General features: G+C 37.0%; 1 pseudogene; it reads right to left on the bottom strand.

Moving 5' to 3' along the window:
- Window positions 1-61,323: 61,323 nt before the first annotated feature.
- Window positions 61,324-66,243, bottom strand: LOC125360588 (annotated as a pseudogene).
- Window positions 66,244-72,089: the final 5,846 nt, after the last annotated feature.

The following is a 72,089-nucleotide window of genomic DNA, read 5'->3' as shown; positions in this document are numbered from 1 at the left end:
CAAAACCTAACAGCAACATGTATACCACACATATACCCCTCCCCCACAAACTCTTTTTCCTAGTTTACTTCTTATAGTACAGATCATTGCTGTGTTATTTTTATAATACTTATTTTTATACTTATTTATTGTCCATCTTCTCCTTTGATCAACATTCAACAATGACAAGTACCACCTCTTTCTTATTTCCTATTTCAGTCTTAAACAAGACAGACATGGTACAGGAAGTGCTGAAGACAACACTTAGCCATTGAATATTGTTAATAAATGGAAATTGACCTTTCTGAGGTCTGGGTAAACTTCTGTATATCTGAAAACATTTTTGAAGTCATTTTGCCTTGTCTAATCAACTCCCTCTACTTTTACAGCAGACAGTTAAAACCCCTTCCGATAAATTTGACTTAAATAACCCCTGAGTGAAGGCCTGTGATGATGTCTGATAAAGGAAAACCTGAATTCTATGTACAAGCTTAATGACATCAGTATTGACCTCAAAATAGTTTTGGTCATTTTCTAGAAGCTGTATGTGACGTTGACAAATTGCTATGCAATGAACTGAACAGTTAACTTTTAATCTTAAAACACACATGATATGGCGAGTATTTTTTGGAAAATATAATATTATGTAACTTCCAAAGCCAAATCTATACCCTTAAAATTTTAGGAGCTTTTATTTAAACTTCTATATCAATGTTTTTTTTTTCTTTACAGAGTAACAGGGGGTGAAAGCAAGATTATATTAATATTGACAAATGCCACTAACTTCATTTTATTCAAACTTCATCTGATCATGAGCAATATGCACATATTCACAGGAACCCCAAGATAACAGATTTTTCTAGAGGCCACATCACTCCTACTAAAATAATTTTCACAGGCTAAACTGTCACTCAATTTACAGCAGTACAAAATGCGTTTTCCTTTTGGCAGTAAGCAATTTTGTTCATTAATAACCAAGATTGCTCATTGTAAAGTTCCTTTATCTTTTTATATAGTACTGAGAAGCTCAAGGTAGTATCACAAGGTCAGAATGAATATAAAACCCATCTTTATTCAAAATGCATTAACAAAGACAGTAGGAACATTGTGTGCATAGCCCAACAATGAAACACACCAAAATGTCAGAACTGCTTTAATTATGTGAAAGTACTGATTGTTCTTAACACAAATCAAATGTGTAACAAAAGGAATAAAGTTACTTTTAGCTTCTTCACACACCTACATATCTCACAAAATTTATATTTCAGGGTATTTGAGCCTCCTGTTCCTTTCCTTCTTATCCTGGATACTCTAGGCTTAATGATGGATTTCTTGGGTATTTACTTATTTACTTAATTTTGGAAGGACCTTCATTTGGCCATTCCCATATATATGACTCTTTTCTTATGAAAATTGGTCACATGAATATCAAACATCATTTAGCTGAATTTCTTCTGGTTGTGTTGTCACTTTCTGTTTATAATGATACACACACACACACACACACACACACACACACACACACATGCACACACACACCCCACAGTCAAATATCCTTAGACAGCATCCTCACATTCACTTTGACCACGAGCAGACCCAGGACAGCAGAGTGCTTATTGGTTAATTAATTCCAGGAGTCATCTTTATACCCTCAAATTCAACCTTAGGTTTGAGGAAGGTAAAAGCTATTTATAAGCACATCAATATTATAAGTTCCAGCCCATGCACTGAAGGAAAGTAGAAAATGATATAAAGTGCTCATGCAGAAACACATATCAACATAGAAATGCCCATAACGAAAACTAATAATATCTATAGCAGAATAACACTAAAATCATTTTTATTTAAAATTTATTATGCATACCAATTTACATATTTTAGGCTACCATGTTATGAGAGCAACTGTCCAGCCAGGGACTAAAATTTACAGCCTCTTGTGCCTCCTACCCACTCACTGAGCTCACATCTTGAGGTCATCACTGCACTAGTTTTCACCAGTGGAATTATGAGAAGACATAATCTGAGTCTGTTCGAAGGCATGGACTTTAAGATCTAGATGATCCTCCTAGTTGTCAAATATGTATAATAGATGATAACGCCTAAGAGATGAAGGAAGTACAATAAGAATGACCTTGGAAGATCCTAAACAGCCATGAGTAAACTCAGTTGTTGCCTGTTGAAAATTGCCTTTCTTTTTCTCCTTTCCTTTCTGTTCTTTGTTTCTCTTTCCTTCCTCCCCCGCCCTTTTCCTCCCTACTTTATAGTCTTTCCTACTTTGCTTCATTCCTTATTTTGCTTTCTCTTCTTTTTCTTTCTCCCTATATTTATTACTTTTTTGTAATGATACTAGGGTTTGAACTTAGTGCTCTACCATTTAAGCACTATTTTTCTGAGTCTGGTACTTATGCCAAACCCAGCCTGGGCCATGATCATCTTCCCATTTATGCTACCCATGTAGATGAGATGACAGGCACAAGCTTCACACCCAGATTTTATTGGTTGAGACAGGGATGTAGGAAGCTTTTATGCCCATGCTGGCCTCAAGGATGATCTGCCTGATGTACATCTGCTTAGCAGCTAGGATTGCAGGCATGAGCTTCTATAGTTGGCCAATAAAAATTCATTTATTGCATCAAATCATTGTGATTTGGGTTTTTGTTTTTTTTACAGTTACTGTTGCTAATCTGTGGCACCCTCCTTCAGGTACAATTTATGTTTCACCCATAGTTCACGTCTCCTTTTAAAGCATGTCAACTCTCAGTTCTTCAGTGCAGAATGATCTAACAATTGTAATTTCCATCCGTTCTTCCTTTTCCTCATTTCTCATGTACTATGCAACCTCTATACTGATGATTCCCAAAACTAGAAAGATACTGCGATCATTCTGAGGGATTTCTTTTTTTTTTTTTTTTTTTTTTTGGCCAGTCCTAGGCCTTGGACTCAGGGCCTGAGCACCATCCCTGGCTTCTTCCCGCTCAAGGCTAGCACTCTGCCACCTGAACCACAGCGCCCCTTCTGGCCGTTTTCCATATATGTGGTGCTGGGGAAATTGAACCAAGAGCTTCATGTGGAGGAGGCAAGCACTCTTGCCGCTAGGCCATATTCCCAGCCCATCCTGAGGGATTTCTACAAGTAATGTCTAAGTCTCACTGATCACAATGTCTTAGGTTTACTGATGATGCCAACGTGGGAATCCACGTGCTGTAAGTTCCCCAGCAATCCCACTAAGCAGGCAGATGAGAAGACTTCAATTCAGGAGAAAATCAAAGGCTTTTTACTTTTTCTATCCTCCACAATGTTGGTGTGGGAGATTCCCAAATTATAAATGATAAAAATAATGTCTCTTTATTTAAGTTATTTACATCATGAGCTCTTTTAATTTCCCCAAACATAAAAGGCCTATCTTTCTGTTGGATAAATAAGGAGAGGAGCTTTAGTTTTATGAATTATTTTGCTGTGCTATTGGCTATAATAGAAAACTATAATTCATGCGCATAGGCACAAGCAGTTACCCACTGGTGAAGTGGCTCCATCTGAAATCCATTCTTGCTAAAACCCTTGAAGATAACCATCTCCCCTGCAATGTATCTCCAGGCACAGCTTCCAAAAATGAATTCCATATGTATCCTATTTTGACTCAAACTAACTTACACTTTTCTGCAACTCTGGTGACAGATGACAAATATTCAAAACATACTTTTATTAATTGGAAGAGGGATTGGACTTACTCTCATGCTTTCATGTTTCTAACCTTCTTAGGAAGTGACTATCGTTTGAAAGATTGGATCCTATCTCAAGTTTTAAAATTCATTGTATATCTTCCAGAGCTTCTAATTTTGTGGGGAACAAAAAGGTCCTTTAATTTACTCCTCTCCTCACTTGTCAAGGTAAAGCTTCCAGCTGCACCCAGAATTTCACCAAGTAATTTCTAGAAGGTCCTAGAAGGGTCTTCCATGTTGATGCATTATGTGATAGAACTTGAAGTAGCAAGGCAATTAATAGGGAGAGAGTCTCCTCTTGAGCATTATAGTGAGGTACTTGTCATTATAGTATTTTATGGGAACTTTCATGGAAACAGTTCTTACTCATTCCATAAATAAAGCAAAAATTAATTTAAAAAAAAGTATACAAGAAAACCAGTATTTGAAGATACCTTAACACTCCACCTACTTTTCTCCTCAGAAATAGCTGTTTTCATTGTGGGTCCTTTTGCATCTATGGTCAAAAGTGGACATATACTTGCTTGAGAATATCATTTGTAAACTCCAGAATGAGATGTGTTTTCACAACAGACGCTTGATAAGCAAAGAAAAGTGTACTTATACTATAATGCCAATTATTTTTTTGTTTTCATTTATTTAAGCTATTTAAATTATCATTTACATAATGTGTAAGTTATTACAGACAGATGTGGCCTACCTGTCAGCTGTACCAGAAATAAAAGTGTATGGCTTGAGTTTTACAGCTTTTATAGTCCACACAAAATGCAAATATAATCATAAACTATCTTTTTTTTTTTTTTTTTGCAGTTGTGGAGCTTGAACTCAGGGCCTGGGTGCTTCCCTGAGCTTCTTTGTATTCAAGGCTTGTGCTCTACCACTTGAGTCACAGCATTACTTCTGGTTTTTAAGTGGTGTAACAAGTTGGATAAGTAATGTACTCACTGTTTCACATATGAAACTGTAACCCCTCTGTACTTTACTTTGACAATAAAGAAAAAGAAGAGTCCAACAGGGAATTTTCTGCTTGGGATGGCTTCAAACCATTATCCTCAGATCTCTGCCTCCTAAGTAACTAGGATTACAGGCATGAGCCACAGAACCCAGGCATAAGTAATCTTTTAATAATCTTTTTTTTTTCATAAATATAATCCTTCAATTTCTTTACTGGCCAGAACCCATATGAAATAGATGTGTTATATTAGGAAGGTTGACTTTAATTTTCATTACTTGATAATATACTATAAATTAAAAATTATCCTAAAATACTACATTTTTTAAATTACTTAAATATAGTATTATTTTGAAACTTTGAGCCTCAATGATTTTTTGCTGCATGCTCTAGTAAGTTTCAACCTTAACCAAATTTCTTTGGGGTGTTTCATATGTCCACTATCTTTATTTCACTTTGTCAGTTTTATGAGGCTTGATATCTTCAAAGCTACAATGCCTGGACATTATTTTAAAATCATTAGTTTATCATTATCAGTCCTAGGATCTCTCAAAGTCAAGTAATGATAAATCTGCCTTCTTTTTCTAAGTTATTCTCCCTACCACAGATTTAATTTCTTTTCTGAATAAAGATTCCCATTTTATCAGGAGATGAAATTCTGAAACAGAAATCATAGTTTTTGCCTAGAATCTAGTTTCTATAGTTCTACATAATAATCCCCTGTAATCGTGTTTTATAGAGTCTGTTTATAGAGTTGTTCACTCAATGCACAATTATTTTGATTTTTTCAATTCAGAAATGATTGGATGATGGAGTCCCCACTAGCCAGAAACACTATATTACTGAATATCATTTTGCTTATATCAGCTCCTTTTAATATTATGTCCATCTAATCACTAAAAGGCAATTAGCACAAATCTAACCAATGTAGTACTCCCATGTCTTTATTACTCTGAGTGTTTGAATTAGGAAATTGTAATAAAATTTATAAAGCATCTATCACAATACTAAATTATAAGAGTCTCAATAGGTAGTATTTTCCTATCTCTATGTCATAAGAAGATAATTACTCAAGTTTGCAAATAAAGTGTAGAGATTTTGTAACAAAAGTTCAATTTTATTAGATATTAGTTACACAACTGCACTTGCAAAGCTTAAGGCATTTCATCACATTTTCTACATGCTTATTTAATTTTTGCTCAGCAATATACTGCTTTCTCAATCCTTCCCCCTACAGTAAAAGATACACCATCCATGTATTGTTAAACCTGAGGAACATTTCCAAAACAGACACATCATCCATGTCTTTGCTAACTAGGAATATAATTTTCCTTTCTGGCTTAAGAATAGTCCAAGATTAAAGTGGTTTTTTTTTTTAATAAGTGCTCATGTTTTTCACTATCTGACATCAGCTTTGAGGAGAAAACAACAGAGCACATATGATCCAAGTAAAATATATGGTTGTTACATTTGGGTGGTTTTTTTTGTTTTGTTTTTTGTTTTTTTTGCCAGTCCTGGGCTTGGACTCAGGGCCTGAGCACTGTCCCTGGCTTCTTTTTGCTCAAGGCTAGCACTCTGCCACTTGAGCCACAGCGCCACTTCTGGCCGTTTTCTATATATGTGGTGCTGGGGAATCGAACCCAGGGCTTCATGTATACGGGGCAAGCACTCTACCACTAGGCCATATTCCCAGCCCTGGTTGTTACATTTGGATGAAAGTAAAAAATAGAGGCTTCAGTCCTGAACATGCTATAAAAGAATAGTACTTTCCACTCAAAAAGCCTAGGAATATATTCAAAAGGACAGCAAACAATTGAAAATTTGTGAATGGATCCTATCATTGGATCATTACAAAAATAATGTGTTAAGGAAAAGTTTTATCAGCTAGATTTCATCCCTTTGTATGGCTGACCACACAAGGTATTACATAGGGATGTTGTCAGGCTCCCACAAGTATATGAAGGTCAAAGTTCTTTGCGAGCTATAAAGTTCTTCACATATGATTAATTGTTCATAAAATTGGGGAAGTTGAAACGTAAATGAAATGATGACCTTAAACATCTGTATAATTGTTAACAAATATACAATAAACAATTCTCAACTAGTGAGCACTAAACAAAGCAGTCCTAGTTCCACTGAAAATTTTAAATTATCTCCAACTTAAAAGAATAATTTTAAATAACCTGTTTTTCTTTCTACTGTGATTAATATGTCCACATATAGATGGATATACACATTAAATTCATCATAAATTTTTAGTGCTTTATAACCGTGTGAATAACCACCTCCCCCTTTCTTTGCCCCTCTCTTTAAAGTTCTCTAGCAGCCACCTTCTCTTCCCATCAAATCAATGGGATAGCTCAAGTTTTAGCAACAGGACATTTTGTTGCACAATTCAAAGACAAAAATGTCTTTATCTTTTTAACTCTCCAGCTTTATTTCTGCCAAAGAGCAGTAAAAGTGAAAAGAAAAATATTTGTGGGAAAATGAGTGAAAAAGAATGAGAAACGTAACAGATACAGATGGTATTACTCAAGATGGAACTTTCCTAATTTGAAAATTTTATTAAAATAGGTTGGATAGCCTAGATCTTAAAGAGTGGTAGTTCCTTAGGTTAAGGTAACTTTAGCATTGTGGCCCCCCAAATGAGATTTTTTCAGTGGCCCTTTAAAGAAATAAGCTCCTGGGAACTGATTCAGGCTCAGTATAGCGTGGGATCCTGCGTGAAGAGTCACTGAATTCATTATGAAGGCAAGTATGGACATTCAGGACTATTGCTTTTTTCTGGAAGCAAATCTGCAAGAAACTCTAAGTTATAATAGAAGTCTATTTAATTATCTTGAAAAGGGAATCCATAAAGATCAATTCAGTCCAAATCTGGTTCAAACTATATTCCAACTATTGTTGAGCACCAAATATGCAAAGACAACAAGAGAAACCACTACACACAGGAAGATGATTAATTGAGGAACCAGACAATCAGGGTTATAAACCACATATAGATGAAACTATAGTATTTGTTTGTTTATGCAGAATGACTGTTTACTAAGAAAATAGGAGTTGTCTGAGGAATTGTTACAAAGCATTCTTAAGGTCCAATATAAAGGAAAGATACCCCAAATAATCTAGGAAGAGAAATGTGGTGAGAACATTTCTCTTGCCTTTGTTATTGGAAAACACTACCCGTTGTCCTGTGTAGATCCACCTGTGAGTCTCTGTATCATCACTCTTCTGACATTGACCCCATCAGTAGGGATGTTGTGCCACTCATGCTGAGAGTTCTTTTAGATTCCCGCAACTCTTGAGCTGGGACAACTAGTCCAGTGGACCTAGGTAACTTACTTCCTTGCATATTACCTCCAGTAGAGCCTGGATATGGTAATGTGCAGCACTTCCAATTTCCATGTGACAACAGGCACTGGATTCCTTAAAATAGGTAGGCACAGGGCTGGGAATGTTGCTTAATAGTAGAGTGCTTGCCTAGCATGCACAAAGCCCTGGGTTCGATTCCTCAGCACCACATAAACAGAAAAAGTCCGAAGTGGTGCTGTGGCTCAAGTGGCAGAGTGCTAGCCTTGAGCAAAAAGAAGCTAGGGACAGTGCTCAGGCCCTGAGTCCAAGCTCCAGGACTGGCAAAAGAAAAAAATAAGATAAGAAAACATTTCATTACACATAACACAAAAAAACGAAGAAAAAAAGTCTTCTACAGTTTCCACATAGTAAGTGAGATAGATGGCTAGATACATGCCTTAGTTACTTATAAAAGCATCACTGAACTGGCAAGATCATTTTCATAATTATCATCAAATATTGTGATAATCCTATGCATCTATCTCCACTAAACACAAGTTACAGAGGCAATGAGAATTGACTTTAATCTAGTGAACACGTTGTTCAATGTATCTTTACAAGGTGTCATTTATTCGTCCTATCTTATAGATGTTGTAGATGCTACTGGTAAGTAAGCAGAAGAGAGTGATAAAGCAAGATATATCTGATTATACATCATCTTTCAGTATATCCAGAAAACTCTAGAATGTATTTGGTGTTGGCTAGCCCAGCCAGAACTGGCTCTGTCACAAGAACTGTCCCAAAGCTGAACACTTAAGGTTGATTGAGAAATGTGAATGACTTTAGCTGTGGCTTTCAGCATCCAACTTCAGTCTCATCTTCCAGCACTTTCTTCTCATACATACAGGTCAAGTGACAGAGTTAGAAACAAAACCTAGCCGCACACAAAGGTAAAATTTAAATTTCCAAGTGGTAATAAGCACATCGAAAACCTGTGTCTTCTTCAGATGTGATTTAGGAGAAAGCCAAAGAGCTCTTATAATCAGTCTAGAATACAAGATTCAACAATGTACCAGGAAGAAAACTCACTCAAAAACTATTGCACCAATATCAATAATATTCCTTCATAATCCTATAATATTTTTCATTTGATTTAACCCATTTCCCTATTAGCCAGCCTAGAATACTGTTCACAAGAATTTTTATGACATCACAGCTTCAGTTAATTGAAGTCTAGGAACTTATAACATAGTTCTAATGATATAGAAATCTATCATAGGCCACTAGTCAAACTCAAGATTTTTTTCAAAATGAAAGGAAAATGAGAAAAACTGTATAATTTCTCTGTGTGTCTCACTCTTTCTCTCTTTCATTTACTAAAAATTCTGCCCATCCACCAATATGCTGTTTTAAGACATACTTTCAATTTAAACATCATGGTGTAGTGAAATGCACTTCACCTTGACTGAATAAATGGCATTAGAGCATTAAGCTCAGTGAGTGGATGGAATGGGGTAATTACCTTTGAGAGTCCCACTATTTTCACACCACCTATGGCAGACAGGAACATTGCTGTTACAACCACATACTGAGGCTATTGTTAGAAATTCTGACTGTCTGCATTTAACAACTTTGACTATGAAAACAAACATCCTTCCAACCAAAACAATAGTCAAAATAACCTTTTCCATTGAATTGTTGCTTGTAATAATGGAATGGTACTTCATAGAGCTTTGGTGTATTTGCTGTCATTTTCACTTGTGTTTTTCTCAGTGAAACCATTTTGCATGTCTTTAATCGAGATCTTTTTTTTTTTTTAAGAGTCAAACTACTTGGCAGGCTTCACAGTTCCCTGGGCTCATTTATTTATCTTAAAAGCCGTATCTCTGAGGTTATTACTGAGAGGACAAGAAAGTAAAAGGTTCTCATTGGTCCATGCAATTCTGGTATGGTGTTCTCTCCAGAGAAATTTTCTTTGGTCCACTTGCTGCACCTGACTGGAACAAATGGGAAGACTGTCAAAATTCACCTTGATATCCTTATGTTTCCTAGCCAACCTTTCACAAAGACTTGGGTGGCGAACTGAACAGCAAACCTGGTTTAGCTTGGCTGGCACTTGGTATTTTGAGAAAATACTCAAAGGTCCTTCCTGTCATAAAACACTGGGTAAAGGAAAGCTAGGAAAAGCCCATGCTTAATTTCATAAATTTGCACTTGCAAAAACACATATCTTCACCAAAATTAAGAAGACTTGAGAATTTGGCTCTCAGCAAAATTCCTCTCCTAGGATAGCGAGGACTGAATGCAGATCTCTGCTGTGGGCAAAACCTCACTATTATTTCTAGACAATGGAGCTTTCTGTAATGAAAATGGTGGCACTCTGCACACAAAGTGGACACAAGCCAGTTCCCAGTTTTCTTCAGTGGGTCTGCCAGATTGGCTAAAGGAGAGAATATTTTCATTCAGACTGGCAACATGTTTGATGAAATTTGGGAAATAATTCAGTTACCTTTTTAAAAAAAATGGGAATGATAGTCTGAAAGCTCAGAGAAAATACATTAAATTGCTTCAATGGAGCATAGTGTGGAGACCCATCTTTTCTTAAAATCCGTATGGGAACCAACCTGTCCTGTAACTTCTGTCAACTTTTCAATGTGTTTCATGTTCAAGATCTATGCTTCCCTATCTTAACCATTGTATACAATACACAACTCTCTCCCAGAGAGTTTTGTTAATGGTAGATTCTAATTCAGTATTTTAGGATGAAACCTGAGATTGCACATGATAACATAAAGCTTCTATATGAAACTTCTGGTCTGTCCTCCATACTTTGAATAGCAAGATGATCTTATGCTAACTCACTTAAGGAATTGATTCACAAATCTTTGATTCATCTAGTTAAAGAATACAGTTGAGCTGGTGTCAGTGGCTCATGTCTGTAATCCTAACTATTCAGGAGGCTGAAATCAAAACTGAAAGTCTGTGAGATCTCTCTCTCTCTCTCTCTCTCTCTCTCTCTCTCTCTCTCTCTCTCTCTCTCTCTCTCCTTTATTGTCAAAGTGAAGTACAGAGGGGTTACAAGTCCATATATAAGACAAGTACATTTTTTATCCAACTTGTTACCTCCTCCTTCATTTCCCCCCATCCCCCTTCCCAGTTCCCTCCTCTGCCATGAGTCGTATGGTTGGTTTATACCAATTGGTTTTGTAAGTGTCGCTATTGCAATTGTTTGTCTTTTTATCCTTTGTCTCTCAATTTTGGTGTTCCCTTTCTCTTCCCTAGTTTCAATACATATGTATACTTTATCTTGGATACTAAGATCAGTTACAGTAATAGCAGGAGTAAAACCACACAAAGGGAAAACAAGTGGAAAAAAAGGTATGGTTTCACATGATGTGTTGAAATTAATTCCAACAATAATATACCACTTATTTCCATAACATGGAGTTCATTTAGCTTAGCATTATCTTATATATTCATATAGGCATAGCTATTGAGCTATTGTGATCTTCTGCTATGCCTATCCTAGAGATGTACTAATTATTTCCAATGAGGGAAACCATAGAATTCATGTTTCTTGGGTCTGGCTCACTTCACTTAGTATAATTTTTTCCAAGTCCTCCATTTCCTTACAAATGGGGCAGTATCATCTTTCTGATAGAGGCATAGAATTCCATTGTGTATGTGCACCGCATTTTCTTGATCCACTCATCTACTGAGGGGCATCTGGGTTTGTTCCATATTTTAGCAATGACAAATTGTGCTGCGATGAACATAGTTGTGTTGGTGGTTTTAGTGTGGTCTTGCTTGTAATCTTTTGGGTAGATGCCCAAAAGTGGGATTCTTATCTCCAGTTACCCACCAAAAAGCTGCGTGTGGTTCAAGTGGTCGAGTACTTGCTTTGAACAAAAGAAAAGAAGCTTAATGAAAGAGCCCTGAGTTTAATACCCAGAAGCAGCATGTGCACACACGTCCACGCAAGAACGCATGTGTGTGCACACACGCACAAAGATTAAACAATAGTATAACTGAAAGAGGTACACACCAAAGTATTCTACTCAGCAAGAAAAATGGTTACACAAAATAAATTGGATGGATTTCTAGGACCATACACAGAATGAAAAAGTCAGTTCCTAAAGTTATAAACCATTTGATTGTATTTATATAGCATGTTTTGAAATACTACAATTTTAGAAATAAAAGACAGATTGGTACTTGTCAGGGGAAAATGTAGGTAGAGAAGTGGGAGGAAGATGGATACAGGAATTGAGTCAGAAGATAATGGTAAGCAGATGAGCAAGGAAATGAGAGTCCAATGCAATATCCAAGCTTTAAAGATGGCAAAAGCACTATTTAGAGCATCTATTAAACAATTATACTATCTTTAAATTAGTCTTATACTTAGCCTTATTCCTACATCACATCATCTCTTAAGAAATTGTTTTAATAGATTTCTCCTCTGTAATCCATCTACAAACTATCATAAAGATAAATATGTGTTTCTGCACCATGGATGTCTCTCTTTTTACGTCTACCAACACAGTTTTTTCTGGTACCAAAGTATCCACCTCCTGAAGGTTAAGCTAGGCAAGGCAATCTGTCAAACAGCTTCCATTTACCCAGCCAAATCTACTCCACAGCTTCCTCCCAATGTTCTGTACACCATGAACTTGACCTCTATGGTTAATATCAATGCACTCCATTGTCATCTGGCTTTGAGTTAGATTCAGCCAAGGAACTGGTGGTCAGACAAAGGGAGCCAAGTTAGTCTGGGATATTTTCTTTCCTGGTTCCCTCCTTGAGGAATCTCTGTGTTCTCGCTATTTTGTGTAACCAAAAGCTGTGACTTCCATCAGTCATCCTCCACACACAACCCTCTTTGTCTTCAGTTTCAATAGTTGCTTCCTCTACTTATCCCTTCAGGGAAGAGTGAGAGTGGTTCTCCTATCCTGACCACCCTCAGTGAATATTTTGTCCCTTGCAGCCTGCTTTTACCTCAATTGGATCTTTGTAAAAGCTTGCTTTATTAAATTCTCTATAATTTTGTTTATAATTTGAGGATTTCCTTGTATTTGACTGGATTTTTATTTCATTTTTGTTTGTTGTTGCCAGATATTTATTTTCTTAACCTCTTTTTCAGCTAGGAGTGGCTAAATGATACAGTTCTCCTTAAAGAAACATAAAGGGATATCAATAAAAGAGTTGTGAGGTTGGTTTTATTCCCTGGTAAAAGGCATAGTAGCTTGAAGACAGATATTTGTCCTTCCAACTCCCTTCATCATTTAGATGTAACCTGTATCCAAAATGAGAGCATCAGCCTTGGGGTAAAAGCTATCACAGAGAAGGAAGAATAGGGAAGACTGTCAAGATTCTGGTCTTGGATGGCATCATGAATCTACAATATCACCTTTACCCACGGTAGTTAGACATCATGTTAGTAAAGCATTTATTATGTTCCCCCAAGGCTAAAACGTCTGTCAATCAGGTTTTATCCACAAATAAATAAATAATTCATAACTCATGGAGCAATCTATACTGACTGCAAATGTGGCTTTGCTACTTCATGTCATATGAAATGTTCTATGATGTGTGTTATGTGTATTGTGTGCATTATACAGGTATATGTGTGCGGCCATTATCTGCTGAATGAACTTCTCACAACATCCTCTGTCTACCCAGACAACTTCTTTATCTCTATTTCAATATGTTTTATCACACATGCTTCATTGGTTACAACAAATTCCTATAGTTCCTCACTCAAAGCACCCATTTCTTGAGTCTTATGTGGCCTTATATTAAGAACATCTGTTCTTCAGGAACATCTGCCTTATCTTCTTTCTCTAGCTTATCTCTTAGTCATACTAACAAGTATAGTGAAAAAATTATGACAGCATTTCTTAAGCACAGAGAACAGAAATTTGTTCTGGATTATTCACGTAGTATTTATGGGATGGATTTGGAGATGTGTTTTAACGTATTTTGCATTACTACAGCATAGCTATATACAACTATAGCTGATAACATTTAAAGAAATGTAGTTTATTTTGCTCATAATTTTGGTGGCTGTAAAGTTCAGACAGCATGGCACTGGCAAGTAGTGACTGCCACCTCTCCATTATACCACAAAATGACAGAGAATTAAGGAGAGAAATGGCATGGTGCAGAGGGGCCAATCATGTAAGGTGCCTTAGCTATATAACAACTCAATTTTTTTTCCACAAAGTTAAAGTACTTTAAATCTTTTCATTCTATGGAAGTAATAACCCTGAGCATGATACCTTTATCATAATTTAAACATTGCACAATGTCTTTTTGTATCCAAACATCACATAGTACTTCAAAAATATGTCTAATTTTATGGTTTAGCTAAAATGAATATAAAAATTAATAAAACATCCAGAAGACTTCTTTATGGACACAGTTTTTATCTACTTTTTTTATTAATTAAATTTTGTTGACAAGGTGTTGTGCAAAAGGGGTACAGTTACATAATAGGGCAGTGAGTACATTTCTTGTGATATCTTACACCCTCGTTTTTCTTTCCCTTCCCTAGATCAGGTAGGCATATATACAATACCCAGTGTACCAAAATCATATGTAGTAGCCACATGGCATACGCCAAAGGAAATTCACCTAGAACTTTAAATATAATGTCAACAATAGAGTTTGCTTATCCTTGTCTTATATGATCATACATACATAGCTGTTGAGCTATTGTGATCCACTGAGAGGTCTATTTTAGACCTTTTTATGTTTAGTAGTTGTTTGGTTTTAGATACATAATGTAAGGTCCCTGACCCAAACCTGTGGAAATACCATTTGACAAGAAGTTTTTTGTTTCACAGACCTGGTCTCTACTGTACCCCCACCACCACCTTAACAGTCATATATCAAGGAGACCATCCCCCTTTGTTTTCTGTGTTCTAGATTTGTCGTGCTCAACATTATTTGTTCAAGTTCTGACCATTTTCCTGCAAATACCAATATTTTATTATTTCTAATGGCTATGTAGTATTCCATTGTGTATTGGTACCACATTTTTTGGATCCATTCATCTGTAGAGGGGCATCTGAGTTGTTTCCATATTTTGGCTATTGTGAATTGTGCAGCGATAAACATGGATGTGCAGATGTCTTTTTGATATCCTGAGACCTGTTGTTCAGGATAGATGCCTAGGAGTGGTATGACTGAACAACCCAATCTTAACAGAACCAATGGAGTCATTTTAGGGCTACCTTAATCCCTTCAGAATGCCATTCCGTAATTACCTCCATTAAATACTATCTTACCTTCTACTGTCAAATATAAATGAATGACAGGTGATCCATTCCCCTACTGCCCCCTTTAGTGGCTGTGTTTGTCTAGATGTGTTTGCACTATTGAACTTGAGAACAACTGGATGCAAATGGCTATGGATATCTTGAAATATGGATAATAGCCACCCAGAAATGTGTTGTAAGTATAAAATATGCACTGAGTTCCAAAATGAAGGTCTTATTCTTCCTGCTTCTCTACTTCACCGACTTTTAGTTCCAAGTCTAGGGAGATGTATTTGGTTTGCCGAGCTTATATCAAGTGCTGGTTCTCTAACAGAAGCTCAAGAAGTATCTGGTGTTTACATGGGCATTTTTTTTTCTGGCTGAAAATGCTATCTCACATGATTGGCTTAGCACGCTGATTTGAGCTATGAGTGAAATAAAAGACTTTTTATTTTTAAATTAAATGAGCTAAAGAATAAAAATCTTTTTATTTTTAAATTAAATGAGCTAAAGAATAAAATCTTTGATAGATTTATCACCTCAGTAACTGAGTTTCAGTAGCTTGAATATTCTTGTTGTGTTGAACCAATGTGTTTAGAATCCATATGTTAGGTTTTGAAATGTTTGTATTTAGATGGAGGTCATGGGAATGGATGAGATATCCTAAGGAGAGAGCATACAGTCATGCGACTAGGTCAATGATGTGTCCTAAGGACTTACCAGCATTTAAGATCAGACAAGAAGAAGATATAGGTGTACATAATGCTTTAAAAAAAAAAAAAGCCGGGGGAAAAAGTAGTTTTTTCAGAGCCAAATGTCTCAATTGCAAAATGCATATTCTTCATGGAAAGCTAACTGAATGGAAAACTAAAATTAGGTACTCAACAATAACTACAAAATCTTCTATTTGTTCTTTGTCAGTTCTTACTGCCTTGTCATACAAAATCATTTTAGCATTTTCTATCTCTTTCATTTTATCCCTGGTTTCCTGCCCTAGCTGACTTGTCTCCTACTTGAAAGAAAAAAAAAGCAGGCTTATGGCTAGAACCCCTCTCTCTGCCTTAGTAGCTTCTCCTACAGATATTTTGATCCATATCCACCCTTCATTTGTTGGATTTTGGAAGTCTCCAATAAGTAAAATGATTGTTTTGTTTTTTGTTTTATTCACTGAGTGGACCCATCTCAGTTTGGAGCTAAAAGACAGATATGGAAGTCAGAAAGAGTATTAAAAAAAAGAGAGTTGCCTCCATCATTAAACCAGTAGAGAATGTGCCTTAGGACTGTGGCCAATTGGGCTTGAAATTTTTATTCAACAATCAAATTTGCTCTTTCATTTATAGTCAGGTTTCTAGAAACTCCCTTGTTTCTCAACCCCTACAATACTTCTCGATAGAAGACAATGTGTCTGTTGATCCAGTTTTGCTGGTGACACTTCTTACAGATGTTCCCAATTCCCTCTGCAGTTGCTCAAACCCAGGGTGACCTGCCAACCCTTATCTCACTTGACCATTGAATATTGCTCAGTATTGGCTGCTATGACCTTTGTGCAACTCCCTTCTGTGTTTTCTTTTCTTTTCTTCAAACTCTCTTGGCTGATTTTTTTTTATTTTTTAGCTTTTTGGGACTCCTTTCTCTAGCTGTCCTGTAAATATTTGCCTTTCCCAGAGAAAGCATCCATTCTCTTCTCGCTGTGTTATTCACTACTTCCTGCACATAGTCTCCCAGGTCATCACATCCAATCCTGATGTTTCTGTCACTATTTTCCCATTAGTTCATCTCCCAGCTTTCAGTACTCCTTGTTCTGGATACTACATTCTTCAGAGTGATCTTTCTCCAAGCTGGTTGTGATCATGATTCAAATGTTTCTTTCATTCCAGCCATAAACAATTACATCCTTCTCCTCGTGTTTTCTTGGTGTAGAATGTAAACAAGTATAACTGTTCTGGCTAATTTGCACTCCTTCTTGCCACTGTTGCTAAGATGATTGGGCTGATTCATTTATCCTTGCTGAACTTTGACTCCTGAGTCAGCTCCTTTGGAGAACGCTCATCTGATCAGAGAAGATGCATTCCTCTCTGCTCTCCTGCCAGGTACTAAGTCCTTGCCTTTCTGGAAAATCTTGAACCTTTACACAGTTCAGTTCAAGAAAATGTTTGTGGACCACGAATTCAAGTCATGTTCTTTTGGCACACTGTAGTCCATAATGCATACAATGTCAAGGTCATTTTTTTTCTATTTATTGTCAAAGTCATGTACAGAGAGGTTACAGCTTCATATGTTAGGCCTTGGGTACATTTCTGGAACTGTTTGTTACCTCCTCCCTCATTCCCTCTCCCCCCTCCCCCTTTCCCTCTCCCACCATGAGTTGTTCAGTTGGTTTACACCAAATGGTTTTGCAAGTATTGCTTTTGGAGTCATTTGTCTTTTTATCCTGTGTCTCTTGATTTTGATATTCCTTTTCTCTTCCCTATTCTAATACCAGTATATATAGTATCCAGGGTACTCAGATAAGATACAGTGATAGTGCGGGTACAACCACAGGAAGGGGATACAAAAGGATAATCAACAATAGAAGTTACAATTTCACATGGCATGTTGAAAGTAATTCAACAGTGATATAACAGTCGTTTACATAACATGGAGTTCATTTCACTTAGCATCATCTTATGCATTCATAAGGACATAGCTATTAGGCTCTTGTGATCCTCTGCTGTGACTAGCCTAAACCTGTGCTAATTATTCTCTATGAAGGAGACCAGGGTTCTTTGGATCTGGCTCACTTCACTTAGTATAATTTTTTCAAGGTCATTTTTATTGGCTTGTAACTCCTAGTAGAGTGATGACTTAGGAAAGGAAGCCACACATGTGTCAACAGAAAACAAAAAGTTGGAGAATAGTGAAGGAAATTCTAAATCTTCCATTACTCAAGTTTCTAGGTGATAAATATCTGTTACTATTTCTTGCAGCCTTCTCCATACTAATTCTTCCTTCTACACTGAAATAAAATCAAGTCACTTACATATTAGGTGACACATTCTGAATTCATAAGACATCAATTTTATTTCTCTGTCTTTTGGATCCAGTCACCTGTAGAGATTAAGCCTTATGACTCACTGTCCTCACACAAGAGGAGGTTGCAACTTGGAATATTTTATTTAAGCAGAGTAGAGCAGTAGAAAACCTGATTAGTCACTAGCCACACCAATAATATTTTAATAGCATTTCTTTTTTCAAATCTTTTTTTGGCACTTTTATCAGGGGTCAAAATTAGGGCTACAAGCAGCTGGTGCTCTACCACTTGAGTCACACTTTTAGTTAGTCCATCATGTTTTGCTAGTTAATTGGAGATAGAGTTTCTGGAATTTTTCCTTCAGGGCTGTTTGTAAACCATGATGCTGATGTTTCAGCCTCTTGAGTTGATAGGATTATAACTGAGCCACTAGCACGTGGATTTTTTGTTGTTGCTGTTTGTCCTGTTTGGGTGCTGTTCCTGAGCTCTTTTGCTCAATGCTAGTGCTCTACCGCTTTGAGCCATAGCTCCATTTCCAGGCACCTGGATTTTTATAGCATTTCTTAAAAAGAAATTGATTATTGACTACCTCTGATCTTGATGTATTTCTCTTAACTGATGCTAAACTCAGCTGAGAATGAAATCTCTTGGATCAGTTGGATCATTGAAAATACCTGAGATTTCCTATAATTTGCATTCCTTTATATGAAGTATGAGACCACTTGATTAAAATGGCAAAAATGAGATGACAACAGTGTGACAACTTGTGAGTCTTGGTAAAAGATTGTAGATATTCATAATTAACTATAGGTACACAGATTAACAGCCAACAGAACTATAGCAATATTTGTTCACCTTGCAGGCTGATATAATGAGACCATATAGATTATTTTAGCCATAAGTCAATCTTTTTATAGGCCATTGAAATGTGTATGTCTTCAATTGATGCAGAAAAACTGCTTCAAAAAGACTGAAAAACTTATCAAATGCAACTCATACATTCTAGCAATTTAAGTTCAAACTTGATCCTATTACTTAAACTTGGCTGCAAATAAAATAGTACTTGCAAAATCAGAGAACTCTTTGTCCCAAGTTGATCACTTAACAATGGTGAGAAACAATTTACATGACTTGGTTTGTGTCCATAATCCTGACTACTCAGGAGATTGAGATCTCAGAACCAGGGTTCAGGACCAAAACTGGGCAGAAAAATCCGAGAAAAAAAATCTGGTTATTGGGCTCTTAACTCCAAATTACCAGTTAAAAGCAAGAAGCAAATACATTGCTCAAGTCATAGAGCTAAGGCAAGAGAACCTGAGTTCAAGCCCAGCACTGGTCGTTGACATAACATAGCTCAGCCACCTTTGGAGCTTCAAAACCAGACATTTTAAAGAAGATCATAGAACTCTGGAAAGCAAGCACAAGAACTAATACATTAATTTGGGTAGAGTTAAGTATTTTCATTCTCTTTGTACTTCACTTTCAAAAATTCTAATTTCATCATGCTAAGAAAAAGTAATCAAAACAGGTGATATGATTTTTTTATGTTTTAAATTTTAAAAGTCCCATCTGTCACTAATTACACATTTATTTCATTATGCAGCACTATGAAAATAATTACTTGAGGGTTTTTTTTGTTGACAATTTAGAGTTTAAAGTAAATACTAATTATTTTCATTAAAGCTATGTATTAAATTAAATAATTCACTACTAGACATTTTTAGGCTTCAAATAATTTTATTAGAGCCGCATAAGAAAACAATTATGTAATTAGTGACACGTCTGTCAATCTTAGAATTCCATCATAGAAAATTTGAAGACTTTTTTTCCCTTTCATTTCTCTTCTTTTTAGAAGTAGAGATGGCTACTTCCACTGCACATTCCAGAATTTTCTAATGATGTACCAAGCCTGTCTGGACAGTTGGTTGGCTCAGTCAGTCCATCAAAGTAGCTTTGACACTTAGTTATTGTCATGCTTACAATTTTCATGGCTTGGAGTTGAAGGAAGTTATCTAGAAAACTATGGTGATTTTTACTTTAAATTAAATTGCCTTAGAAATTAAAATATATTTTTCCAAACTCCAACCAGAAGTTGCTGTGAGCTCCATTTGGAACTTGTGCTAATAATAATATTTTCTGGAATAATAACAACAGGTTTGGATTTAATTAAATATGTTGCTCACTGAAGCATCTGTTTTAAACATTCATGAATGGCAGTTCCTATGGGATATCCAAATGGGAATGTTTGCACTCTATCACACTATCCTAACGTGTGTTTTGGAATTTTCAAATAATTAGTTGGTCTTTGTTTTTAGGGACTTATCCAGAATAAAAAAGCAATCCTTCCCTCAAATTACATTGATAGATGGAAGCCAATCAGAGAGAAACAATCAATCACATAAGCAGGCTTTGCAAAACAGTTGTGCAATGTGTGCTACTAAGAGTCAAGTTTTCCTCATCTTCACACATAACTCCTATTATCATTCATGAGAATTATCAAGCACAGGACATATCTCTTCTCAATTAGGATAAGATGATTTTGGCAAAAAGCCACTAAAAATAGCAGAGATGAAGCTCCAAAGTGTATGCCTAACTTTTAAGATTTGGAAACCACCTTTGAAATGACTATTGCTACCACAGTTTGTTTAGAAATAAGACAGAGTTAAAACATTTCTTAATTCATGAATTGTCTTCCACTCAAAGAAAGTCATATGGCAAATGAATGTTTATCAGTTTAAATTATCCCTCTAAGGATTTATTAAAATGAATATTGAAAGTTAATATTGATACAAACATTATTAAGTATCATTTAATAACAAACAAAACATTTGCACAAAGACCAGTACCAGGCATGATCAATATATAGTAAATAGTTGTTGATTGAATAAGAGCTGCAATTCAACAACCATTTAAGATCTTACTACTAAGTGATACATACCACTTTTTACTGGGATAATAAAGATGAAATGGCTATGTGTGTACTTGTACTTACATGTAATTTATACACACATATTTATACATATACATATGTAAGTTAAAGAGAGAAAATTGATTAAATTGTGCTTTTGAATGGTGCACAATATCTGAGATGATGCTATATGACATAATTTGATATGATATCAATACACGATAAGCACATGGATAGGAAGCTTTTGTGGAAAGAAATTACAGAAAGATTATGGGAGGGGAGGCATGATACATAATATTTATAACAATTTATTCTATAAAGAAATGATCATATTTTGATGAAAATTAGATCATTCAAGCAAGTTGAGTGAAAGATAATATAAAGTATCTTTAGCCAAGCATGATGCTATAATCCATAATCCTACCTACTCATAAAAATGTCAGGAAGAATTTGGTTCAAGGACAGGTCAAAAAAGGTTAGCAAGACACTTTGTCAACCAATAAAATGGGCACAGTGGCAAACGCCTAGGAGTTTAGATCCACAGGTCACATAGACAGGAAGATTTTCATCCAAGTCTAGCCTGAATACAAAGGCAAGACTTCATCTAAAATATAACAGAATCAAAGAAGCCTGAAGGTATGGATATAGTATAGCTTTTGCAAAAATGAGGGTCTCAGTTCAAACCCACATACTTCCAGAAAACCTCAGTACTTTATATATACATACATATGTATATGTTTATATGTATATACATATATACATTACACGTGTGTGTAGTATGTCTATTTTCTTAAGCATAACCGATAGAAGTGATTTCTCTACACAAATTGTGCATTATTTGAGATCTTGATAGATAGATAACTTGGGAGTTAGAGTGCAGAATGACTGTGCAATAGTACTCATGGGATAGACTGAAAAGAGCCATGATGTGTTACGTGTGGCTTTCTCTAGTTAGACTTAAGTAACGTTTGTCCCTATGCTATAGCATCTGCTAGCAGAAAAGACAATTAGGCATCACCTATAAATTTAAATTTTGGATTCAGGCCTGGTGCTCATAATCCCAGCAATAGCAGGATGACCCATATTGGACATTCTAAGTATTTATTTCACAATATACCATGCAATGGTTGTTTGTTTCTAAACTAATCCAAGAGTCTCATACACTGCCAGATTTGCTCTGGCAAAATGGCCAAGAGGGCTTCTCATGGGAAAGAAGTATATTGGATATAAACTGTCTTTTATGTTTATAAATAAAAGTGTCGGATTTAGTGATCTGTAAGGTCACTACATCATTTGTAGCTTCACCTTCTTCTCTCACTCTCACTATTCAAGAGGTCATCAATATGGGTTAATTGTGCCTACATTCTACCTACTCCCACAGCCCTGACCTTTCTTTTGGTTCCCATCAACCAGAATACCAAAGCACCCCTTGAGGCCTTGACACCTTATTCATTATTTTACTTCTATATCTAGAAAAAAAAATTGTGCACATAACTGATGCTCAATGGGCACTGACCAAAGAATAAATATGTTGGGAAGCATTCATGTAACAATTAAATTAAATTTGCTTAATTTCAAAAAATCAAAAAAGCAATGTAAGATAATAGCTTCCTTCTATAACAGTTGTATACTCTTTTTCACATGGAGTTGTAAAAAATGTATAAGCTCATTTATGCCTCAGGAGAACTATGATAGCCTAACACAGCAATATCATCCAACATCTATATCATACTGATGTTTTAATTGGATTATTTCATCTAATCCTCATAAATAAATGCTAACACTACCTTCATTCTATGAATAAGGAAAGAATAGTTAAGTAACTTGCTTTAATTCTCACAACTAATAGAAAACTTAATGTATGCTGATTCTCTACAAAGAGCTCCTATTTTTGAACCTGTGATAGAGAAAGCATATTTTCCTCTTAATGTCACAATTATGTGCTGAGCCACAATTATGTGCCTGAATTTCCTTATGGGCTTAATGTCAGTGGGCCAAAATCATGGTGCCATTAAGGTTACTTTCAGTCTTTAGACTCTTCCCATTTCTAGAGGGATCTTCCATCCTTTGGCTCATGGTTTCTTCCATCTTCAAAATCAGTATTGAAGCATATACAAATCTCCTGTTGATTTTGACACTGATGTTCTTTTTCTCTCTTTTATTTATAAGGACCCTTGTGTCTACTGTGGCACCTTACACACAATTCTGAGCAATTTCAGTCAGCTGGTTGACAGTCTTAACTTCATTTAATTCCCCTTAATATAAAAGCAGCCTTAACTCTCTTTTGCCATACCCAGATCACATACCCACAGAATTTCCAGTTTAGGAGATTTTAGGACATAGTCTTTATATTGCTTATATTCTTAAAGTAAACTTAAGGTTTATTGAGAAAATCTGGATGAGACTCTACAACTTGCAATCACAGAAGGTAATTATGGGAAAAAAATGGCCTAGTTGACATTTGTTAGTTCAGTGGCGCTTCTGTTCAAAGTAAAGAATGCCTTTGCAATTCTACCTAATTATTCTCATCAGTGTCCTTCCTGGACTACACTTTCCTTGCCATTGGGTAGTTGATCTCACTTCCTTATTCCTCTATTATTAAAAGGCAACTCATTCAGGACAAGAACTAGTATGTAAGGCTATAGAAAATGGGCAGTAAACACAACAGCAAGTACCATGAGGCGTGGAAGAGTTACTCAAATAGGATATGTTTGGAAGAGTTTACAAAGGAAGAGATAGCACTGAAGCAAATCTGGTTCAAGATGCTATTGATCATCCATCTGGAGGAGACTCAAGAGCAGACAGATGGTGATGGAAGAGCCAAGAATTATATGAAGTCTTCTAACTTCAGTCCCATTGTTCTTGATAAGTTGTCCCTGTCTGTAATGGTTTGAGCACTTATTTGTGGAATGGACAAAGTAAATAAATAAATAGAAGAATTTAATATATGAAAGTAAGTGGACAGTGGATAAGGGTAAGTAAATGAGTAAAATAAAATGGAGAGTCCAAAGCAGATGTAAAATCTAAATTAAAGCCCAGTGGCTCTAATAAAATATAAACTAGAGATCTGTCTCTGCTAATAGCATTCTGCCATTAAACTAGCTTCATAAACCTAGATATTTTAATTCATCTCTTTGTGCTTTATCTTCAGGTGTCCAGTTAAACTAACAATAGTTACTTATTTTATGGCAATATTTCAAGTACAGAATAATATACTACTGAAGGTATTTTTAATAATAAGAAAGTATAGATAAATAGGTAAGCAGATAGATAATAGGTAAATAGAAAATTTTTCATTGTAATTATTACCAATTGTTTTATACTTAAAATTCTGATTGATCATGTCCTATTTATTAAAGGAATACAATATTTTTGTAATAATCCACCGCATTTTCTTATCCTCCTCTCTTTTTTGATGATCTAGTGGCCAAAGTGAATGAAAATGTCTAGCTACAGAGTCTATGCTCTTAACCACATTTCTACTGAGATTTAATAATTATTCCCAGTATTATTGTCAGTGGGATCACCTTCACCAGTTAATAACAACTGTTAGTTATAATCTGTTAGAAACTGTTGGTTTTATTTTTGATTACTACATGTACACACTCTTTTTTCAATTCTCACAAGTGTTGCAATAGATAGCTACCATCCCTATTTTACAAGCCATTCAGTAGAGCCTCAAAATGGATAAATTAATTATTCAGATTGTTATAGCAAGTAATTGGTATATGGAGGTGGGTGGCAAATTTAAAACTTTTGTTGCACCAGACAACATTGCTACTCAACACTGAATGTTGCTTTCTTCATTTCAACAAATTTGTTTATTAGCTTTAGCAGAGTTGAATGTCAGATCCGTTGGCCAGAGATTTTGTCAATCTGGTTTCATAATTCTATTCCAGTGAATTCTGAAGTGATCATTTTCTGAAACATTATTCAGATTGCATGCAGCATAATTATTTAAGGAGTAAGTGAAATCCTTTATTAAATATTAAATTACATGCTAATGAATAATTTTAAAGCATGACCCTGAGTATTAATGTTAGTAATAGTAGTCAAGATAATTCTTTGATGCTATATTTTTCACTTATCTATGACACAGAATCTGTAGCTGCTATCAAGTTTTGTTAATCATTGGTGTAATTATTACTGATGCCTCACTATCCTGAATAACATAAAAGATGTTTCACCATGAAATATATTTTTCTTTCATTTTCCATAAATCAGCAACTATCTTTATCTTCATAATCTGTGAGGTAAAATAATATGGGTAAATGGGATATTACCTTTCTTTTAATATGAAAAGCATAATAGCTTAACCATAAAATACCTTTGTCTTTATGACAATCAAATGTGAGTGTGAATCCTGTCCTTCCGTTTACTGGTCTCAGATAAATTATTTTCTCTCTCTCTCAGTCCTATTGTACAGTTTTGTAGAAATCTAATGAAGCTCACTGGAATGTTAATATAACTGAAAGATGAAAATGTGAAATGTATCATCTAGTACATTTGATAACCTGAATACCAAAGCTATTCCTTATTTTTTTCCTTCAATTCTGTTAAGTCATGTTCAATATTTCAGACTACTAAATTATCTCTAGGTTGCTCCAGTGTAATTAAAACTCTGTAGAGCTTCTGCAGGGCAAAGGATATAGCTTGCAAGATAAACAGAAAGCCCACAGATTCAGAAAAGATCTTTACCGGCCATACAATGGACAAAGGCCTCATATCTAAAATATATGCAGAACTAAAAAAATAACCTTCCTCCAAAACAAAACCACAAAGAACCAACAGCCCCCTCAACAAGTGGGCTGAAGACTTGAAAAAGAGACTTCCCTGATGAGGATATGAGAATGGACAAGAGACATATGAAAAAGTGCTCTACATCACTGGCCATAAAAGAAATGCAAATCAAAACAACATTGAGATTCCACCTCACCCCAGTAAGAATGTCCTTTATCAAGAAAACTAATAATAACAAATGTTGACGGGGATGTGGCCAAAAGGGAACCCTACTTCATTGTTGGTGGGAATGTAAACTGGTTCAGCCACTTTGGAAAGCAGTATGGAGATTCCTCAGAAGGCTAAATACAGAGCTCCCCTATGACCCAGCAGCCCCACTTTTGGGTATCTACTCAAAAGACCACAAACAAGAACACATTAAAACCACCAGCACAGGGCTGGGGATATAGCCTAGTGGCAAGAGTGCCTGCCTCGGATACACGAGGCCCTAGGTTCGATTCCCCAGCACCACATATACAGAAAACGGCCAGAAGCGGCGCTGTGGCTCAAGTGGCAGAGTGCTAGCCTTGAGCGGGAAGAAGCCAGGGACAGTGCCCAGGACTGGCCAAAAAAAAAAAAAAACCACCAGCAAAACAATGTTCACCTCAGCACAATTTGTCATAGCTAAAATATGGAACCAACCCAGATGCCCCTCAGTAGGCGAATGGATCAGGAAAATGTGGTACATATACACAATGGAATTTTATGCCTCTATCAGAAAGAATGACATTGCCTCATTCGTAAGGAAATGGAAGAACTTAGAAAAAATTATACTAAGTGAAGTGATCCAGACCCAAAGAAACATGGACTCTATGGTTTCCCTCATAGGGAATAATTAGCACAGGTTTAGGCTAGTCACAGCAGAGGATAACAACAGCCTAATAGCTATGACCTTATGAACACAAAAGATGATGCTAAGTGAAATGAACTCCATGTGATGGAAACGATTGTTATATCACTGTTGTAATTACTTTCAACATGCCATGTGAAACTGTAGCTTCTTTTGTTGATGATCCTTTTGTATCCCTTCCTGTGGTTGTATTCGTGCTATCACTGTATCTCATCTGAATACACTGGATACGGTATATACTGGTATTTGAACTAGGAAAGTGAAAGGGAATATCAAAATTGAGAGACAAAGGATAAAAGGACAAATGACTCCAAAAGCAATACTTGCAAAACCATTTGGTGTAAACCAACTGAACAACTCATGGTGGGAGAGGGAAAAGGGGAGGGGGGAATGAGGGGGGAGGTAATGAACAGTACAAGAAATGTACCCAAGGCCTAATATATGAAACTGTAACCTCTCTATACATCACTTTGACAATAAAATTAAAATAAAACTCTTGTGTGCTCTTCTGCTTAAGCTGGATTTGAACCACAGTCCTCAGCTTCTTGAGGATGGAAGGCATGAGCTCCCTAGCAGTGCTTCTTTAGGGATTACATGAAGCAGCTACAAATATGCAGCCAGTGAAACTTTTTAAATAAGACATTAGAAGTTAACAATTTAAAAATTACAGTGTTCCAACACACATTATGTTATTTTTCTACATCCTCAGAAGACTACATAATCAATTTTAATGTATTGTTCCAAGGTAGAGTTATAAAATGCAAACTTAAAAACAATATATGTATTTCTACGAAATACATAACATACTCCATATAACATATATACATACAGACAAACTTAACTAATTGAAATGTGCTAGTTATCAAACAATTGGCATGTGTAATCTAGGTTATAATTTATGCTTTATTTCATATTTATTAAATGAAGCTGTATAATTAACTAATTTTAAGTACTTGACTTTAAGTAAACATATTAGACTGGACTTTTTTCCAGTCATGTTTTTGTTTCCATACATTTTGAATGTCCATCTGAATTATGCTCAGTTACAATCACCTGGCCCATATCATGTACACTTCACAATATTCAGGTTTAGAATAGAATAATTTACAATTCAATAATCAAATAAACATCATTTATCTCTGGTCCCCGTCTTCAGTTCAACAATAATTTTATTTTCTGTAAAAACAGGTCAGCTAAGTCACTCATTTTATTTGTTTTTCCCAGTTCTTGAAGGTTTATATATTTTTATTTGCCTTGGGCTCATTTGCATGTGCAAAAATTCAAATTTAAGTATATTCAAACAATTAGAGGGTTTGTCAGCATGTATCCAATGACACAGTAGCTTGGTGTCTTTCATATTTTTTTCCAGGAAATTAAGCCTAAAACAGATGAGGAGCAAGGAAATGAGTATTGTTCTGTAACAGGAGCAAAGTGATGATATAACAGATGTGAGGAGAAGCTTTATTAAAGGCAACTCATCCTAGAAATGGAAAAGTTGTGGTCTCCCATCAAATTCCCTCACCAACTTCAAAGAAGTCTTTGTTGATTCAATGACAATACCCTCTGTATGTGGCTAATCTAGCACAGCAAAAGTCTTAAACTAACTCAGTCACTGGTGAGTGCAAGCTTTTCCACGCAGGGGCAAAATGACACCTCATTTGGATCCTAAATGTGGCAGGCTGAAACACTGAGCAGTTTAAGGATTTAGATTGAGTTTGTTTGGCTGTAAGTTCACAAAGAAAAATGATGGGAAATTGTGTCAGGACAGAGCATAGGAGGAGCAGCACTGGAGGAGGTTCTTGCAGGGCTGTGAAAGTTAACCACAGAACTGACTGAAAATATTCTCTTCTCCTGCCCTCTCTCATGCTTTGCCTTCAAGCTCACCCTCTCTCCTGTTCTATTCTCTCTATACCATTTCCTCTCCATTGCAGTCTCCCTTGAATCTTTGTACACATTTCCCCCCAAGATTACTAGTGTTTTAGTACTCTTAATTTGGGATTTCTTTATTCCATGCAGTGTTCCATTCTTTTCTTAAACTGTGTATAATTGGTATTTGTAGAAAATAGGTTATTTAATATTTGCTTTATATAGAAAATTACATTAGATTTTTCATTGTTTTTCTCTTGTCCCTTAAAATGAAAGCCAAATGATTCTTCTTACATATAATCCTTCCTAATTTTGTGCATATTAGTGTTCTTTCAAATGAATATATTACTCAACTGGTCTGAATGCCTTCTTTGCTCATAAATTATTTTTCACATTAAGTAGGTTACTCCAACTCACCCCCTACTTCCCTAAGGAAGAAGCGAATTCATTCAATAAAAATATTTGAGGCATTGACTTTGTGTGATTGCTAACATACCCTTAGGGAAAATCTCATGACCAGATGAGGGTAAAAAAAAATTAACTTTTAAACTCATTTCTAGCTTTTATAGTCTTAGTTTTAGTACTTATAGAAGTACCATTAAAGAACATGTTTATGAGTGATTGAATAAACATAAAAATAAGGGTAAAATTCCAGTATATACATGGAATTATATTCTCATATGAAACCAAAATAAAGAAAAGAGAGCATCAACATTTCTCTCTAAAAAAAGAATAAAAGGTTATTATCATGAATGGCTCATAAATTCTCCCAATATTTTCCATCTTCTTGCACATAATTTCATATTTTTTCCCTATATTTTATACTTTAATATAAAAAGATAATTCTATAAATGCATATAAGCTACTGAACAAGGACTATAAGAGAATTATATCATCACCAGTGGGATTCAATTTGACTAGAGCAATAGAAGGTTTATATAGTTATAAAAACTATCTGTGATAAATATGGTGACACAAACCTATAATCTCAGCACTCAGGATGTAGAGGCTAAGAGAAGCTAAGTTTGAGGCCAATCCAGGCTACTTAGCAAGATTCTGTCTCAAAGGAAAGAAAAATGCAAAAGTTTTCCAGATTTTCCAGCCTCCAAATTTGGGAGCTACCCTCTGAGGTAATATAGCAGAATGCTTTATGAGTAGAAAGGCAGAGTGGCAAAATAAGGTTGTTGCTGTGTTTTTATTAATTCAAGAAATGCTCTAAATGATACTTAGAATTACAGACTAATACTACTAGTAAATATTCTTATAAAGTCATTAAACTAGTCACTTAAATAACTGAGCCAGTTTTGCCAGCACCATTTGTAATTATTTTCAACATGCCATGTGAAACCATAGCTTCTTTTCTTGATGATCCTCTTGTATCGCCTTCCTGCGCTATCACTGTATCTCATCTGAGTACCCTGGATACTGTATGTACTGGTATTAGAACTAGGGAAGTGAAAGAGAATATCAAAATCGAGAGACAAAGGATAAAAAAAAAGATTCCAAAAGCAATACTTGCAAAACAATTTGGTGTAAACCAACTGAACAACTCATGCGGGGAGAGGGAAAAGGAGAGGGGGAAGGGGGAATGAGGGAGGAGTAACAAATAGTACAAGAAATATACCCATGGCTTAATGTATGAAACTGTAACTCCTCTGTACATCACTTTGACAATAAATAAGTAATCAAAAAAATAAAATAAATAACTGAGGACCTCTTAAATACTAGCCCAAATTGAAAGAGATTTGTGAGATTCCAGTGATATCCTAATTCTACCAAAAGCTACCATGGGAAAAAAAGGAGAAGAGAGGAGAGGAAGATGGCACCATAACAATAGGGAGACACCACAACTTGCTCCAACCAAATAGTGAGCTGGAAACTCCAACACCCAATGCCCCATCAAGAGACCAGCAAACCCAACAACCAGAACAAACAGAGAAACACAGGGAATGAAAAAGAACAAAGAAAGAAAAGCCTATAACCTGCACGGAGCCGGGAAAATCTCCGGAGTACCCTCCCCACCCAGGCCCGAACAGGACCAGGCTGGGAAAGCGGCCCTAGCGCTGGTAAACAAGGACCACAGACCATCAGCAACCAGAGAAGCAACAGCCGAAAAGTCCCGCTGCGAGTGCAGAGTCCAGACAGCAGGAGCTCCACGAGCCCCAGACGGAGCGCAGACCGACCAAGACAGAAGGCAGCGCAGGACCGGAGGCGCAGGACCAAACAGCCAGGACCAGACAACAACAGCAGGGGAACTGGGTGGCACAGATGGGGAGAGCTGGATGGGGAGAGCCGGAACTGCCACCGCCAAACTATCGATCGCCACACCCCAGCCCAGAAAAGCCCACAGCAGCACAGGACACACACACACAATCCAGGACCAGTAAGTTCCCCATTGCCGTCCTCCCCCCCACCCATGGGAGATCAGCTCTAGCAGAGACCCAAAACCTCATGTAGAGCTCATCACAAGGGGACAAAGAAGCTAGGGCTCCCTCTCTTCCCCTCCTTACACTGAGGGAACAAAACAGCCCCATATCTGGTGGCTCTAGGTCCCTACAGCTCCTGGCAGGACACAAGAGCTAGCTGTGGGCGGAGCTTCTCCCAACAAAGTGGCAGGGAGACACCTTAGGCCAGAGTCCCCCAAAGCCCCAACTGGGGAGCCCGAACCTGTCCACACCAGTCCCCCCCAGGGACCAGCAGGCATTGGAAGCCCACCCGAGGCGCCCTGGTCCATGTGGACTTTTTGAACAACAGTCACAGTCTTGCTGGTGTGCAATACCAGCCCAGCAGGGACACCTGGGCCCGAACACACGCCCCCCCCCCTTACAGCGGAGGTGCAGAGAGCCTGTGGGCACCAACCCATGCCCAGACACTTGAACCTGCCGGGGTCCATGCATACCACCCCCACAGTAGATTCACAAGAGGGCACAAGCACCCTCCAACAATCTGGGACAGCGCACCACCAAAAGAAGCACAAGAGCGCACACGCACGTGCCCCCGGAGGGCCAGCGTGGATCACCGTGCTAGCCCTCCAGCAGGAGGATCTTGCACCCAAGCCCCCCGCGGGAGCATATAAGTGGGCAACCTGCCCCCTCAGCAGCAACGCCCGCTCAGATAGGCGCACTCCGCACAGGTGGGCAGGGCCCCACAGCAGCAATGCCCACTCTGACAGGCGCATTCTGCACAGGTGGGCAGGCCACCCCTCAACAGCAACACCTGCTCTGACAGGAACACTCTGCACAGGTGGGCGAGCCATCCCTCAGCGGCAATTCTCAATCTGAGAGGTGAGCTCTCTTGACCCCACAACAACTAGAGGGGAAAGAATCAAAGAAGAGAAAAGTCTCCACATCACACTCAATCAGCAACCCGTGAACCCCCAACAGGGGCCCACAATGGTCAGTACAACACAGTGGCAGAGCACAGACCTGTAGAGAAAGACACAACCTACCCACCCCTAACTGCGGTGAGGGTGACCGCCTCGGCAACAACCGAGACGATCACGCTCACCCATAGGGCAGTAAGGTACAACAGCCAAAATCAAACCCAGAGCCAGGACACAAACAAGTCCCCACTGATGGACCAGAGGAAACCAGCACAAAGCCAAGCCAAGGTCGCCACCCACAGGCCCCTGAATGTACAAAATCTCCAGATGCATAAATCACAAAGGAATATTACAAATTTAATGAAAGTTCAAGCCAACTCGCCAGCTCCAAAAAGTAGTACGACCGAGGAGGAGAGGGAGAATAAAAAAACAACTGAGACTAAGATAGAAGAAATGATCGAAAGCCTCAGGAGCGAATTCAGAAAACAGTTCCAGGAGTTTAGAATAGAAGTCTTAAAGGACCTTCAGGAAGTCAAGAAAGAGAGGGAAGCAAAAATAGATACAGTCTATTCCTCCGTTAAAGAAGACCTAAACATCCTGAGAAACGAAATGCATGGAAAAAATAGATTCAAAAATACAACTCAATAAATGAAGAAATTACCACAATGAGAGCTGATCTGGCAATCATACACATCTCACTCGCCTCAATGCAAACCACACTCGAAGCCACATCACAAAGAATTGATCATATTGAATCTCGAATCTCTCTTTTGGAAGATGATGCAGGTGATAAGGACCAGAAACACTCCAAGAAACTGTCAAACTCCAGGGCAGACTAATCCAGGAGATAGTGGACAGGGAGAAGAGATATAATCTGCATATAATTGGAATAGATGAAGGGAGGAATACCAGAGCAGAGCTATATAACACATATTTACTAGAGTTATTGCAGAAAACTTCCCCAAACTCACAAGGGACAACCTCACCCAAATAACGGAAGCATATAGGACACCTGGCTGACCAGACCCTAGAAAATCCTCACCTGGGCACATAATAATCAGGACCTCAGATCTCAAGAATAAAGAGCAAATTTTGAACGCAGCCAAAATGAAGAAAGACCTATATTACAATGGAAAAAAGATCAGAATCATGGCAGACCTCTCCACACAAACTTATAATGCATGAAGAGCCTGGAAGGACACAATCCAAGTCCTCCAGGCCAACAACAACCAACCCAGAATTAGATACCCAGCAAAATTAAAATTCACCTTCAAGGGAAAAACCAGATCTTTCCATAGCAAAGAGGATCTAAAGTTGTATGTGAATAAAAAACCAGCCTTACAGCGAATTCTAAGAGGGGAACCCCACCAAACAGAAAACATACAGGACCCCCAGAGAGAAACAGAAAGAAACTACAATAGCCAGAGCCCAACAGGAAGAGTAGCTCAATAAAGACAAGAAAGAAGGGAGAGGAAACACACCCTAACAAGAAAATGGAAGGGAAAAACCACACCTATCCATGATCTCTTTGAATATAAATGTATAAATTCTCTGATAAAGAGTAGACTGACAGAGTGGATCTGTAAACAAAAAGTTGTTATCTGTTGTCTTCAAGAGACCCATCTTACAGCAAGGGACAAAAACAGGCTCTGAATGAAAGGATGGAGCAAGATCTAACAAGCAAATGCAATCCTGATTTCAGATAAGCTAGACTTCTCATTAAAATCAGTTCAAAAAGATAAAGACAGGCACTACATTTTAATACAAGAAAAAATCAAGATATCACAGTGATAAATTTATACTCACCTAACAAAAGAGGCCCTAAATATGACAGACAAATTCTTTCAGAACTACAGAACAACATAGACCCAAATACAATCATAGTGGGAGATTTTATTATTCCACTCTCTCCAAGAGACAGATCCAACACACAGAGGATTAGCAAGGGAGCCGAAGACCTAAGTAACACCATATCCCACATGGATCTGACCGATCTGTACGGAGTTTTTCACCCTACAAAGACCCAATACACATTCTTCTCAGCAGCCCATGGAACATACTCCAAAATAGATCATGTCATAGTCCACACAAAGAACATCAGCCAATACAAGAGTATTGACATTATCCCATGTATTTTATCTGATCACAGTGGAATCATGGTAACCCTCAATAACAAAGGATACCACAGAGACTACACAAATACTTGGAGGCTAAACCCCTCACTGTTATCTAACACTTGGGTCACAGAGCAAATTAAGGACAAAATTAACGAATTCATAAGCCACAACGACAATGAAAATACATCACAAAGAAACCTATGGGATACAGCTAAGGCAGTGCTGAGGGAAAAGATCATTGCCCTCCATGCACACATTAAAAGAATGGAATCAGAAGAGGTAAATAACCTCATGATGCAGCTAAAACATCTGGAGAAACAAGAAAATTTTGAATCTACAATGATTAGGAGGAGAGAGATCACAAAGATTAAAGAAGAGATAAATCTGATTGAAAATAGAAAGACTATTCAACAAATAAAACTAAAAGCTGGCTCTTTGAGAAAATAAATAAAATTGACAGACCCCTTGCAAGACTTACAAAACAAAGAAGACAAGAGACTCATATCCGTAAGATCAGGGACTCCACCAGAAAAATTATAACAAATACACAGGATATTCAAACAATCATAAGGAACTATTTCCAGAACCTCTACTCACTAAAGAACAAAACTTTTACAGAAATAGATCAATTCTTAGAGAAGTGTAAACTGTCCAAACTGAATCATGAAGAAATAAATTAAGTAAATAAACTAATAACTTACAGCGAGAGACAGGAGGTAATCAAGAGCCTCCCAACAAAGTAAAGCCCAGGCCCGGATGGATTCACCAATGAATTCCATAAAACCTTCAGTGAGGAGCTAATACCAATACTCCTCAAACTCTTCCATGAAATAGAAACAGAGGGAGAAATCCCAAACACATTCTATGAAGCTAATATTATACTCATCCCCAAACCAGGCAAATACCACCCCAAAAAAGAGAATTACAAACAAATATCACTAATGAACACAGATGCAAAGCTCCTCAACAAAATATTAGCTAACAGGATCCAGAAACTGATCAAGAAAATTATACATCATGATCAAGTAAGCTTCATCCCACAGACACAAGGATGGTTCAACATCTGTAAGTTGATAAATGTAATTCACCATATTAACAGAGCTAAGATCAAGAAGTATATTAGCATCTCAGCCAATGCCCAAAAATCATTTGACAAAATACAACACCCATACATGTTAAAAGCCCTGGAGAGAACAGGAATAGCAGGAACATTCTTTCAAACAATAAAAGCCATATACAACGGGCCAACTGCTAATATCATATTAAATGGGGAGAAAATAAAACAATTCCCCCTAAACTCAGGAACAAGACAAGGATGCCCACTTTCCCCACTTCTTTTCAACATAGTGCTGGAATCCCTAGCCATAGCAATAAGGCAAGAGGAGGACATCGAAGGGATCCTCATTGGCAAAGAAGAAATCAAACTATCTCTATTCGCAGATGACATGATCTTATATCTGAAGGACCCAAAAAATTCAGTCCCCAAACTCCTACACCTAATAAACCATTTTGGCAAAGTAGCAGGATACAAAATCAATCCACAAAAGTCAGCAGCTTTTCTGTATACCAGCAATGTACAAGCAGAAAAGGAAATTATGAAAATAATAAAATTTACAATAGCTAAAAAAAGAATAAATTACCTAGGGATCAACCTAACTAATGACGTGAATGACCTATTTAATGAGAACTATAAAAATCTAAAAAGGGAAATCAAAGAAGACACAAGGAGATGGAAAGACCTCCCATGCTCATGGGTAGGCAGAATCAATATAGTGAAAATGGCCATTTTGCCCAAACTTTTATACAAATTCAATGCAATCCCCATCAAGATCCCAGCTACATTCTTCACTGAAATAGAGAAAGGAACCCCTAAATTCATATGGAACAGCAAAAGACCTAGAATAGCCAAAGTAATTCTAGGCAAAAAAAAAAAAAAAAAAAAGCAGTGCAGGAGGTATCACAATACCAGACTTCAAGCTCTACTATAGAGCCATCATAACAAAAACAGCCTGGTATTGGTATAAAAACAGACCTGAAGACCAATGGAATAGAATTGAAGACCCAGAAATAAAGCCGCATTCTTACAGTCAGCTGATATTTGACAAAGGAGCTAAAGACATGCAATGGAAAAAACAGAGCCTCTTCAACTACTGGTGCTGGGAAAACTGGGCAGCCATATGTAGAAAACTCAAAGTAGACCCTAGCCTATCACTATGCACCAAGATCAACTCAAAATGGATCAAGGACCTCAACATCAGACCTGAATCTTTGAAACTACTGAAGGACAGAGTAGGAAAGATGCTAGAACTTATAGGCACAGGAAGAAACTTCCTGAATAGAGTCCCAAGGGCACAACAGATAGGGTAGAAACTAGGCAAATGGGACTACTACAAAATAAAAAGTTTCTGCACAGCTAAAGACATAGACACCAAACTAGAAAGACAGCCAACCATATGGTAAAGTATCTTCACCAGCACAGCAACAGACAAAGGCCTAGTATCTGTCATCTACAGAGAACTCAAAACACTAACACCCTCCAAGCCCAGTAAACCAATTATTACGTGGGCAAAGGAGCTAAAGAGAGACTTCACAGGAGAAGAGATAAAAATGGCAAAGAAACATAGGAGGAAATGTTCAACATCCCTGGCAGTAAAGGAAATGCAAATTAAAAAAAAAAAAGACCTGAGATACCACCTCACTCCAGTTAGAATGGCTTATACGCTGAACTCAGGCAACAACAAATGCTGGAGGGGATGCAGGGAAAGAGGAACCCTTCTCCACTGTTGGTGGGAGTGCAAATTAGTACAACCATTTTGAACAGTATGGAGGTTTCTCAAAACTCAACATAGACCTACCCTATGACCCAGCCATACCACTCCTAGGCATCTATCCTGAACAACAGGTCTCAGGATATCAAAAAGACATCTGCACATCTATGTTTATCGCTGCACAATCCACAATAGCCAAAATATGGAAACAACCCAGATGCCCCTCTACAGATGAATGTATCCAAAAAATGTGGTACCTATACACAGTGGAATACTACATAGCAATTAGAAATGATAAAATATTGGTATTCGCAGGGAAATGGTCAGAACTTGAACAAATAATGTTGAGCGAGACAAGCCTAGAACACAGAGAACAAAAGGGCATGGTCTTCTTGGTATATGACTGTTAAGGTGGGGGAAGAGGGGGACAGTAGAGACCAGGTCTGTGAAACAAAAAACTTCTTGTCAAATATTGTCCACAGGTTTGTGTCAGTGACCTTACATTATGTATCTAAAACCAAACAACTACTAAACATAAAAAGGTCTAAAATAGACCTATCAGTGGATCACAATAGCTCAACAGCTATGTATGTATGATCATATAAGACAAGGATAAGCAGACTCTATTGTTGACATTATATTTAAAGTTCTAGGTGAATTTCCTTTGGCGTATGCCACGTGGCTACTATATATGTTTTTGGTACACTGGGTATTGTATATGCCTACCTGATCTAGGGAAGGGAAGAAAAACAAGAGTGTAAGATATCACAAGAAATGTACTCACTGCCCTATTATGTAACTGTACCCCTTTTGCACAACACCTTGTCAACAAAATTTAATTAATAAATTTAAAAAAGCTACCATGGAGACCAGTTTAATTGAAATATGATGATGACTTTATGTGAAGCTATCTTTACTAAAAACAACTTTAATTTAGGAGTATCATTAGGCTGTGTGCTGGGACAGAATCCCATTCCTTTTAGAAAGACACTAGGATTTTTAATTTTCTAACTTATTTATAAGTTAGAGTCCAGTTATGTAAAATAGACTACTCCTTTTCAGTTATTTATATATCAATATCACAAGTTAATTCCTAGCAATGAAATAATCTCAAATATCGTAGGCATCTGGGAATGGTGGATTATTAATGGGACAGACATTCAAAAGCATATCAGCCCAGTTTCAGGAAACATAAAGCACATGAGACAGGACAATGTCATGGGCAAGGTAGTTCTAAAGGAAATGTGTGTGACAAATATAGTCAAATATTGTGAGGCAAAAAGGAAATAGTATTTGCCAATGTTTCTGACATGACATTTGAAGGAAAAGTGTTTCAAAAGGTCTTCAAAGAAATAAGAAGCGTGAATCAACTTGGCTTGTAATTGGACCTGAGCTCAGTTTTGAACAAGTTTATGTTAAAAGGATTGTTAAACATTAAATTTGGGAGTGTCAGTGAAATAGTGGCTTCACATATCTAGAGAAGCAGAGGAAAGATCCAAGTTGTATGTATTCATTTGGAAGTTGTCAATGTAGAATGCTATTTATTGGAGGCCAGAAAACAATATGGACGGATAGTTCTCCAAGAAGACCACATACCAACTTATGATCCAACTTTTCTTTTGATTACAACTAGAGCTCTAGAATAAATACAAAAACAAAACAAAACAAAATAAAAAGCACTTCTGGAGGACCATAAAAAGAAACCAAGAGCAATAGAAAAAAGTCAAAACTTGATCAAGCAGACATATAGAGGCTTATAAAAATAATCATTCTTAGAAATCCATGTCAAAACATCCATTTGATCATACACATGTTAGGTTATTCCACAGACAGAGGAAGAGATAGTGGAATAAGTAACTTATGAACAACCAATAGCTGACTAACTCCCTAAATTTGGAAAAACTCATAAATTTACAGATTTAAAAACTTTAGCAAACTCTAGCCCACATAAGCTCAAAGAAAATTTTGCTCAGACATATCATAATCAAACTTTAAAAACACAAAAAGATGAGGAAAAAATATTAAAACCATCCAAAGGAACAGACCACATTATGCACAAGAATCTACAACTTCCAATGACTACCATCTATTCTGGGAATGCATGATGGATTTCCTGAATGAAAAAATCAATAAATTTAACTGGATGAAACATAATATAATCATAACAATCCTTTCTAAGGGTTTGACTGGAGGTAGCATGAAGGAAAAAGTAGAGTAAAGATGATGAAAATGTTGAAGGTAATCATTAGTCTAAAAGTGAAGTAATGAGTCTGCAGAGGTGGCAGTGGGATTGGAAAACAAACAATAGATGCAAGATAAACTTAAGAGTAAAATGCAGCTAATTGAATGAGTAATGGGATGGGAAGAGCAAGGAGTCAGGAATGACTCAATTTCATGCTTAGATGACTGGACAAATGGTAGCAAGATGAACAAAAATCATGGTTCAGAGTAGAAAGTACGAGAAGGAACTGAATATAGAATGAAAGGTGATGGATTTTTCCTTGGGTCTAACTGTGCTTTCATCAGCCATGTACTTGGCAATGAAGTGGCCACTATGCACTTATGTATTTGGAAGTAGAGCTCAAAATATGTGATTAAAATATGAATTGATGGTTAACCACCAAAGAAATTCTCTAGCCATGAGAATGAAGTCTCCCTAGAAATGTCCTAGTAAGTAGAAGAGTCAAAAAGGAACTCTGGTGCCTAGTATGAACCCTGCAGTTGTAAATAATGAGGAGGAAGATGGTCTCAAATATTAATTTCATGGCCTGCTGTTGAAATAAGGCACTTTCAGTTCCTGGGGGTAATAGCCACTTAACAAATATTGAAGGATTTCAATAATTTATCAACTTATGTAGCACTACTTGTGCATACAGGTTGAAGTCACTATGCTACCACGTACTTAACAATATCATCATGGGTAAGGTAGTGTCCTTGTCTTCCTTTTTGTGTGTTCACCATTAAGAATGAAGGCAACTATGCTGAAGATAGTAGCTGTGTTTCCCTTAGGAAACTGGACCATAGGTGAGAATTAAGAATCTGAATTTCCAAGGAGATTTTCAAATACTTTTGCAATACAAAGCCTATTTGCAATGACTGGGAAAGTCAATGGGTCACTGCTTTCATGTACCACAGCCTCTACAGGAGAATCCACCATCGAATGCAGACAGAGAAGCTAGTTAATTAGACTCAAGAAGCCTCTATGTCTGTGGCTCCACCATAAACTTCACAGTCATGGTCAATGTCTACCTGGGATTCACGCAATCCATTTTTGTAAGATAAACAATACAGTCACAAAGGAAAACCAGTGAAATAGCAGCAGATCAGATTGCCTCTGCTTTTCTGTTTATCTCTTCTCTAGTTGGGTATTTTCAAATCTCAGAGCTCATTTTTGCTGTTGAGGGTAGTGGATGGAGGAGGGAGAAACCTTCGAGGGAGTCAAACCATGTCTACCCATGCATAATTAAAAGACAAATGAAATATAGGCCCCACAAAAAAAGAAGGAAAAATACTTTTCATATCTAAGACATGCAGATGTACTGCTGCTTCATGTAGTCTGAGTCAATTTCCGTGGAAATAAAAACACTTCAAGTGTCATAGAAATAACATTTGCTAAGGGAAAGTTGAGTTGGCAAAGCTGTTCTAATTCTGATTTAAAAAAATACTGGTCTGAATTTATAGGCTCAGATGGTTATATAAACCACTCTGTGATCTGCCATTTTGGCCTAAGTGGTAGTTATTTAATTTAAAGGAGACTCAGCCCCGATATTAAATAAATAGTCTCAATCATTCCGCAGGACAATATAGAAGGAGCCTTTTCAGTACAATACAGGGGCTGTATCTACATCACACACTCACAAACATGACCTAGGAACAGCACATTCCAGGATTCCTCTGTAAACGTCAAGAAAACCAGATAAAATCACTTGATCCCACCTAAGTGGGAGGCAACACTTAAGGATTTAGGATTTTTAGACTGCTGTTTCCAAGGTGCCAAAAGTTTGTTGGCTTCACTTGAACCAGGAGAAACTGCCAATGTTCCTGTTGACTCTAGCACTGCTTCCAATCTGCTTTGATATGAGTGTGCTATGCAATATTGGAAATACAAACCTCTCCCAGAGCAGACAACTAATGGTCTAATCATTTGTTTTTGTTAGAAGAATTGAAAGTATGGAAAAGCTCTCTCCTCCCTTTCCCCTCCTTCCTGCACCCCCAGCATCTTGCTCCCTTTGACAGCTGACAAAAATCAGTTTTGTTCATTCTGACAAATACAAAGAAAATTCATTGTAAAAAGCAGGTTTCAAAAGACTTGGACAACGACCCTGGAACTTTGGAATTGTGCTGAAATGAGTCTGGAGGCCTGGAACTGTGGTAGTTGAAAGTGAATTATGCTAATATTCTTCTGCAACTGGTAGCATAGAATGAAAATCTTAGGCACCTTCACATTTGCTAATAGAGCAATTTGGTAATGGAATTTCAGTTTCCAGAGAAAGATAGTGATTTTGTTGTTGTTATTGTTGTTTTGATGATATATCAATATGCCAGAAATTATAGGAAGAGGAGTGAAATTGATTCTTATACAAATATTAGGATCTTAGTATCAAGATATATGGATGGCACACATTCGTTTCTATTGCATGAGAAACCTTCTCACAAACAGGAAAATCTGGATAGAATAAACTCAAGTGAGGTGGGATTCTCTCGCAGGCATAAATATTTGTTACATGGGTCATGATTGTCCCCACAGCTGACATTATCAACTGGTGATTACAGACTTTTCACAGTGATTGAAGGAGCTACAAGAATCTTCTCAATACAGTATCCAAGAATGTCACTATTAATCCATCAGAGTTAGTAAACAAAACGAAATTAAATGTTTCATCTCTCCAACCTAACATATTTTGTAAGTGACCTTTGGAGAAGACACTTTCATGAAATCATGTGTAATTCTTTTTTGACTCTTGCTGAAACAAAACAACTTAACAAGTGCTTCATTCATTCATTCAGTGGTACAATCAACCTATGCAGTTTTCCAGGCTCTGTTCTGGTTTGAAAATATGGCAGAACATAGCAGACAAAAGTTCCTTCTCTGTAGAAACTTAGCTTCTAATAGTTTCAACACTGAGAATTTTGAGTCAATTAATAAAGTTAGCTTGCTATTTTCTTTTTCTAGAGTTGAAAATAGTTAACAGAGCTATCCAAATCAAAAAGGAGCAAGTCAGAACATACCCAAATATAACTTACAACAAAGTTAGTCTGACATCAGTATCATACAAAGTAACAATGAAGGATAAGCAACAAGCAGGTGATTACAAATTTTTTTAACTTGGTTATATGTTTGACTCTGATCTCTACTATAAACCTACAGCAAACTCAGGCCTTCATTGTGGGTGGAAAGGAAGGAATGAAGCCTAAATATTTTACATGGAATCATTCAGATAATCTAGAGATGGAAGTTGATGATCATAATGCTTCGCAACTGCATACAACATGAGAGGATGAAAATAGTGGTCCAAATTTATAAAGGCCGCATAGTAGTTAGACAGATGACCCTGAGAGATGGTGCCATTTATGTAAATGTCCACATATCAAGATTGCCCTTGTCCTACTTGTATCTTCCTCAAAGGACACATTGCTGTGTTAAAGTAAGAAGTATTTGACAACTTTATCATAGAAAGCTGACAGTCTTAAATCAAAACTTTTACTTTTAGTGGAGTTCAAATTTTGCTTTTTTGTTTAAAGGAAATTTCCAGTAGAAAGGTATAGTCACAAAGACAAAATAATTCTGATCAGGTCATAAAGTTAAAATTGGCACTTTGAAGCTCTGAAATGTTGAAAAAGAATCCCACATAAGAAAAAGTAGTTGCCTGCATGAAATTAAACATGTTGTGATCTGAATGCTCTGAGAATTTATAATTTGGGAGATTTCTTTTGGTTGAGTAAGTCAAACATGGAGATTTTTCCCATGGAGAAAAAGATCTCCCTCTATATTTTTTTTGATGAGTAAGTTATTGTCTAAGACAAGATATTTGTATATTATAAGGTAACCACATCCTTACCAGTGAAAATATTTTTTTTACATTCTAGAAAAACATGCTGCTTCAAATTTGCTGGAACCTTTATAATATTCAGTTGAAGAAGAATTATGGAAAGATGTGTCTCCTTTTAGAATAATGTACAATTTAGGCAACTTCCAATGCAACAGGTTGGTTCAGAATTGTTTAAAATAAATTAGCATTTTTTGAAAATACATTCTATACTTCTTTGAAAAGAAAATATGAACTTTGAAAACGGTAGCATAAAACAAAGCTGTGTCATCTAAGAAGTAAGACATAACATACGATATCTCACAGACATGTTCAGATTCAGTTTTCAGATTTTTAACGTCTCTTTTGAAAATGAGACCTTAAAACATTTTTGCGCTATTATTATTATATTATATTCACACACACACACACACACACACACACACACACACACACACACACAGTACCCTTTAGACATGTGTGGCTATACCAGAGATCAGGACTGATAAAAGATCAGGAGATGATGCTACAGAACCATGGATGCTGGGTAATGTTCCCTCCCCACTCAAGGATACACAGTGTAGTTCTAAGGGAGGACTCAGCTCTGGGATTTCTCCACTTGGGTTTCTCTTTTGTCCTGTCAACCCCCATTCATTCTCATGAAACCCTCATGTGCACCTCACGGTGTCCCCATTCCGGACACTGAGCACGCATTTGACAAATGACAGCTATTTCATAACCTGATATCCACCTATTCATAGAGCCAAGAAAATGAATGGAAAAGGAAAGTTGCAGGGTAAAAATCATTTGTCTCTGTCACTAGATTTTTTTCTTCCCTATAGTTTGTCTCCCTGCCCAAAACTTTATTAAACACAACACTATGGTCCATGAAGAAGGAGTAGGGTAAAGCAGAATAAATGAGTGGAGTCAGGGTGACTGGCAGATAAGAAACAAAACAGAAATGTGATAGACTTGTTTAGACTTGTTTAGTAAATATATATATATATATATGTATATATATATATATATTTATTTTTTTTTTTCAGTCCTGGGGCTTGGACTCAGGGCCTGAGCACTGTCCCTGGCTTCTTTTTGCTCAAGGCTAGCACTCTGCCACTTGAGCCACAGTGCTACTTCTGGCCATTTTCTATATATGTGGTGCTGGGGAATTGAACCCAGGGCTTCATGTATACGAGGCAAATACTCTTGCCACTAGGCCGTATCCCCAGCCCCTGTTTAGTATACTTTACCATGAGAATCAAGCGGGACTTCAGGACAGTCATGTAGATTTTATAACCTCAAATACCACAAACTGCCATTCATATCGACAATGCCTTATGTTTTGCTGCTTTGTCTTTAATCATAGAGACTCAACACCCCTTTAATCATCAGTCTTGCTTTCGTGTTTGATTATTTTACAAAGATTCGGAAAGTTTGAATGAAATATCATTTCTGGAGTGTTAGTATATATTAATTCCATTTCTCTTTTTGTTTAGTTATTATTTTTGTTGTTTGAAGTCAAGGTTAAGAACCAAATGAACAGGAACAAACAATCATACCAGAGCCCACAGTATGATAAAGCCAAAATTGAATTATGTCATAAAGCAATTCAGGATTGAGTATTTTAAAAAGACCCACTAAATAACATTATGTAATTAAATTGTTAAAGAGACTAATTTTGTGCGTATACACATAATCATTATCTTTATAATTCGTGTATGGTTTCTTCATTCTTAGAAGCTACTGAAAAAGCATACTTTTAGGGAAAAAAATCATAATAGAACATAACCATCTACTTCACACAGCACTGCAAGAATAACCTGTGGTTGATATTATTTAATGACTTCTGTGTCCCTTCTAGAATGTAAAAATCAATTTTTACCTAGTTTTGAATCATGCATCCACACTGTCCCTCCTCTTTTCAAAAGCAATCATATTTTTCAATTGTTTTGTTTTGTTTTATCGTGTTAGTCCTGGGATTGAACTCAGGACCTGGGCACTGTCCCTGAGCTTTTGTGCTCAAGGTTAGTACTCTACCACTTGAGCTGCTCCTCCATTTCCCACTTTTTGGTGCTTAACTGGAGACAGGAGCCTCACAAACATTCTTACTTGGGCTGGCTTCTGAATAGCTAGGATTATTGACATAAAGTAGGGGTACCTGGCTCAGCAATCAGATTTGGATCACTACGAAGGTGTGATATGTTTCCCTTTCTAAATAATATAATGCTTTTGTGGAATTGAAGTACATAGAAACCTCTAATTCCAAGCAAGATCAAATTTATCTACCTATGTATCTATCCATATATTGTCAATCTATTTGTCTATCATCTATCTTTCTATAATTTATCTATTAGCTAAATAGTTATTACCAATTATACATACCATGATGTTATATGTAATAATATGATACCTAAATCTGAAATGGAAAACATATTAGTTTCCATCTCTGCTTTTTTGTTTAATGTTCTTCATTTTATTTATTATTTTGGCATCTGTGTCAAAAGTTTATGAATTTTGTTACTACACACATACATTTATATGTGTGTATACATATATGCAATGTATATATACAAAAAATTGTAGATATAAATTAGATAAATTGTGAAGACAGCAGAATTATTTATTTTTTCATAAACATGCCCACAAGGAATAATAATGATAATCATAAGAAAATAAGGAATGGGAAGAAAAATTTAAGTTTTACTCTACTACCTTCTTGGATCTACAATTGTTCTTTAGTTTTGAGGAACCAAAAGTCAAACATGAATAATTTATGCCAACAACAATAACAACAAAACCATTATTATTCTTCACAAAGAAGGGTAGAGACACAAAAAAGTGTTAATGACAAAGTGAACTTGGATTTAAAAGCTTCCCAAGGGTTGTACCAGGACACAAGCAGCGGTATATTTGAACTGTTTCTTTAGTCATTTTAATTGAAGTTATAATCATTTTAAGAGTAAACATTTGTTTCATATACAGCAAGTTACTCTTTTAATGAATTCCTTTACCTACACTTCAAAGCAAATGTATGAGACAGTGAACATTATTTTATTTCAAGAGAAACTCTCAAATTACAGACATTAAATGAATTTCCCAACCTATATTTGTAGTCAGAAGCACAGAGTACAGTACTGAATTAAGACTGATATGAAATCCAAAGTATTTGAGCAACTGTAACTTATCATGTCTCTCCTTCTGTCCTTCAAACATCTCCCCATTTCTGATGCTTCATCTAAATTCTAAACCACAGAAGACATGAAACCGATGGCTCTAGCCAGATATCCTTGGTCAGACAAGATATGCATCCATGTTCCTTTAAGCTAGCCATGTAACACAAAGGGCCGATCACTATATAGAGAGAAGGCTCTTTGTGATATCTAGGAAAGCCCTGCACAGTACAGACAGTTCCTCTTTTCTTTCTGATATCCTCAGCTGAGTCTTTCATTACTGATCCACAGTAGGTCATTTAATGGCTAGTTGTTGAATGTGATAGGTGAATGTAAAAGGAAAGACTATCCTTCCCTCTGCAATCACAGAGCCTAGAAAGCCACATGTATGGGCAAAAGCTAATTGTAAAGGACAAAATGTGTAAGGAGCAAGCTATGATCAATGAATCCATTACAAAAAGAAAAAGAAAAAAAAACACATGAAAATATTTTTAGCTTCAATTTCATGATTCATCTTTTCCTGTGTAAATAATTTATAAGAGGAGTAATACAAACATCAGGTTTGCAGGAAAGGAAATTAATTTGGAACTAAAATTAGAAGAACCCTTCCGGTGGACAGATGACAAAGGGAACAAACAGGGCCCAGAAGAAATTGATGACACATCTTAAAGAAACCACACAAGCAGAGAACATGGCAGGCTGATGGCCTGTTGGTAAAGCCTTTAGAAGAGTGAAAGCCTAGGGTGACCATCAGCTCACACAGAAAGACAAATGATAGTGAAGAAAAATGAATATAAAATGTATTACTAGGTATTTTTTTCCCTATAGACTTGGCTTGAGGAAAATGACTTGGCCTAAGGAAAATGGTGGAAATGGATAGCATTTATACTGTTAGTACTGATGTTTTCTATTTTGTATTCTGGCATGTTCACAACCTTTAGGTTCCTAGGAAACTTCTGGTACCCAACTCTCTTCTGTGCTCAACAGATCTGTCAGGTGGCACTCATTTACATGCTAATGCAAATCAGTCATTCTGGATGAGTCATGGAATTTACTTCATTGTTAACAGGAGCAACAGATGCACTGTGAAGATTTAGGAAGGCCACATAGATCACATCTATAATCCCAGCCATTGGGATGCAGGAGCTGGAGATTCATGAGTTCCAGGACAGCCTGAACTCTGTCTCAAAAAAAAAAACACAAAAAAAAAAAAAAACACACCAAACAAAACCAACCAACCAATAAGCAAATGAAGCACAAAAGATCCTGATAGTAGACAGTACATAGTATTATCCTGATGGTAGACAGACAGGAAAACTTCATGAAGAGAACTCTGGATTGAAAAAAAATACATATTTTCTGCTAAATTAACATTTTCTGAGGAAGAATATGAAACTACAGGGCATAGGATATTTTATTCTTCCTTTGATACTAAATCCTGTATGTCCTTCGGTAAATCATTCAACCACTCTAAGCCTAATTCATCCCTCTATAAACCTTAGTTTCTGCCTCTATAAAAAATGATTATAAACCCACTACCTAGGAATAGTATAAGGGCTAAAATATGTAATTGCCTGGCTTGATACTTGGCACTCAGCAAGTACTGATTAAAATGGTAGTTACTGTTTTTACAAGTAGTACCCTCAATGTCATTACTGTAAATAATTAGATGGGTGTTGCCCAAGATTAGGCAGGTTGCTTACAATTTAGCAATAGTGTGCATTATTAACTGCTGTAATGTGGGATTAAAATACATGAATTTTTACTAATGCATGTTAATATACATATAAACCCCTAGTAAAGTCTAAAGCATGTGTGGATGTTTATGTTTCTTACTTAAGGTTTGTAGGTGCTGCTCAATTACCTCTTGGAAAGATGTACCTAAAGCTCCTGAGACATTTTCCAGGATTGAGGTCTAGGGAAAGCCCTGGCAAAAGTGTGAGACCCTATCTATATAAAACTGAAGCAAAAGGGGATGGAGGCCTGGCTAAAATAGTAAAAGTACTTGCTTAGCAAGCACCAGGTTCTGAGCTCGAACTCAAATACTGCCCCCAACAAAGGGCATACACTCTCATGCACAATAAACATTAATTACCTTTACTTATTCAGTGTATGTACTATAAATAAGTATTTACCTTTTAGGGAACGGTTTCTTAGAAATTTTCAAGAATACAGCATTTGGTGAAAAATGTCTGGCGACCAACCTACTAAGTTCAGTGAGCCTGCTGCTTTTTCAGGTTCTGTAACCTAATGGTCAAAAGGTGGAAATAATTTTTGTGGGATCTAGAAAAAGAAACAAATATAAATATTTTGTTCTCAGTTGAAAATAAAGAAAACTGCTAATAATTCATTTAATTTTTTTCACTATTTCTACAGACAAGAAATACTCAAGAAGCCTAGGATTCGTTGTTCACCTCCCCTACCATTTTTAGCACTTAGTTCTCTGAGTACAGTCCTCAAAGGTATCTGTGTCATCGCATCTTCCCTCCTAACTCTTGCTAGGTCATTGGGAAGCTTTCCAGGGCTTAGGAGAATTGGGGATCTGGAAGACTGAACTGACTTCTAGCAAGTTACAGAAATACTACTGAAACATAAAATTTGACTTCCCAACACTATTCCACAATATTGGATTGTTGAATCTCTTGATACTTCAAACTCCTTATTTATTCTTTGATTCTCTCTTCATATTTCTCACTCTCTCCTTACCAATCAATGGAACCAGTGTTCCATGTCTAAGCGGAGCATCTGGTCTCACTGTCAAAGATACCTCAAGAGTAATTTAATTATTCATTTTTTCCTTTAAGAAAACTCATAAGGCTTAGCAAAGTATTAATTGTATGCTGTTGGTGTGCCTCCCAGCATTATTATTATATATATATATTTTTTATTATCAAACTGAATTACAGAGAGGTTTCATACATTACAGTTTCATACATTAGGCATTGGATACATTTCTTGTACTGTTACCTCATCCCTCCCAGCATTATTAATCAATAAGAATAAAATATATAGATTTAAAAAATTCCAAGACCTCTTTTTAATCAAGCATCCAAGTAAAGTAATATTCTAAAGAGACTTCTTTATTTCCTTGTTCTTCCTACCTAAGACATTCAGATTTTCTCAAAGCCAATTCCTAGATTCTCAAAAGCCAAAGATGCTCTCTTTGGCTGAACAGGTTTGTGAAGCAAGAGTTTACAGATCCAAATCACCTTAACAGTTGACTGACCCGGAAATGGGGCCTTGAGTGTATTCACCTCTTTGCCAGCTTGAGAATTTCCACCCACTAAATAAGCATCTATAACACCACTGAAATAGCTCTCGTGTGTCTGAAAGGGGTCTAGCGTGATCGAACGTTTGCCTGGTGCTGTAGAATTCTTAGGGTTTTTTTTTTTTTTTTTTTCCAGAGGCAGGGAAGACATACTGTTCATGGTACTGTCCGTGCCAATTTCCAGATGGAACTCTGGAACTATGCAGAGTTCACTCCTTTTTAAAGTCTGTTCGGCAAGTGCTCCCAGGGCTGGTATGGGCTCTGGGGCTCGTTTGTTTTTCCTGGTCACCATGGAGCTGCTAGTTTCAATCCCAGCTACAAGACCATCTCTGGGACTTGGAAAGAGAAGCCAGTGCCAGCGTTCACTGGCCGCCTTCAGAGGAGCTGAAGAATGAGTAGCAGGAAGCAGTAAACCAAAACCCATCGTTGCCAATAAATGACCTAGACACTGTTTTCTTGGCGTTACTGTTTTGAGTTCTTCATGGCTAAGCAAATCAAGACAAATGGGGAGGAAGAAAGGCTTTCTCAGGGCTCTGTTGAGGTGAATCTCTTGAGCTATAAAATGAGTCAAAGTGGATTTTGTAAGAAGTTCACTTCTGGCAGAATAGCACAGTTGGATCACAGTTTTGATGCTGAATCATTGAAGCTGGGCAAACAGCTTCAGCTGGGAAACTTCTTTTCTCCTCTTAAAAAGGGTATGAGAATGAAATTGTTAGTAAGATATGTAAAGCACATAGTGTCTGATTTATAGGAAGGCCCAGTAAGTGACTTTAGCTTTTTTTTGTTAAACTGTCACTCCTACACTAGACTAGGTGGCCACAAGAACATAAAGCCAGATAATAATTTAATACCGAGTTTTAAGATTTTTTCATTATGCATCTAAGGAAAGCTTTCTGTTAGAAGGAAAGCTTTATGTTTTTAAAAATGTATTTGATTATCTAAGTTTTAGATCTCTTGCTTGACTTGGTTAAAAATCAAACGCTCTCCTTGCCAACAATCATTTTCACAAACACACTATATGATACCCATTTTAGGGCCTCATTTGAATAACATGATTGATGTATAATCCCCTTTATCCTGAAGTGGACACCCACTCCTAAGCTGTGTGGTCAGGCTAAGATTCATGATAGAAAACTCTCTTAAACAATATATCAGAATTCAGAATGCTGCAGAAGAGAAAAGGCAGCACTGTAACTGAATGTTTGGAAATTTGGGATATTTTGTAGCTAGTCTTTGGTCTTGTTGGAGGCAAGCACTCTTTTTTTTTTTTTTTTTTTTTTTTTTGCCTGTCCTGAGCACTGTCCCTGGCTTCTTCTTACTCAAGGCTAGCACTCTGCCACTTGAGCCACAGCGCCACTTCTGGCCATTTTCTATATATGTGGTGCTGAGGAATTGAACCCAGGGCTTCATGTATTCAAGGCAAGCACTCTTGCACTAGGCCATATTCCCAGCTGGACACTTCTTCATTGTTCTGCATTTTTCTCCTTCATTATCCTCCCTTCTTCCAGCTACTCCATGTGGCTTGCTATCTGCTGTGATTATAATACCATCCTCTCTTCTGGAAATGTTTTATTGGAGCTGGAAACTTATTTTCTGGCCATTTGAAGTTTCTGCTGTCACTGAGGTATGCTAGCTCAGGGACTTAAAAGCCGATCCTTTATTTATCATGGTTAAATGCTTGATAAGCAAAGAAAGGTTTTTGACATTCAAACTGGCTCATTCTGGAATCTTTTAAAGGAAATGCTCACTCTGGTTTTTTAATAAAATTCAAAAGGAAGCGTTCTGAACTTAATAACATTATAACATGAAATAACAACAAAAAATTATCCCTTTCACCCAGAACATTTTCAGCAGCCTTGGTCAGATACTGGTTCGATGGTAGAGAATGATGCTGTGATTCAGGAATGAGATTGAGGGAAGGAAGGGGGAAAGTTAGGGTTGGTTAGATTTTTAGAAATTTTGGTCTCTCCCTCAGCTCTGGTAGCTCAAACAAATACTGGAGGGGAGCTCTGTCAGGAAAGTCCCCACTACAGGGCACACGGTATAAATGAAAATGCCCTTTCATACAGAAAACTGTTTCCAAGGCCAATGTGAATTCAATGTAAAAGATGACATATCTTTTTAACGGTCTGTGTTCTTTTAAAATCTGTGCATGTGTGTGTGTCTTTGAATCTCTCTATTTATCTGTCTCTCTACTTCTTGCTCTCTCTGTGGCTTTCTCTCTATTTCACATATGCTGCCACCATATTCCAAAAGGTGAGGATGAGAGGAGAGAATACAGAATGGTAGCAGGATGGAGAGTGATCTGGCTGATGCCCAACACATCATTTCAATTCACTTTTTATCACCCAGAAATTCAAAAATTTCCCAGCATGCCAATGAATATTCTCTGCTACTTAAAAATGTATAAAACTATATATATGTAATGTATATATATACACATATATATATTATAGTGACAAACATTTCCTGTATCTCAGTGAATGGGAAATCTACATGAATGGTGAAAGAAAAAAATCTAATATATCTCATGAAAATATCTCATGAAAAGGAAATCCTTATCAAAGGCACTAGGGCCAGGTAACACCGTAGGAGCATAAAAGGGACATTTGCATTGCTTTTCCATTTCCAAGATTTGAGTAGATGTCATAGCAATAATAATAATGTTAATAAACAGTGAGTAATCAAGTCATTGGATGTTTCATAATTTAGATAGTCAGCTGCATGTGGAAGATGGCAGCCACTTCTTGTTGATTCTGGCCGCTGTGATATTTCAGACTCATTTATTTATTTCATTTATCTCCCTCTCTGGCCAAATCACTATCACTTGCAGATCTCTCCCCGGTCTTGTTTTGAGCATTTCAATCTTGTTCAGGATGTCTGATATATAAGCAGATGAAGTGAGCGTTTGAATCAATGTAGCTTAATTATAATCCTGTTTTCTGAGTCTTGCTCATTTTCTTTTTCATTTGTTCTAATAAAATCAGACAGTTGGGCACTGAGTGTTGCCTGTGTATTCTAGTCACTGATTTTTTTTTTTTCTTTAAGTTACGGCTTGATTGTCCATGGTAAGATCTACAGAGAAAGTGCTTTTGATTTCATTTTAAATTGTACGATTGCAATGAGCTTACAAGCATCTTTTTTTCTTACACAACCCTCTTGCTTTTTATTGTGAAGATGACAATAATATAAAAAACACAAATGTAAAGAATTATTGGTTTAGATGTTTCTGGTCTTTCTTTCAAGCTGTCTTTTGATGTTTGCTTCTCCAGCTCCAGTGTTGCAGCCACCACAGCTTGAAGTATTTCCCCCACTGCTGGTACCATTGCAAACATTCTCTTAGTATTAAAACAAATCAGAATCAGGAGTATCTAATTGTGCTGGTTTTGATTTTGTTAATACAAAGTGAAAGATTAAAATGAACCAGTAACAGCAAAAACATTTCTTAAAGCAACAGTCTAAGCACAGCTTTCAAAGGAAAACTGAAAAACCAAAGTCTTGAAAACTTAAAAAAGAATGCAGCAAAGTACAATCATTACATGGGTTGCATCATAACTCTCCCTAAACATGTTAGTTTCGCAAAAGACACTACTGTGAAGGTTTTCAAATAAATCATTACTGTTTCCTCTTGCAATATTTACAAAATCCCATATTATATATGCCACTCTTGGTGGCATTTGGGGTGTTTTGTAGTGGTCTGTTGCTTTCTCAACACACCTCTTCGGCTGTCATGATTTGTTTGCCTTTTTTGTGCTTTTATGATTCTCAGTCACCCCTAGAGCCACCCTTCACAGCTCTGCTTCCAGGTCCATTATTAACCCATCTGTAGGACTACAGGGCAGTGTTCTAGTTGCCTTGCTTCAAAGCAAGTTAACACAGTTTTGTCCTGGTTATCTCAAACAACCTCAAGCATTTTTTCTGACATTGCTCCTGCAAGTTTTACAGTACTTCTCTTTTTTTCTTGTCATGGCTATTACTGTCCTGGACACTTTTCACGTCTCATTGTGCAGAATAGATAAGAGCAGGTATAATTTTCCCTATTCAATGCTACACACACACACACACACACACACACACACACACACACTAGAAATTACAGTAAAATCTACCTCTTCCCCTCCAGATTCAATGCCAAATGACTTGAGGCATTAGGCCACCTTCATTCTCTCCAATGGCCGCACTCCCCTCTCTAAGAAAGCAGCCTTCAGATAGACCTGGGAAGACAACAGATATCTGCCTATGACTTCCAGAGTCCATGCCTTTCTTCTTTTGATAGAAACTGTAAAAGAGTAGACAGGACTCAATGCACTTCTGGGCTTCCTTTTGAAATGCCATTCAGAAAAAATATAATGAGTCCCAGGAAGGCAAAGTCTAATTCACACCTTCGTGTGAACTAATCACCTACCATTCTCTGTGACACATTTTTCAAATCCAATTTGGAAAATGTGGCTTGGCCACAGAAAATTGAGCATTTGGGCAGGTGACTATAATCAACACCTATTCCACATTCAATCATAATTTCATTCATTTAGCCAGGAGGAGGAGTAATGCTTGTCAGCTGAAGTAAGAAGGATTAACAAGAAGTGACTAGTCTAGTAACTGGAAGTTTTCAGAAAAAAAAAGTTTAAAAAAAAATAAGAAAAAGTGAAGACAGAGGTGAGTAAATATGTGATATATTAATTACAGAGGGAAAATGGTTACATAAATAAGAGACACACACTGAAAGGCTTTGAGTTTTGAGCAAATAAATAAAAATTTTATCCAGTCAGAAATTGAATGAAGGATTTGAGCTGGGGATAGTGAGATGTACAGATTTGCTTTTTCCGTGTGTGTCCAATGTTGTGGGAGAAGAGATGGGAGAGGGGCGGGTCTGTAGGCCGAACCCTGTAAGAACCACTGCAGAAATCTAGGTGAGAGGTGATTAATGTCAGAACTCACAGGTCTAGCAGAGGCATGAAGAGAAAGGGCAGAGAGATTGGGAAACAGTGGAGTAAGAAAACAGAAAACAAAAGAACAGAATACAAGGCCTCAAGTTTGAGGCCTTGGAAATATTTTAGTGCTTGCAGTTTTTCTACAACCTCTTACTTGGAGATTGCCTTATCTGTGTTCCTAAGCCCTGAGGGGAAATCTAATAGGTTTTTTTCTTTTGTTTTGTTTTGGGTCCACATAGATCATGAGAAGCTTGCTCTCAGAATTATGCAGGACTGAAACAAATGTGAACTTTCAATACCATGGTTGGTTCTGTTGTTTACTGATTGCAAACAAGCAAAATTAAAAGCAAAACAAAACAGATTTATCACATAGAAGAGACAAGAGAATTTTCCAGCAAGTATGTACTCAATCCCTTATAACTACCAGTGGTGCATCAAAGAACATTGTTATTTCTCACTTATTATAAATGGACAGCTTTGTAGGATCTGGGCACAGGGCAGGCTTAATTCTAATAGCTCCTGAGTGTTTGTGCCTGTAACCCACCTCTCCTTTCCTTTCTGCATATATCTTTATTATATTTCTCTACCTCCTGTGCAGTTTTCTGTGCATATGTGGTTAGAACACCACAGTGAAATGTGAGGGGAAAACAAAGTACATCACTCGGGTTTATTCTATCATATGAATGGCTACATTCTCTTCTTCTCTTCTGGCTGTCGGGCATGGAGACTTTCCTAGTGATAGACATGTGTTTCAGTGGCAGAATATCAAGAAATCATCCTGGGTCTCCAAATCGTTTCTTAAGGGAAGATGGTCTACCAGGAACACACACAGTAGGATTTTTTTTTTGTGAGAAATACATATGATGATGCTAAATCATTGCGATTTGAAGGTTGTTTGATACAGTATCTATCATTTGCCTAACTAAAACAGACTCAAAGCTATGGAATCCAATGACTGTTATAAGGCAATACTGGGAGTAAAATGGTGAGATCATAACATCTTGAAGTGCCACGAACAATCCACTTTGCATAGATGTCAGATTTCCTCTGTCTGACTCCTAGGCCCAAACTAAATTATTGTGCAGGGGAAAAAAAATCAGTCAGAGATTGGCATTTTATGAAAAGTTCAATATACGTACTACTGTATTTATAGTAAAAGGACAAACTTCAAACTTCAAAATGCTCACTAGCCAGATCTTTACACACATACACACACTACACATATACACACATACACAAAGACACCATGTGTGCCTACCAAGGATGCTTGATGCCACTAACTTCTATTTTAGTGTCTGCTTCCCTAAACCCAGTTCCATAAACTCTAGGGCAGTAAAAACTTAGATCAAGTCCTTGCAGTCTGAGATGACTGTTCTATAACCCATACCTTCTTAATCCTTCTACTGCAAACTATCTGCTGGCTTGTTAGAAATTTCTCTCCAACAAGACAGTAAATGAAAGGCTTTATAGGGAATGACTTTGGGGGAACCATAAAATTAAATTTATTTTTAAAAAGCAAGCTCTTCAATTTCCATGGTGATACCCTTAGCAGTGGTCAAAAGTCAATAAATCAATCATTAGCAATAAATCAAAATTGTCCCTTCAACATTGTCTGCCACTGATCACCAGTTGTGCATGAAAGGCCAAGGCTTTCAGTGGTAAGGCAATGGATAGATTAACGTTCAATATCTATAGATGTCAAGATAATAGGCTCTTATAGATGAATGAGTCAACGTTTAAAACTAAATTTAGGAGATATAAAATGTATCTTATCATTGGTATAGGCAAAATTTATTCTCTCTAATGTTTTCATTACGCAGAATATGATTCAAATAATTGTTTATTTGTACATTTACTTATTTTAATTTGACAACACTGTGTAGTTGTAGCATATACAGCATGCAGTTAAGAAGCATGCATACATTTAAAGTGATTATTAACAATGTGTTTTTTCATGTAATTGCTAATTTAGAAAACCTCTATACCTACTCTGACCATCCACCATCCACCACACAGTTTCTAAATCTACAGTCAGACATCTGCATCATAACCCGACACTTAGGAACTATGTGATATGCATATATTTCAAATTCAGAACATGAACTCTAGGTAAGAATGAGTCTCAATAGGAGCACAAACCACTTGGAATCTATATGAATTCGAAGGGCACATTTAGTCTACCAAAGGTCCATGTATGACTTTCAAATGTATTGATTTCAGGAAAACTTTTTTGAAGATCATCATAGTTGATTTAAAACTTTTTCATGAATATGTGGATGATCTAGAATACCTCAGGGCTGGGAATGTGGTTTAGTGGTAGAGTGCTTGCCCATCATGCTTGAAGCCCTGAGTTCAATTCCTCAGTACCACATAAATAGAAAAAGCTGCAAGTGGCACTGTGGCTCAAGTGGTAGAGCACTAGCCTTAAACAAAAGAAGCTCAAGGACAGTGCCTGGTCCTGAAGTTCAAACCCCAGAACTGGCAAAAAAAAAAAAAAAAAAAAAGAATAGCTCAAACTGGGGAAATGAGAATGAGATGGAAGGTATAACTCATTAACTATAATGCTGCAATGAACAAGACAGGCTGTGACAGGAGTAGCCACACCAGACAATGCAACAAAATGCCTATATAGAAATAAGTCTATGAAGTTATAGCAATAAGTGTATGTAAGTAGAACCAACATATTTTTAACAAAAGTACCAAAGTTATTCAATAATAACAATTCAGGAATTGTCAACATGTTTTGTATCTACTAGCTAATTTAATCATCTAAATAACCATACAAGTGAGAAGTAATTATTTTTAACTATGTTGTTGATTTAAAAGTGAGCCTTAGAAGAATTAAGTAAAACCTAGATTTTTCTATCTTAATAATGTGCATAAAGATCTTTGTTTTATTGGCTACATTATAATTTTGTTTTGAATACTGAGGTTTTGAATTGAGGGCACCCCACTTGCTTATCAAATTGAGTGCCCTTTTGCCCTAGTTATTTTTGAGGTTAGGTCTTGCTTTTTCATCCAAGTTGGCCTTTAACTAAAATTCTTTCTATTTTCACCTCCTTAGCAGCTAGGAGTACAGGCACAGGCCACTGGCACTTGGTTATTTCACAGTTCTTAGAGAAAGAATGAAATATAGCCTGCTAATTTTTAGGGTTTTAAAAAAAATTCCCATAGTGAATGCATTAGTTTACATTTCTTCCAACTGTGTACAAGGAATTATTTTTTTCCACACTTTCCCTCTTTGGAAAAAGATCTATCTTAATCTGATAGGCAAAGAAAATTTCCTCTTTCTCTACAACCATCACTATCTATCTGAACATTCCATCTTTTGAACCAAACAGGAACCTAGATTGAATTCACAGTGTGTAGTGAAAAGGAAGGTTATCAATTACACATGTAAGTACTTTGAAACTGACGATTTTGCATTGCAATTTCTGCTTGAGAATCCAAGTAATAAAATAAGCATTTAGTTATTCACATCCTTCTACTTAGGCTCTTTTACATTATTAAGTGCTGCTGCTGCTTTGGGGAGAGTAAGTGTTGTTATTTGTCAACAACTTGATAATGGCTGTTCAACCCAGTGGTTCAAAGTGGACAGACACACTTGAGATATTTATTGACAAAGTCTAAAAGTTTGCTACTGTCTCCATTAATAGCTATCATTTTACCACTGATATTTCATCAAATGTATGCCTCATCTAAAAAAATAAATATCACCTATGTTTCACTTTTTAATTCTACAAGGAATAACTACACCCTTTAATTAAATTTTCTTCTTCCTAATACATTGCTTATTGGCAAGTAATGATAACAACCCTCCCAAAATCTGTCCCAGAACACAAAGGCCAGATTTATTGAAAGCCAAAATAAACAGGTGTGTCTACAATGTTGTATTTGAAAAAATACCATTCTATCTACTTATGGGATTTCTACACCACCATTTAATCCCTCTATCCATGCTGATTTATAATGCTCTGGTTTCCTTTTCCATCAAGAGGGATGGGTGCCCAAGATAAATGGCTTCCCCTTACTTTAAAGTAATTCCCACTCACACATCACCTCTGTGAGCCTTTCACACAGCACTCTGAGCCAGATTCCTGTTCAACAGGTCTACAGAGCCCTTCTTTATGGCTCATTTTGTGGCTTGAATCCTCCAGGCTTTGGCTACTCATCTTCTAAGCCAAATCTCTGTCAGAGTTCAAAGCAAGCAAAAGTGTTTTTACCTCTCAGACAAAGGATACATGTTGTCTCTTCTATGTGGAAACTAGAACTAGTTTATAAATACAAGCAAACACACAGAGTTGTATGAAATTGTACACACAGATATTAACACAAGTATGGTATTTGTAGGGAAGAATGCAATTAGTAAAATTCCTTAGAAAAGAACTCACAGCCCAGCAAAATGAATTATTGGGAAACTGGCACTTGAAAAGTATCTGGGAGATATGAAGAGTAGGGTAGACGAATGAAGACAAGAAGGGAGGCAGGAGGAGAATAAAGTCATAATGCTCATTGTATATTCAATGAAACTAGAAAAATTGAGTGGAAGGATTAGACTGGGAAGGATGGTGGAGAATGATGGAGGGGGGAGAAATTATGAATGATCAAGATGCATTGTACTCCTAAACTGATTGATCAAATAGTAACCTCTCTGTTCAACTACTTAATAAAAATATAGTTTTAAAAAGTGTTTTGCCTCTCATGTTGTGCCATCATGAGTAATGAACATTTGTTTTGGCTCTTCTGAGCACTTACATGCAATAGATGGATTAATTGATACTAACAGTAATTTCTCACTTAAATATGTATTGATAAATAAACATGTATTGGTGCAGTTGGAAGAAGGAGAATTAGGGCTGAAGAAAAAGACTCCCAATCCAGCCATTTCCAGTTGAGTCTTTCTTTTCTACCATACGGCAGGATGAAAACTAAACACTCCTGCCTTCCTGTGGAGAATTTAGGTGTGAGTACTGGCTGGGAGCTCCCCAGGGCTCTGGAGACCATGCCTTGCGGGCCGAAAAGACCAGACTGAAATAGAATGGAGTGACTAGTGGACCCTAAGGGATTTGCAGAGTGAACGTTGTCATTATGAGAAGTGGCCCTACTCCCAGGGGCCGCCACATTGTTAACTTTCAGTCAGAGGAGAAGACAGCAGGGAACTCTGAAAGGACCAAGTCAGATACAAAGGCAAAGTCAGCAGAAAACCTGGAGGCCTGAGCTCCAGGGTGTAGTCAGCCTTTTCAGAACCTGGTACCACCTTGGGGAAAAAAAAAGGAATGGGAAGGAGAGAAAAAATTCTAAAAATCTACTTGCTTCTAAAAGACTGGTTAGATTGGAAGCTCCTAAACAAAACCAGAAGTAATTAAATTACCTTAAATTAGAATTAAAGGGATGGCATTTTATTTTTACCTACTGAGGTTGTAACTATAATTGTAAATCTTTACAAATCTCTTGGTAGAATTTCTGACCACAATAACCAGTAGGTAATTTTTGCCAAAGGGTGGGGTTTTGATTTTAAAGACTTGGTTTCAGGTTTAGAGTATTTTTATCATTCCTCCCTCCCTCTTCAACCATATTCCAGTCAAATGTCCATTCTGAGATTATCTTCTCAACAAGGTCTCGTTGATCATGGTTGTAAAGAGCCCCTTTCCACACGACCTTTTCTCTTCTCTTGCTTTATTCTTTCCCCAGAGCATGGACATTCCCTGACATTTCACTATGTATGTACTTTTCTCTCTTCCCTCCTAGAATGGACTGGATTATTTCATTTATAATAGTTCTAGTGCCACATCATAATTGTTCTAAGGACATGTTGAATAAATTTGTCAGTTCATTGTCAATCTTTCAACTTCTTTCTTGCTTTCTCAGTTATGATTGCATATTCATGTTGACCCATCATAATTAAGACATAACCAATAACTTCTAGGAGTGGTCCAAAACCTAATATGTAGTTAGCATTTTCATGGTTGTAGTGGAAATATTTGACTCAGGGGTCTTCAAAATGATTCCAGTGGCATCTGAGAGGCTTTTCTTCATGATGCCTCTGCCAGTGCAGCTCTGTAGACTGTAAGTGTCTACTACCAGTGTTTGGATCTGCAAGAAAGATAGAAACACATCCTGCTTCCATTCCCCTTTAAAATGTGAACTCTGGCCATGGCCCGAGGTTGAGTGGTGGCTGGAAATTATGCCTGTGTCTTAGGATTCGTTCATCTTCCTCTAGAATTCATTCATTTTATCTCACTTCAGCAGATGTCTGGGATCCGAACCCACCATCCTCCTGTCTTCTGAAGATTCCAAGTTCACTTCCTAGCAGAGGCCTTTGCACCATTGTTTGACCTGACAAAGCTCTAGGAAAAAAATCATAAGGATGATTTGATTCAGCTCAAACACAGATCTTTTTTAAGATGATTATTCCCTACCACCTTGCCTTGCCCTGTCATCTACAATGCGCGTGTGCACACACACACACGCCAACACCAACACCACCATCACCATCATCATCATCAAGATCACACACACAATTCTTCATTATTTCTCCTCCTCCTCCTTCCCTTCCTCCTTCTCCTCTTCCTCCTCCTCCTCCTCCTTCTCCTCCTCCTCCTTCTCCTCCTCCTCCTCTTCCTCCTCCTCCTCCACCTCCTCCTACTCCTCCTCCTTCTTCTTCTTCTTCCTCTTCCTCTTCCTTTTCCTGCTCCTCCTCCTTCTTCCCTCCCCCTCTTCTTCTTCTTCCACTCTCCTCCTCCTCTTCTTCTTTTCCTTCTTCTGCCTGTATTATTTTTGTCATAGAAGTCAAAATTTAAATTTTTTTCACTTTTTTGTTTGCAGGGCATAGGGGGAGTGGAGTGGGCAGAGGGCAGGATTGTCTCCAGCCTGGCCTCAACCTTGGGTCTTCCTGCATCAGCTTTCCCAGCGCTGGGACCACAAGCATACACCTACCTGCCCAGGCATTGTTTTCTTTTCATTGCAACAATTAAAAGCTTTCTTCCTTTTAGTTTCTGTAGGTTCTTTATTCGAGGGAATTCTTTCATACAACAAGGGTTCCTCTGCAAACTTTTATTTTCTTTAGCTGCTTGTCAATAGGTTTATTGTCATTCTGAAAAAAAAATCTTCATAGAAAATTGTTATAACTTTCAGCAGCCTGCTCCTGAGCTCTGAGGAAGGTTGCCTTCTTCTTTTTTTTTTTTTTAGTTATTTTTTTCCTTTGTTGTCAAAGTGAAGTACAGAGCAGTTACAGTTTCATATGTAAGGCAGTAAAATCATTTCTCTTTCAACTTGTTACCTCCTCCCCCCTCCCCTTTGCCCTCTCTCCCAGCCCCCATTATTGTACACTTGGTGTGAACCATATGGTTTTGTAAGTATTGCTTTTGGAATCATTTGTCTTTTTATCCTTTCTCTCTTGATTTTGGTATTCCCTTTCCCTTCCCTAGTTCTAATACACATATATATAGTATCCAGGGTACTAAGATGAGATACAATGATAGTGGGGGTAAAACCATAGGAAGAGAATAGAAGAGGGAAAAAAGGGTACAGTTTCACATAGCTTGCCTTCTTTTGAGCCACCCAATCTTTCTTCTGCACATGGGACATTTTAGGACAATTCCACCTCTTCTTCTTCACCTCTCTCTTGGGCTTCTTGACATAGACTGGATTCTCTCATATAGCAGCGTGCACCTTCTTGTACATCTCCTCCATCATGTCTGCACTTACGTTGTTCTTTATATACTGAAAGAACTGCTTCTTGTAAGAATCTTCATCTTCTTCCCTTAGGTAATGCATATAATCTGTGACATTCTGATCCATGTTGTGCTTCCGATGTACTTTTGCATTGAACTCCTTGCTCTCAGAATCATAAGCAGGGAATTGTTTAGTACTGTGAGGGATAGACAAGCCTCCATCCACAGCTCCTTTCAGGGCACCAAAGACTTTATTGCCAGTGGCAAGGCCTGAATCCAAATAGCAAGTGAAGGCACCAGGTTTACCATCAATGTTTTCCACATTGTATTCATCTCCAGTCACCCCCACTTGGCCTTCAGATCTTGTCCATGCCAAACCTATTGAGAAGCCTGTGGGCCAGCAGCAGGACAGTACAATAGGCAACGGCGTCATTGGTGAGGCTGATTTTCACACCATACTTGGGTAGTTTGTGAGCCTATACCACAGACGATCATGTCTCCTATGCGTGCATCAGCAATCTGACACATAATATGTCTGTTGGCTACACGACCTATCATCCTGTATTTGGGTTTGTTGTCCTTATTTGTGTCTTGAATCACCAAGCGTTTCCTAGCAGAGCAGTCAGTTTAACCCTGTCGTCATTGTCTTCTAAATTTCACTTGGTATCTCTCAAAGTAGGCCTTATTCTTGGCAACTTTAACAAACCCCAACCTGAAGATTAGAGACCCGAGAGCGCAGCTCTACACACAGGCCCAGCAGCCCTAGAGCGGGGAAAGGGGCTCCGCAAATTTTTAGATATAGGGTGAAATTTTGCTTTAAAAATATTGTTATTAAATGTAAGTTCAGGTGCATTGTAACAAAAGTTTTAGTCTTATTTGCCCATGCAGTGATTTCAATTACAAGTTTGTACATCTACAAAATACACAGATTTATTTTGTGCTTTTGGAACTTAGTCTTTTTCATCTCTTCAAAGACATAAAACAAAACAAATATTTAAGTATATGGTATGTGTAAAAATTGTCTGAGTACCATGGCTTATGTCTGTAATCCTTGCTACTCAGAAGGCTGAGATCCTGAGTCTCATGGTTCAAAGCGAGCCAAGACAGAAAAGTCTGTGAGATTTTATCTCCAAACTAATCAGCAAAACTCTGGGCTGGAGGTATGGCTCAAGTAGTATATTAACAATCCATGCCACCAAAATAAGTACAAACCCTAAGGTCAAATATCAGTCTCATTTACATAAAGCAATAACTGTATATAGAGAGGCCTTAAAGCAACCTTCAAAACAAAACCTTCATTCACCCTGATTTTTATCTTCAACTATTTATTGAAGTGTGCTAGGAATTTGGTTTTACTTCCTATGTTTGATACAGGAATGACAGGATCCAGCCTGAAAGACTGCTGAACTAACCATTCACTCAGTAAATATTTCTGAATGTACAACTCTTGTCAGTGAGAGGACTAAGAATAATATGATCAAAAGAGCTATAGCCATTATAGGTTGTAACCCCCCTAAAAAAAGATAGACAAAACCAGTACATATGCAGAATAGGCTTACTTCCTTATTATAAGTGAGCTATATGTAAGAAATATACATAAGAAGTAATGATAGATTTAGATTAGAAGATGATATATCGAGTGAGATATATAAGAAGATTTGAATTATATTCTCAAACAATACAGGTTAAGAGCTAGCAAGTCAAGAAGTGCTAGCTGAGTAAAATCTCTTGGGCAGGAGTACTGGGAAATATTTCCTCTTAAAATGTTGTATTTCTGACACTTTTCTTCACTGGATTGGAGAAAAATCACCTTATCTTCTAAATCCAACTGTTATCTTCTATAAAATTGAGAAAATACTAGAAGCATAAACTTGGCAAGAGAAAATAAACACCATATATTAAATGTTATTGAGAAAAGTCTTAAGACTAGATAAATACCATTGAGAAAACACTTACATAGCGTTTATTTCTTAGCCTAATATTCTCACAGATAACAATTATAAAAGACTTGGAATCTTTTTTTAAAATAAATGTCCACTTGAAGGTATAAGAGAGCTCCTCATAAGAGACAACAGGGTAGCTATTGGAGGGTAGGGAGGACAGAGGGGCTTAGGATTTCAGTTAAGCCAAGTAAGCTCCAGGAACCAGCTGTATATGTCCTACCTTCAGTCAACCACACTGAATTATGCATTCAATGTCAAGGTAAGTGTGTTTACCACAACAACAAAAAATTTAAGTGAACACCCTCAAATTCACAAAGAATGTAAAAATCTTAGAATTGTATAAAATGATTAAATATTGAATGTGTCGCTCTCTTGAACTGGAACCAAGGCTAATACATTCACTCTGTTTACTTATATGCAGTCTCGCCTAGAAAGACTTTGCCAATACACTGGGGCAAGCAAAAGGACAAGATCTTCAAATTTGAAAGCCATTTGTTAAAATTTGTAGAGAATGTGACTATTCATGTAGAAAATCCCAAGGCATCAGCAGATGAATAAATTTAGAAAGTTCACAAATACAAAGTCTGATTTGCAAGTTGTTATAAAAACATCAGTAATCAAGAGAGTAACATAAGGAGACACAAGACATCAAGGAATTGAAACTTATAAGAACATTTGGTATGTGAGACCCCTTCTCAATCAAGAACTGGATGAGGTTCAGTATGCCTATTATCCTAGCTTTGATGGGAAACCTAAAATAGGTGTACTGTGATCTGGATATGTGTGCAGTTAGACAGGAATCAAACTTTATCTAAAAAATAACCAGCAGATATCTGGGCTCTGCTGGTTCATGGCTGTAATCCTAGTTATTTAAGGATGGTAGTTTGAAGTCAGCTTAGGCAGAAAAGTCCACGAGACTCTTTTCTCCAATTAACCAGCAAAAAGTCAGAGGTAATGCTGTGACTCAAATGGTAGATTGTTAGCTTTGAGCAAGAAAGATCAACAACAGGGCCCAGGCCCTATGTTTAAGCACCAGGACTGGCATATGCACACACAATAAACACATCCAGCACACACACACACACACACACACACACACACACACACACACTCTGTAGGTGTGGTTCAGTTGGTAGTGTGCCCGCCTTGCAAGCTTAAGGTCTGGAATCCAATCTTCAATACAAAAGAAAACATTTCTCAGGTATTGAGTGGCAGTAAGATTTCCTTCTAGAATACAAAACAAAAACTAAGTCTACAAAATAAAATCGAAAAATGTGAAAAATTGAATGTACTACGTAAAGTTCAGTTGCTGTTACTCTGTGAACACAGTTTTTATTTTCCTATTTAATTTACAGAAATTTCTGTAACCAAATAATTGATTGGGACTTGTATCATCCAGAAACTGCAGTATATGTCAAAGATAATAAGTGTTTCCTAGTTTAAGGTCTGAGAGATCATCATTATCCCTAGCTTTTGAAGAGGTGTCCTTCCCCTCCCTTTCCTTCCTAAGTCAATATATCATGAATGCCAAAAACTACAGAAGGAGTGAACTTCATGGAGGCAAAGTAAAAGAGTGACTTGAAAAGAATCACTGACTTGCACTCAAACAACAAAGGCTCCAGCAAAGAAGGGTGTTTGCATGCTTTCCCTGGTTCAACACCTTCTGTGGATCCCTGAGAGGAACGTGAGTAAGACAGATGGTTCTTGGCAAGGTGCTCCGAGAGAATAAAAGCAAAGCACATCATTGCTCTTGCACTTTCCAAACCCATAGTAGAGGATACAGGATGCATTGTCACATCCCATGATATTAGGAAGCTCTAGAACATAACTTCTACCTTCTTGCATAAGCCTATTGGAAGGTCCTCTCAATCTGAGTTTGAAAGGACTATAGTATGGTAGGCTAAGAAAAAGATATAAGAAACCAACCCTAATTGAGCCCTTTGGAGCCATTTGAGGTAACTAGAAGTGGCACGATGATTCTATTGCATATACCTTGAAACACACTTGACAAGAGAGGAGCTGGAAAACTACCCACTCTACATGAAGAAAATGCTGTCAGGTGTAGGTACCTGATGTAGTCCCATTGAACTATAAATATGCAGAGGTGCCAATGGAAAGAATAGCTGAAGAAGAATGGTTTGAGCTAAATAAGAAAAGGATAAACACTACCTGTAGGCAAATACTGAATGGATCACTTGAGTGTTGGAGGCTGCCGATAACAGAAGGTATTTCCCACCGATACTAAATAGACATTTGTCCACAGGTCATAACCTCTGCCACCTCTGTCCTCCTCTTACCAATAATACTGGAAAAGAAAGAGAAATGAAAATGACTTGCCATATGAGGTGGTCCCATAGTCAAAATGGCAGTGATGAGATTGACTTGGACCAAACTCTTCAAGATGTCAGTCATCCACACAGATACAAAATGTAATTACATTTATCATCCAATGGGTAGACTCCTCAATAAACTTGTATCATAATTCATTGGTGCTTTATATAAAATATGTATGGGCCTTAAAATCAAATTGCAACTAAGTTGGACATTATTTAAATGAAGAGTTCATTCCTGTGGGCTCAATTAGACCCTTTTGACAAAGGTTAAGTAGGCATCTCCTTAAACCATCACTGTGCTAGCAATGTGAATTATGCCAATGATTATTTTTCTGGGAAATCATTTTTACATAGAATAAAGTGAGGATTGAGCTGACAAAACAGAGCTAGAAAACTTTATTCTTGTGTCTATCTCTGAATAGAATTCTATGAAAGTAACTTTAAAAGGATATTCCATTTTAAATAATTACTCTTGAGTCCTCCATAAGGAATATTTTAGTTCCATGAAGGTTGGCTGTTTTGATCACTTTCAAATGGAATCTTTTATTTAAACTAAAATCAATCAAACTCATCATAAATATTGAGATTGATTTTTGAAGCCACAAACCTGAATGCAGTTTTTTTTTCTGCTGCTGTTCTTGAAGTTTTGATGTATACTTTGCATTTCAGTATATACATTTAGTATGTACAAAGGACTAAAATCATCATGAAAGGCAAAATTTGAAAATTTTTTCTCATATCGCATGCTAAATCATACAACTAAATCTAAAACTTTACAAGAGTTTCCAAATTCAGTTCAGGAAGTGAGAAGGACCAACTAGTGAGAGAAATGAATAAATGATTTTTATTTAAGACTACAAAGTTGCTTTGCTCAGTCTCACTGTCAAGTGTGAAATGATCACCAGCTGTAGGTTAGCAGATGAGTCTACATTCTGTATATGCAGATATAATTAGGAGACATAGGTTGTGTCTGTGTCTATGTTTGGCAAAATATACTTATGAAGTCATATTAACAAAAGTCTTCCAGGTAAGCTTACCACCAAGAATGTATTTCCTTATTGTGCTTATATACAAACACTTCCTCTCCTTGAAGGTGCTCTTGTTAGTATTTGTGGAGAATGTCTGACTAGAATTACCTTTCCTAAATGATTCTATAATTGTTCTTCTGTAGCATGTGTTAGGACAATTTATATCTACAAGATGCCCAAACTGATTGAAAATTATAAAACAAAATCACATCAATCATCTAGATGGTTAGGGTTAGGCAGATATAAACCAAGGCCTGCTAGGCTGAAAGATCTACTCCAGTCTAGCTCTGTAGTAAACAACTGTGTAATTATTATTTATTTTTGAAGAATGTAAATCTTTATAAACAGAGTTAGATTACAAATTGTTTCCCTTTTGCAGTCACTGTGCTGGGTCTGTTGGTTCTCACTCTCTCTCTCTCTCACACATACACACACACACACACAAACACGCATACACAAACACACACACACTTTCTTGCTTTCCTCTTATGAGTGTACATCAAGAACTTCCAAAGATCAGTAATAGGGGGTAGAAAGAGGTTCCATTATCTGGAAGTGCATCCTATTTAAAAGCTGACAGTTTTTACTTGGTTTCTAACATATGAAGAGAGAGTATTCTCATTTAGTGACTTGTATTTAATATATGTATATATATATATAAAATCTCCTTTAGTAGTTGTGCAAAGGGGTTTCAATTCAACATAATAACTAAAAAATAGTTTAGATTTCTCAGATAAGGTTGTCACAGAAGCAGACTGAGGCAAATAAGCCTGAAATGGTAAAAGGAGCAAATGCGCTTCTGTATATCATCTGGGCTGGTCAAATTGAGTGCCAGTCAAAGGGTGGATAGAAATCCTGCGGAAACCCTCACATCCAAATGAAATGTGAAATCTAAACTAGGTCTTTCACACCTGCAAAGCTATGTTACTGACCTATACATTTAAGAGAACTTCAAGAGATCTGGATTGTCACTAGCACTTGGTGAGTTAACATCATGGTTATCATTCATATCCTTCTATAACTGAATGCTTCATCCTCTGATTACTTCTGATATTTTGTGCAGTTTTATAGTTTGTCACACCAATGATGCTGTTATAGATTTTTTTTGGGGGGTGGAAGTGGTTTTTTTCTATACCTCAGCATAAATCTACTTAGTTAATTAGTTATTCAGTCAGACTAGAATTTGAACTTAGGTCCTAACCTAATGCCTGCTAAGCAAATGCTCTACTATTTATAGCATGTGTCTAGCCTTTTTTGTTATTTATGTTTCTGGTAGAGTCTTGTTCAAAGCTGGCCTTAGATGGGTATCCTCCTACCTAGCTAGAACCACAGACTTACACTACTACTGTGGTTTGTTTTTGAGATAAGTTACTAACTTTCTTGTCCATGCTGGCCATGAATAGAGACGCTCATCAATGCCTTCCTGGCACTGTTAGCGTAAACCACTATGCCCAGCTTAACATCTTAAGATTTTATTGCCAAATTTGAAACAAGATAAGTAACTACGTATTGGGTTTTACTATTCCAATAGGTAATCATGAAATTGGATATGGCTGTCTGCCAGAAGTTTGAGGACAAACAAGTAACTGGGAAGAACTATCAATTTATTTCTTTTAATTGTCACAATCTTCTGATAATTAGCACACAAGGCTCATTTTATCATTTTATTAAGTGGTACTAAGGTTTGAATTCAGAGTCTCATTAGCCAGGTAAATAACCAACCACTGAGTCATACTACCAACCATTTTGTTTTGTTTTCTTTTGTTTTCATTGGTTTTCAAGCAGGGTCTTCCTGTTTTTCCTGGGCCAGCCCAAGAAAATGCTAGTTTCTTCCAATATAGCAGAGATGACAGGTACAGGCCATAGCACCCAGCTTGTGATTGAGATGAAGTCTAATAAACTGTTTTTACCTAGAGTAGTCTCAAACTGTGAACCTGCCAATCTCAGATTCCTGAGTATCTAGGAGTATAGGCATGATTCACTACACCCAACTATATGGTTCATTTCTAACTTCTATAGGGGCTGCAACACCCAGGTCACATAGTTTTGGATTTCTGAGCCATAAAAATAGTTGCTATGGGTTGGGGGGAAGGAAGAACAGACATGCTGATGAATACTTATAAAAACTTTGATTTCTGTGAAAAAATTTTGATTTATTTTATCAAGTTAAGAATCTATCAGATACAAGAAAATAACTACCTGGTAGGCTTTATTCTTTCCAGAATTATTTAAATTTTAAAAAGGTAGTCATGTGCTCTCAGAACAGTAGTTACATAAGGAAGAAATGACCAGACACATGCTTCAAAGTTACTACATTTTCTTCAGAAAGGCTTCTTGGAAAATGTCACATTTCTTTTCTCATACTAGACTGAAAAGAAGAAAGAAAATCAAGGGGAAGTAAGTTTGTTTACTAATTAAGATTTATTATACTTCCTTCGTTTTGAGTAAACACCCTAATCCCTATAATAATGGATATTACCTAGCCTGCTGAGTCATTCTAAGAAAAGTGAGACACAGTTTAAAACACATCACCAATCTAAGTAATTTTTAAGTGATTCCTTTAAGAACGACAACACTGATAAATTATTCTCCCTGCAAGAAGACAGAAAAGGAGAATCCATATCAACGAATGTTCGTTTCAACTAAAAAAGTCTTAAACTGATGTCAAGCTTAACAAAAAACAAAAACAAACAAAAAAAAAACAGGAGAAATTGTTATCAAGGTACCCAGAGGAAACCTATTTTATTAATGAAACGGCAGCTAAGAGTTAAACACTTCTTATGCTCCTGCTAACACCTTATTTTAAAATTTGTTGGAGTGGTTTTTCACTTCCCACGAAGTAATGTGTGGTAATTAAAGGCAGCAAGTCCTTGATTAGCATGAAAATGTGAGTCTGTTATTAAATTAAGAGCAATAATGCTTTCTGTGCATATAGCTAGCTGAAAACTGAAGGATCCTTAAGCAAGCTTAGGGTACTATGAAGACCTCATCAGTATAAGAAGGAAAAAGATGCCAGGACAGTGAACACTTCAAAATGCCAAATACAACCCACTTACTTGTGAAATGGACAAGGTACAGTTATTCCAGTAGAAACCAGGCCAGCGTAGACAGGGCTGGCAAAAACTACCATGAGACTTGAGATCTGCCTAGAAAAATAACTTCTACTTTTTTCTTCAAACATTTTATTTAATAACTAAACTAAATATAACTGGCCAATTGCTACCCCAAAGTACGAAAGCCATTCAGTCAGCCTCCCCCACTGCCATCTAATTGTTTCATTTAAACTATATGCAGTGGTTGTGGACATAAGTGAGAGTCTGTTGAATATAATAGTCAATTTCACCATGGGTGTTATTTATGGACTGACAATCTTTGAAGAAATCCGTAAGGCAAATACTTAAAAGCAAACTACTAGGTAAAGAAGAAATGGGATGTTTTCAATAAATTAAGTCCTTTACCTATCTTGTCATTAGCCAGGTAATATACCTCTCCTTCTAACTTGATTAGTAGTTGATACTTTATTCATATTTGTGTGGTTGTTTTATTCAGTGATATATTAAACAGTGTCTAATGCACAAGAGGTAAAAAGGATCACTTGTAGGATTAACAAATAAATGGTTTACCAAGTTTGCTACTTTTATCTCAGGAACTCTTTGCCTACAAATTTGTAAGGTATATACAATTTGAAGGGGTTGGGAATGTGGCCTAGTGGTAAAGTGCTCATGAAGCCCTGGGTTTGATTCCTCAGCACCACATATATAGAAAAAAGCCAGAAGTGGCGCTGTGGCTCAAGTGGTAGAGTGCTAACCTTGAGCAAAAAGAAGTCAGGGACAGTGCTCAGGCCCTGAGTTCAAGCCCCAGGACTGGCAAAACAAATAAACAAAAAAAATTTTGAAATATGTCTGCGTATCAAAACTACTGCAAAATGTCACTGGCCCAGGACACATTTGGAATCTTTACACAGCATTTTACCCTTTTCTTTGTCCTGTCCTTGACCTAAAAGTTTGCTAAGTAAATTAATTATCTGCGTGATTTTTTTCAGGGAAAAGTAAACACTATTTCAGAGAATATTCAACCTACTTAAGTCAAAATCATTTCTGAACAGTTCAAGGTAACAGCTTAAATATAAATAGTATTCATTTCAATTTAATCTCATTCATAAGTCTGTAGAATCTCTGGCCCCCCCCCCACTCCTCAGCAGTTGGTACTAATTATTCTGTGGAATTGAGAGAAGTAAGAATCCATTTCCAGAAGCATCTTTCACTGACCACCAGTGGCCTTCAGTGGGTGTGAGTTAGAGAAATTCTAGTATGCATTTATTTAGGCAAATAAAGACAGTTTCTGAAGGAGGGAAAGGAACAAACAAATGATCACAGTCAGTTAATATACGCAATCTGGGTCAAAGTCAAAGGCAGGATTCATTTCCTATCTTTGGGGCCCTTGGAAAGGATGATATTAAAAATGAACCTGGATCAGGAATGGTCCAGTTTAAGAAAAAAAAAGCATTGTGTAGATTAGAACTGTATTATTCAAAGGGTGGCCCACTGTAGGGAAGCTTCACAGAATCTACAGATATTACGCAGATCCACAGAGCCAAAACCTCGGTGACAGGTTAGGAAATCTGTGTGCACAGAAACTAACATCTGCATGAGGAAATCTGAAAGGGGCTGGGCTACAGCATTGGTTTCCAAAGTAATGTGTTTCCCTATAAACCAATAATAGCCGTGAGCGTATGGACAAAAATATTACAATTGTCAGATATTCTTAATTTTTCTGGTTACAATGTCTCCTTTTACATGCTTTGTTTAATTTTGCAGCATATGTAACATGAAATGAATATTCGTAAGTGTTCTAAATACTTTTTTAACATCACAGAATATCAAATGTTTATGAAGTT

The sequence above is a fragment of the Perognathus longimembris genome, chromosome 12 (assembly GCF_023159225.1).
Source record: "Perognathus longimembris pacificus isolate PPM17 chromosome 12, ASM2315922v1, whole genome shotgun sequence".
Classification (NCBI taxonomy): domain Eukaryota; kingdom Metazoa; phylum Chordata; class Mammalia; order Rodentia; family Heteromyidae; genus Perognathus; species Perognathus longimembris.
The sequence above is the reverse complement of the archived record's forward strand: the minus strand, read 5'-3'. Positions and strand labels throughout refer to the sequence as shown.